At 35.1% G+C, this 60,948-nt stretch overlaps 2 protein-coding genes across 5 annotated transcripts in view; one reads left to right on the forward strand and one right to left on the reverse strand.

The window, feature by feature from the left end:
* LOC121370488 (protein AMN1 homolog) overlaps window positions 1–19,664 on the reverse strand; it is a 21,473-nt gene extending 1,809 nt beyond the window's left edge. The window contains exons 1-7 of one of the 2 annotated variants that reach the window (XM_041495750.1): window positions 19,615–19,649; window positions 13,940–14,007; window positions 12,424–12,562; window positions 9,472–9,616; window positions 6,476–6,693; window positions 6,059–6,115; window positions 1,932–2,043 (exon numbers count right to left, since the gene is read on the reverse strand). In XM_041495750.1, coding sequence (XP_041351684.1) covers window positions 1,932–2,043; window positions 6,059–6,115; window positions 6,476–6,693; window positions 9,472–9,616; window positions 12,424–12,531 — 640 coding nt within the window. In that variant the 5' untranslated portion in view covers window positions 12,532–12,562; window positions 13,940–14,007; window positions 19,615–19,649. Of the gene's footprint in view, window positions 1–1,931; window positions 2,044–6,058; window positions 6,116–6,475; window positions 6,694–9,471; window positions 9,617–12,423; window positions 12,563–13,939; window positions 14,008–19,614 lie in introns of both variants that reach the window. The other variant, XM_041495749.1, reaches the window with a different exon arrangement.
* A 5,811-nt stretch (window positions 19,665–25,475) lies between these two features.
* LOC121370489 (ADP-ribosylation factor GTPase-activating protein 2-like) lies at window positions 25,476–60,503 on the forward strand. 3 transcript variants are annotated; one of them, XM_041495752.1, is made up of 14 exons: window positions 25,476–25,582; window positions 29,536–29,727; window positions 30,840–30,971; window positions 33,870–34,038; window positions 34,559–34,686; window positions 35,039–35,184; window positions 36,144–36,272; window positions 38,027–38,194; window positions 40,325–40,501; window positions 41,337–41,369; window positions 50,036–50,150; window positions 50,464–50,670; window positions 53,426–53,453; window positions 58,066–60,503. In XM_041495752.1, exons 1-13 carry the CDS (start codon window positions 25,511–25,513, stop codon window positions 53,435–53,437), a joined length of 1,680 nt encoding a protein of 559 aa, XP_041351686.1. In that variant the 5' UTR covers window positions 25,476–25,510; the 3' UTR covers window positions 53,438–53,453; window positions 58,066–60,503. The 3 variants fall into 3 exon arrangements, with proteins under 3 accessions (XP_041351686.1, XP_041351685.1, XP_041351687.1); XM_041495751.1 differs by lacking the exon at window positions 53,426–53,453; XM_041495753.1 differs by lacking the exons at window positions 41,337–41,369; window positions 53,426–53,453.
* The last annotated feature ends 445 nt before the right edge of the window (window positions 60,504–60,948 follow it).

Raw genomic sequence — 60,948 nt, forward strand, 5'->3', positions numbered from 1 at the left:
ACATATTACTGACCCTCCTTGTTTCAAGTACCCTTGTGCTTGAAATATGTATGGGGTACCTGTAGAAAAAAGTACTCAAATATTGAGTGGAACTAGGTTAGTGATAAACACTACCCATTATCTCTGAAATGAGCAGCTTGACCCTGAATATTTTCTGATTCACATTAAGGGTGAGTAGTGGTAGTATTTATATCTGTGGTGTTTATATCGATTGTTATTACCCTCCTGGTGAAGATATAGTGGTGTCGTACAAATTTCGTACGCACCACCAGGTGCGTATTACAAACTGTATTTTGATTCGTGAACAGGGAACAGAGTCAATTTCGATTGGTTGGACAGCGACCTTATTAGCATAACGGGACTATTTTTTGCATTCATAATTAATGTCAAGCTAGGTCAATAACATCCCACAACTTTTACTACTAATGTCATTCACCGATTCAGCAATGTCATTCATTAAAAGTTGATGTAAACTGGACAGCGCAATAAATGAAACATATCCAACGTTAATTTTTTTTATATGATATATTTGACAAAAGGTACTTTTTTATTTTTTAAAACTTAAACTTAGTATTTTTTGTAGAATTATGAAAAATTAAAATATACCGACCTGTAAACAGCGTTGTTTGCTTGTTGTAGAAATTTAACAGGGGTCAAGGTAGACCAGTTTTTATTTTAATGTGGCGAAGCATTGTAATATAGCTAATTTTGAATTTGAATGACGTCAGAATTCAAATGACGTCACTTTCTACCTCCTTACAATAACCATAAATTGGGTACATGACGTTTCCGTTTTAAGAATGCTGGAAAAAATCCAATGCAAAATTCCTATTTATTTTTAAAAAAAATTTGAACATTACTGAAGCACCTGAATGTGTCTGAAGAAAATTCTGTGATTAAAAAATTGTACATTTGACGAAATATGGACTTCAAGTGAAATTACGGTAAGATATGCTATATTTATTGTGTACAAAGCCACAACAAGGGCGCGAAAAGTGACTGTCGTCGACCTTAAAGTTATAACTTTAGTTTTCCCGTGAACTCAGATGCTTTTGCAAGCTACACGTTTTTAACTGCAAAAACACTTGTTATTCTCTTATTGGTTGGATTTTTGGTCAACAAATTGTTATTGTCAGTTGTGATTTGTGAATTCATCATTATTAGCATAACCAGTGATGTAACGGGAACATTTGTTTCTTGGGGGCGTTTTGTTAAAATATGGAATTATACATTAGTTTTACCCATTTTTCACCCAATATGAAAATAAACATATATTTATGCATGTACCTTACAGCTTTCTTTAAATTAAAAAAAGAAACCCGATGGAAATTTATGGGGAAGTACGTCTACACCACTCCCCTGAAAACGTCATTGAGAAGTAGCGGAAGTACAACAAACTATTTCTCAGTGCGGCAGTACGTAGTCGTGCACCGGCTAGTTATGCAAATCAACATCTGGTCTTGAAATGCAAAATTGATTGATTGATTGATTTTTTTATAATTTGCGTGATTTAAAGGAGGGTAATAAATAAAATACCACACTCGTTTTCGCTAAATATAATTTTTACGAAACTCGTGAACTTCCCAAACATATCTGACCTCACTTTCGTTCGGTCAGATACGTTTGGGAAGTTCACTCGTTTCGTAAAAATGATATCTAGCGAAAACTCGTATAGTATTCTATATATACACTGCGGATAGGTTTAGCTACATGTTACTATTGTCGTCTATGGGATTTGATTTGGTGGTATACACCCTATAAGCACCATCCAATATGATGCAGATGTAAGAGGCTTTTTTTATATATCTAAATAAAAACAACTACTCCTCCAGTCAGCTATGTACTAAAAACACATTCTAAAAACACAAAGATAATCCAATTTGTTAATATAAAATGGAAATCAAAAGATTAGAGCAAATGTTTAGAAGTACCTGTCATCAAAGGGCATCCATGAAATATGAGAATAGAAATGCCAGGGCAGAACTGAACAATTGCTTCCACAGATTCGTCAGTCAAGTTTTCACAGTTGTTCATGTGCACTTCCTGAAATGAATGAATATTTCTTACATACCAGTGGTAATGAACACAGTGTGAGCTTTTCATATCACACCATGCAGTGTTTCTGCCAGAAGGAAATTTGTGGTATGGCGCTATGGAATTGAATGCAACCACAGTCAACAGGGGGTGGGGGGGGGGGGGGGGGGGGGGGGGGGGCTCCCCCAGAAAACAAATGGGTTAAGTTTAGGGTTTGGGTTAAGACAATAATACAGTAATGATAAAGAGTCATTAATTTTGTCAAAAGGTTAACTTTAAAAAAAAAACATTGCAAATAAAACTGGGTATGGCACCATACCCATTTCACCCTCTGGCAGAAACCCTGCCATGATATCCCACTTGTGAAAGGTTAAGTTAAAGACCTAGACACCAAAACCACACCATCCAATGTAATTAACACTAGTTACTAAAAGTAAATGAATGAATGAATGAATGAATGAATGAATGAATAAATGAATGAATGTTTAACAACACCCCAGCACAAAAAATACATTGGCTATTGGGTGTCAAACTATGGTAAAGGCAAAACTTAGTGATGGTCAACATCAATATAAAAATTCAACAGTTAAATAAAAACAGTGTAAAGAAATGTGTAAAAAAATACAAATTTCACAGATGGATAAAATTAAAATTTAGAATAAAAGTCTGTATCACGTAGAAACTGTAATATAAGTTCTGGATGGAATCGAAAGGATTCCATCACATTTCTTTGACCAAATATATCTCTTTGACTTTCTTTCAGATACATGTACTTACACTCCACCAAAATGTGGCATACCATCAGAGTACACTGACAGTGCACACACTGAGGTGGAGGATCTTTCTTCAAGATAAATGAATGGGTCAAGTGAGTATGGCCGATGCGAGCACGTTACTAAAATTGATTGCTCTCTGATGCATAACTTAACTGTACAGGTCCAATGGCGCATTAATAGGTGTTAGAAGGATATTTGTAAGGAATACAATACTAAACTCATGTCCATTAGGCATCATTTACTTTCCAACTCATGGTTTAAAAATATATCTAACTCACCTTCACTCATTAAGGGGCGTTCTCATTATGCGATTAGTGAATTTAGTTGCATCGACTTGTCACACTGTGAGAACACCTAAATCAGAACAACTTTAGTCTTATACGACATGTCGTGTCGGAATCGTACTGATTAGAACATGTCCTATTTCTCACAACAAATCATAAGCTCTCAGCCAATCAAATCAGATTAAAGTTCAACCATTCAGTTTTGTCACCTCGCAGTTTTTTGTTGGTTTATAAAATGTCAAATGTCAAAATTTATAAAACCTATTATTGTACAGATGTGATCAATAATTATTTTGTTCCATACTATCATCAGTAAATTTTCTAGATTCATATTTTTTTTATTTCAGTGGAAATTTGTATGCACAAAATGTTTTAACTGACAAGCTTTGTTTGATGTCATTGAATCTTATGGCTAACGTCTTACCATATACACAATTCGAGTCGCTACGACAAATCGCATGTGACTAGTCGGTGCGACAAATCGCATAATGAGAACACCACTTTGGTATATAATGGTATGTAGTATCATATTTATAGGGGCGGGACGTAGCCCAGTGGTAAAGCATTCGCTTGATGCACGGTCGGTCCAGGATCGATCCCTGTCAGTGGACCCATTGGGCTATTTCTCGTTCCAGCCAGGGCTCCACAACTGGTGTAACAAAGGCCATAGTATGTACTATCCTGTCTGTGGGATGGTGTATATGAAAGATCCCTTGCTGCTAATCGAAAAGAGTAGCCCATGAAGTGGCGACAGCGGGTTTCCTCTCTCAATATATGTGTGGTCCTTAACCATATGTCTGACACCATATAACTGTAAATAAAATGTGTTGAGTGCATTGTTAAATAAAACATTTCCTTCCTTCATATTTCCAGTGAATCCCCTCTAACCGGACACCCTTGCTATTGATGAAACCTGTGGTGGGTTTCCTCATTAAGACTACATGTCAAAATTACCAAATGGTTGTCATCCAATAGCCGATGATTGAAAACTCAATGTATTCTAGTGTTGTTGTTAAACAAAATACAGTTTTAACTTTTGAAATCAGACCATCGGTGACTTGGAGGTAAATACTGTACATGTAGATCCTGAAACCAACGCGTCCCTAAATTAATGCGAATGACGGTGGGCAGACTAAAATGCGACATGAAATTAATGCGAGTGGCCTCCCTATGAAATATTACTTGCCTAATAACACGTCTGTGTACTTTTTGGTTAAATCAGAGTTACAGGTGTCTTCAATAAGATCAACTCACGAACATGTGCATGTACACATCAATTAACCTGTTTAGTCCATAGTGTTTTTGGTGAGATCAACTCAAAGCATATTTTTGGTAGCAATGATTTACCTATAACGTGTATAGTTACCTAAATCTGGCTAAACATTAACATATGTGTACCATTTTTTTTACAACTGCATGTATATCTTCCTAAGATATGCCGAAAAAGTTGCAGCACACTTGAACAGTCAAAACAGTCCCAATTTACACTACAAGAATACAGTCTTATCTGCAAAGCAAACGTGTTGACTGATAAAACCGTTCAACTTCTCCTTTATTCTTCTTGTTTCTCTGTTCTAATCTATATAAAAATATTTATATTTTGACAGGTTAAATATACAATAGTTTTACATTTTTCAACACTAAATGCACATCTTGTACTTTCTAAAATGTCCATGTTGACCAGCTAATATTTCAATTGTATAATGTAGGGAAAGGTCTTTATATTTGACCAATCCCATCTGTTAATATAAACAGAAATAAATATTGTTTAAACCAACAGTCAAAACAAAGAAATTGTTGACCTCAGGATTAGCGTGCTAAAACCCATTTACGTGTGATGAATCGTGTCAGTTTTTTGCTGGACTATTAGACAATTAGTCTGTCTTGCCTACGATGAATTGTGCTCCAGTTATTTTACAAATGTATTATAATTTCAATCTGTGTTTGTTTTAATAGCATGTGACACATAGCTTGCTGGACTATTGCTGGACAAAACAGAGAAATAAATGAGTCATATTAGGTCTATTAATGCAAATAACACGAACTCGCATTTTTCGCATTAATATTATGATCGCATTAATTTCAGGATCCACAGTATATGACATTGTATATTTTATATGTACTCAACATTTTGTTGTTTTGTGTATTTGCTGCTTGAATTTGTCTTGGCTTTTAAATCAAGGGAGACAACTAATATTTTGTAATGTGGAAATAAATGAAGGAGGGCACTTTTTGTGGGAAATATACAGAACTAAGAGAGTAAATAAGACATTTGTTTTATTCAACAACATCTTTAGAGCATATTAATTAATCATTGGAGTGACAGGGCTAGCTAGTTTGTTCGCCAAATTAAAATAAAATTTGCCAATTGTTCTTAAAGGGACATTCCTGAGTTTGCTGCAGTTTTTAAGATGTTATCAACTAATAAAATAGTTCTACGATTAAACTTACATATTAAATATATTTTCTTGTTTAGAATAACAGTGTCTGTATATTCAACGTGTTTCTGATCATTCTAATATTTGTACTAGGTTAAAAAAAAAAAAAAATTCTCCTAAAATATGTTTTTTCGTACATACAAAATTATTTGAGGTCAAAATCCAATTTCAACTACTTACAAATATTAAGACGACCAGAAAGACGTTGAATGTACAGACACTGTTATTCTAAACAAGAAAATATATTTAATATATAAGTTTAATCGTAGAAATATTTTATTAGTCGGAAACATCTTACAATGCAACAAACTCAGGAATGTCCCTTTAAAATTTGCAACTGGCGAATTTGGCAAGTGCCAGAGCTAGCCTTGGAGTGGCTACAGGATGTGCAAAATTCTATAATTCCGACAGTCTTCAGACAAAACCCTTCCTACAGACAAGACAGCACATACCAAAGCCTGAAATACAAGTTGTAGGGTGCTGGTTGGGATGGGAAGAAGTGAGAGACATATATACCAGTATATACCTTTAGGCTTTTGGAGCAAACTCCATTTGCAAGACTGAAGACCCCGTTGTCTGATACCTGAAAAGAGAATAAAAGTATATATTACAGGTAGCACTAAACCAAACAACACCTCATAATGGAAGTCTTTCACCTCTAAGGTACATGATCATGCTTGCATGCCCCAGCTAGCACACTTTAATTTCATATCAGAAGTGGGAGTTTTATTGCCCACCTAAAATAAGGTAACAGTGCAACTTCTGCTGGTTGTTTGAATAGAACTTAGAAGCTGGTTTAACCTCAATTTACCCAATGTTTGATACATCCTTGAGTTATTATTATTGTTAGTTTAAGTTAGGATCATTTACAGTTATGCATTTTCAAAAACAAAATTTCTTCATAGCATTGAACCAAAAGTTGTAGCAGATATTTAAAACTCACAGATGCTCTTGAAAAGTTGACAGAGCTGAGTTTCTTTGAATATTTGCCGAGAGATTCCAATGAGCAGTCTGTAATTCTTGAGCATCCGCCGATATTGAGCTCACTCAGCAGGGGGCAGTTTTCCGACAAGCTGATGATGGCTTCGTCGGTGATGTTGGTACACCGGCGCAAGAAGACAACCTGGAGCAGTTGACATGACCGAGAGAGGCAGCTGATTCCTGTAACATAGCAAAATAATCTCTATTTTTTTTACATGACTGAGAGAGCCAGGTTATTCCTGTAACACATAGAAAAGCAATCTCTATTTTATTACATGACTGAGAGAGCCAGGTTATTCCTGAAACACATAGAAAAGTAATCTCTATTTTTCACATGACTTTAAGAGAGGCAGCTGATTCCTGTAACACATAGAAAAGTAATCTAATTTTTTTTACATGACTAAGAGAGGCAGGTTATTCCTGTAACACAAAGAAAAGTAATATCTATTTATTGCTTGAAACAATCATCCCCGCTTTTTGTTTCCCTGCCACCACTTTTATATTTGCATATCACACCAGAACATGTGTAAAAGACACTGTTGGTGTCTCCCTCAATTAAAATCATGGTTATACCAATGAATCAGGTAGAATGTAGCTAAGTGTTAAAGCATTCGCCTGAAGTGTCATACCTCACATGACTAATTGCCTTCGATGGACTCAGTCTGGGAGAGCTCATGCCAATCAGTACTCCATGACTTGTACATCAATGGCAGAGTTCGACAAATCCGCTAGCCCGACGCCCGTGGCTAGTGGTTTTTAAGTTCGGGCTAGTGAGAACCGCAAAACCACTAGCCCGCAGGGCTAGTGGTTTCCACCCCCCTCCTTATCGCTCGATGGTGGGTTTTTTGTGGGTTTTTGTTTTTCTCTCGGTTGAAATTTCGTTTAATAAATTTGATTGTGACGTTTGTCATCGAATAATATCAACAACGCAATCAGTATATAATGATAATCCACTTGAACTAGGTCTGCAAACTGCATTAACATGCTATCTCTACATCGCCACAGTTACAGAATGCATTCTTTACTTTTCCCTTTCAAGTTAATGACATGCGTATTTTGATTGGTTGGACACGTCACGTGGTAGTTAATCTCGCACTTAAGAACTTGGAAATCACCAATTGCGACGACAGGTTAATCTCAATCAAGTAAACCCCGGTCATGCTTTGAATTTCAGTGTTTGTTTTATTTACCTGTTGTTTTCTAATTTTACACTTCGCTGACATGTGGTTATCGGCAATCAGGAAAACAATTTACTTTAATGGTAACGCACATGCAATGACTCTGCTTGACCTATTTGTGTATCGGTCTGGATAATGCGTCACAGCTGCCGATACAAGATGATACCTTTTTTGTTCATCAATTAACAACGGATTAGATGTCGCCGTTATATTCGGTCTGACACGGGATAATGCCCTGTATTTGAGCAATTGGCATCACCGTTCCTGGCGACATAAATAGTAGGGTCCTAAATGTATAACCCACTACCGAATACACTGAACCATCTATTACCGTGTGTCACACTGTCGTACCCTCATTTAAATCTAATTATTTGATAGTTTGCTCAATTATTTTTACCCTGGGGGAGGGCAAACGCGAAAAACGCGAATGACGATGGATCACACTTGACAAAAAAACAAACGTACAACACGACAAAAAAAATGAAAGTTACAACATGATTTAAGTGTTTGTTTTATTTTACTGTTATACTCGTAAATGTGTAATGTTACAAAAAATTGTATAAAAATCCAGTTATAATTGATCAGGAATTTGGGCTAGTGCTTTATCTTGGTGGGCTAGTGGTTTTCACAAACCCACTAGCCCTGTGGCTAGTGACTTTTCAAAATATTTGTCATACTCTGCAATGGCTGTGGTATGTACTGTCATGCATACATGTATGGGAAAGTGCAAAGAAGAGATCCCTTGTTGGTTTTTTGGTAAGTTCAACTTTGTTTTGTGAAACGACACCACCGGCTATTGGATGTCAAACACTTGGTAATTTTGACATCCAATCTTAGAGAGGAAACCTGTTATATTTTTCCATTAGCAGCCAGGGATCTTTTACATGCATCATCCCACAGACAGGATAGCACATACCACGGCCTTTGATATACCAGTCGTGGTACACTGGCTGGAACAAGTGTTTCAATAAGAGTAGACGCTACATGTATAAGCCTATATACAATAGCAGTGGATTTTCTCTCTCAGTCATATGTTGAAATAAACTGTTATGGAAAGTACAGACCATGTAAATTAAATGATACCTATATACCAGTCATTGGGTCATTGGTTGAAATGAGTACTAATTGACTCCACCAAGGAAACTTTAACTTGTGACCCACAGCACTGCAGTCGAGCATTCTACTACTATTAGAGGTACATCATACACCAAGATACATGGACCATTATTTACGGAGATCAAATTAAAGAAGATAAACTACTACTTTTGTGTGTGTGTGTGTGCATGTGTGTGCATGTGTTTGTGCTTGTGTTTGCATCTACATGTGCATGCTTAGATGCACATGTATATACATGCAAATGCGCACATCTGCGGACAGTGCATGCTAATATGTCTGTATATAGAGAATAACTAGTTAATGACGTAGGATATTGGATTTAGCCTGTGTCAGTAAGAATGGGAAATGCCACGAGTTACCGAATGTAATTTTTCATTCAGCCTGAACAAGATAAAGTTGATGTGCTACATCATTAACTAGTTATTATCCTGCAGACCATAAAAATTAAGTGGAAAAGCTATTATTTGTGTAAATTCAGCTACATTGTATGATGACCTAGAGGTCAAATGAGCGATTTTGTAATGTAGCTATGCATGTGACGTCACATGTGTGACGTCAAGTTATATCCTGCTACTATACGTATATGACTTTGCTTTATCCGTCATTGTAATCTGTCAATAGAAACGGTGGTTGCAGGATAAAATATATTACTTGTTTGCATTACCTGCACTAGATACGGACGTTCGTGGTACTTTTTCCGCATTTAGATCAATCTTTTCAAGCCTCTTGCACCTTGTCAGTTTGAACAAGCCTTGATCAGACACATCAGACTGGCTCAAGTCAATTTTACGCAACTGGTCATAAGCAAACTAAAAAATAATTTTAGAAATCATAAAAGACGTCATCATATGCAGTAACATGATCATAATAATAATTGTAATCACGTCAGGCCTAAATAAAATATAGGTTTCAGGTTTTATTTTCTTATTTTTTTTAAATCGGATCAATCAGAGAAACCGTAATTGGCTGAGGTATTCCAAATCTATATTGCTGATTGCAAAAAATCAGGTATGATGATATAAAAAATATATATAATAATAATTTCAGGGTCGCTACATAAAGTTAGGGTAGGTCGGGAAACGGGAAACACACATATATTTATTTTTAGGTCTAATAAATAAAATAAATTATGGTAATAAAGAATGTTCAAGGAAAACCTATTAAATGTTATAATTTTCCAAAATATATAAATTTAAAATATGAAGTATCTCCGGCCATTTCAGGTTTCTTTTTTGGACTCGAGGAAAAGGTTTTAAAAAAACGCAAAAACAGAATTATTTTATTTCAAGTACATGTACATGTAGTACAAATAAGAATTTTAAAACGTTTAACATAATTTATATTGTTATATTTGCATCTGACAAATAGTAGCCAAACTAATGTAAAATACTCTGATGAATAGTAAAATTTCATTTCAAATAAAATATACAATAAAATTACATCTTAATGTACAAGACAATCATATTCAAATTAACACCTTTAACAATTACTCTCGGTTCACTTTCAGCCATCTTCATAAATCAAGGCTAATATTCGTTCCTCGTATTCAGCCTTGATACATGTAGTCAAGATTACTGGTATCCACTACTAGTGCCCTCTATTGGAAGAAAATTTGTAACACCGATTAGGTCCCTTACACGATGACATCGCTGACCAATCACAGCATCGGTAACATGTGACAATCTTGAAAGCAATATCAAAAATTAACCACCGAAACCATTTTTTTTAACATATCGTGACAAACACAACACGTTTCCATGGACGCTGACGTTGCCATCTTTGTTTACAATAACAAGGGAATCTACAAGGAGCGTTGCGATTCGTTGCAATCAGTCTCATCGCATCCAATGAAATTTAAGCATTTTGTGGCACGATTTCTTGATGACATGTATCAAGACTGAATACGAGGAACGAATATTAGCCTTGATTTACGAAGATGACTTTCAGCTGGTTAGTAGCAAGATGGAGCAAACACACTAAAAAATATTTAACACAGTTAACAACTTTGTTTAGTTGAATGACACCACTAGAGCACACTGATTTATTAATCATCAGCTATTGGATGCCAGATATAAATTGATAATTCCGATATGCATGTATGTATATACAGTTAGTCAAGATTAGACGCATGACACAACATTTTTCCATTAGCAGCAATGGATCTTTCATAGCTAATTTTCCAGACAGGACAGTATATACCACAGATTTTTATATACCAGTTATGGATCATTGGTTGAGATGAAACACAGAGACAAAAATACTTTTTGGTTAGGACATCACAAGCATGTAGACTGGCCTCGGTAGCATCGTGGTTAAGCCATCGGTCTACAGGCTGGTAGTTACTGGGTTCGGATCCCAGTCGAGGCATGGGATTTTTAATCCAGATACAGACTCCAAACCCTGAGTGAGTACTCCGCAAGGCTCAATGGGTAGGTGTAAACCACTTGCACCGACCAGTGATCCATAACTGGTTCAACAAAGTCCATGGTTTGTACTATCCTGCCTGTGGGAAGCGCAAATAAAAGATCCCTTGCTGCTAATCAGAAAGAGTAGCCCATGTAGTGGTGACAGCGGGTTTCCTCTCAAAATCTGTGTGGTCCTTAACCATATGTCTGACGCCATATAACCATAAATAAAATGTGTTGAGTGCGTCGTTAAATAAAACTTTTCTTTAATTCACAAGCACGTAGATGAAGATAATGAGATGAGTGATGAAGCTGCAGTATTTCGCTTCTAATATGGTTCGACTATACAGGACCATGCTGCTCCACACTTAATGTCCATTGAACCACCTGGATATCACCTGAGCCTAGTGAACATAGAACCTGCAGTGTTTGTCAGTAATCTACCCCATGTGGGAACATACACTCTGGAGAGAGACACCCATAATCACACCTGTGAAGTGGATTTGGTCTCCAGGGTCAGGATTTACATGTACATGTAGCTCAGTCGGTTGCGTGCTCGCCTGAGATGCTTGTATTGCAGGATCGAACCACCTTGGTGGATTCATTCAACTGATTTTTTCTCGTTCAAACCAGTGCACCAAAGTGTGGTATGTGTTTTCCTGTCTGTGGGAAAGTGCATATAAAAGATCCCTTGCTGCTAATGGAAAAATGTAGGTTTTCTCTGATGACTACGTGTCTGAATTACCAAATCGTTGACATCCAATAGCCAATGATTAATTAATCAATGTGATCTAGTGGTGTCGTTAAACAAAATAAATTTTTAACTTTGAGCTCTCCAGGGGCAGTCAGTCCAAGATCAATACCTTGAGCTATTTCTAGTTTCAGCCAGTATATCAAGACTGATATATCAAAGGCTGTGGTATGTGCCATCCTGTCTGTGGGATGGTGCATATAAAAGATCATTTGCTTCTAATGTAGCGGCTTTCCTCTCTAAAACCATACATGTGTATGTCAAAATTACCAAATGTTTGACATCCAATAGCCAATGATTAATAAATCAACGTGCCCTGGTGGTGGTGGTGTTAAACAAAATAGCGGTATAAACTCTCTCTGGGTTGGAGTCAGCACTGGAATGAGAGACATTCCTCATTTATAAGGAAACCTTTAGGTATGGTCCTATTTTGTTTTAATATGAACTATTTATAATTCACCTTTCCAACGTTTTCATTATTAAGCAAGCCTCGTTTGCTCAACAGGTAAAGCATCTGACTCTTGATGTTCGGTGTTATAGACTCTAACACTGTATCATCATCGTACATTGCTATGTTTTGAACACTCGTTTTCAGTGACCTGAAATATATACACGTATATGTATACAAGTTTCATTACATTCACTGCATTTAAACACAGACCATAGGATTTAAAATTACATGACCTGATGGGAATTTTTTTTTCGGTTCCATGCCTTGTGATCAGGCATGGGAACCCATCGGAAACTGTTTTAAAAAAAATGATATACCCAGTACGTATTATTTTTGTTGACTACTTGTACTCAATATAATAATCATGGGAAACAAAATTTGGGTTCTGTGATTTTACAGACTCGCTACCAACATGGTACCAGAAATTATCATTTCTGTGAAAACTGAGGTCCTGATAGCAGTTGTAAAATAACAATCAAAATGCTCTTTTAAATTACTTTGTCAGTTTCTTGGAATACCTTTCTTAAGGAACATTTCACCCTTAAAAAGATGGGTAGTTTTTTTTTTAAAGATTTTTGTAATAATATAACCCCCTTTCAATAATGTTTGGGTTAAATATGTAGGTCCTGACGGGTTTCTTCCTGTAGTGTGTGTATTTGTGATTAACATGTCAAATATTTGTTATCAGTGAACTCGAACATGATCAATGTAAAGGTATTTAATGTCAAACATAGGATTGTTGTTGTATTAGAGTGGGAATCTTGGGGACAATATTTCAAATTCTTAGGTAACCAAAAGTCAGTTCATAAGAGTTTTACTTACTAGGTAGCCAATTGCTCGGTTACGTGAATATAGTCCTTGTAACTGATGAATTAGGCCCACCTAATCATAAAACACTTGTGCTACATTGGTGGTTCAAAAACATAAACTGATTTTCACTTTCATTACTGATATGTGGTACTTTTAATTTTTGAATGTAATTGTTCACCATGTAACAGATTGGCAGTTCTCGTGATTTTAAAGTTGCTTAACCAAAACATGAACAGAACAACGGTTCTCGTGAAATATTGTGCCTTGGAATCTTTGACTACCATTTAATAGGTACAGACTGCGCAGTTTTGATATAGTTTTCTCTGGCCGTAATGAGTGTGTCATAACTGTCCGTATGTACACCTTGCTCTTGTATGGTCAGAGTACTCGGGCTAATATCTGATGTCAGCCCAGGCGCATAAATACACTGACCGAATATCTGTATCATACTGTCATACAATTTCAATCAACATAGGTTTTGATAATTTGTTTATAACTGCATGTATTGCTAGATTATGTGAGATATTACATTACTATCAGCCTGAACAGAAACAATGAAGTGTCTTTTTTCTCACATTAAAAATGCTTCAAGACAAGCTGCCAACTTTATGTTTTAATTATAATCCCATTAAATATTGTGCATGTTATCAGTATTATGCAATATTTTGGTACTAATGAAATGCCTTACATAGAGAATTCCCATTATCAGAAATACCTGCAAAGTTATTGTCTGCTATGCTGACATTAGACCTGTCAAAGATGATATGCCACGTGATCCTATTACTGAATAATAAAAATTATGGACTAGTTGGGTTACCTCTTATGTCATTCACAGCAAAGTTTTTTTCAGTGATGTCTGATGGGGGCCCGTTTACATGTACATTTACATTTAGTACAAATCAAGGTAGTTTGGTGGAGTTTTTGAAGACATAATAATACTTTCTGTACCTCTGTCAGAGTAGTTACGGTGGCAATCCGAATTTTTGTGCAATTGATACGTAGAACAAGAGGATTGGACATTAATCTATGTCAAGAACATAATATAAATGTTTTCAGTTAAAACTGTTTATTGTTCTGAAAATTATTCGATATTTTTCACAAGTTTCAAACATCTTATGATTTTATTTTCAAAAGAAGAATTTGATGTAAATAAATGCATGGAGTGTAGACCCAACAATACCATAACAAGAACAAAAATAGACAGCCAATAACTATTGATTATAGTATTGAAATATAAGTTTGTCAAAATGTAACATGGGCGAACCAGTTTAAGTGAGCACAAGCATTCGGTTCTAAAGCATATCAATATTTATACCAGACAGTTGTTATTCAAATAGCTACCTTTTTTATTAGTATTTCTATGCTTCAAATGAGCACTAAACTGGCTTCTATGTAGCACAGATCACTTCACATGCGTCAAAAAATATAGCATGCATCAGCAGTACATATTGTTAACTACGTAATCTGTTTTGGTGAGTGAAACGTTTAATGGTATAGCTTACAGCAAAAACTTTCCAACACAAAACTTTTCAGTGTTTTATCAAAACATGTATGTTAATTGTTCAACCAAACATGTATTTATAATACTTTATAAAGAATATTGTGTTATATGTTGAGTTTTAATAAATATATAAACAGATATCCAGAAAGATATTGATGTTAAAACATATAAGGACCATATACTTTTGGCAAGTATCTATAAAGATACTTTTGCCAGCAGACGCAGTGACAATCATGTGACTTCAATAACTCGATAGCAATACTGTTGCGAACAGACAAAAATATGTTTTTAAATTAAATTTTCTTTCAAATTAGTCTTTGAAAATCAAAGAAAAAAGGTATTAAGAAATGTGCTATGTTTATGAGTGGGTTACGTTTAGTTCACCAAGGCAAACATCTACGGTCCATTTTTTAACATTTTGACATTTATGTTTACAAGTTTAATAGCTAAAACAAACGTGCATTTTCCACCCAGATTTCAGGCAGAATCGATACAACCATGGTGATGATGATGATAACTAGTTTAACGTGCCCATATACCACTAGGGTTTCGAACACGCCCATCCCGAGTCCAACCTCCGATAAGATCGGTGGCCTGACTTGGGATGGAGGGGGGGGGGGGGGGGGGGGGTGGTAGAAAGTGGGCAGAATTTTGAAAATAGCAATTAGTAAAGAAGTTAATAGATAAAAAAATAAAAAGGTTACAAGCCAAAAATAAAAAAGAATTGACTGCTCGGTCGAATATTTATATAATTTGGAGCATTTTAGAAGGACAGTCCAAAATTAAATAAGAGAAAGAAGAGAGGATCGGACTATTTAATAATATTTAAAAAAAAAAGAAGTAATTTCGACATAAAATTTTGAACGCAGATCTAAAAGTTTAAAGTCCGATCGATATGTCCACGCGAGTGGCCTCGTTAAGGCCGTTTGGGTGCACAGCATCTACGGGGAGGTGATGTTGTTCCTCTCCTGAGGCACCAGTCTCCTGTAGCTGTGGGTGCTAAGGCAGTGGACCATCTGTGGGTACTGGGCGCCGGTGACGATCTTCATGATTCTGTGGATGGTGTTGTTATCCATGTCATGGCTGAGGAATCCCTGTCGGTAAAGATCATCCCGGCGCGACATCACTACTATAGCTTCTACTCCCCGTAGTTTGACCGTGTGGATGGCGACCTGGTGGCCATCGGGAAACGTCTTGAAGTTTTCTTTGTAGACCCCGCCTGGCAGTCTGTCGGGGTCCGTGACGTCTCCCACCAAGTACTTAGAGTACTGGCCTTTGATTTTCCACGCTGCCACTCTCCAGTCACCCGAAGAGGAAGTAGAAGGCTGCGTCATGGCTGGTTGGTCCTCCTCCGGGGGGGGGGGGGGGGTCACGGCCTTCCTCTTGACAGCCCCAACATCCAGAGTCGCCGTCGCGGAGTCCCCCGTGGGTGGGGGTCTCGACGCAGACGAACGACGAGCGGGAACAGGTGACGCTGGTCGCGGTGCACTGGTTGGCTGCTCCACTTCCCGCATCTGAACAGTTGGTCCGGCTGGTTGGCGAGTCGCCTCCCGTCGATCCGTCCAGTTTGGTCGTGGTGGGGGCGGCGACGCAGACGGGACCGCCACTGGCGGTTGAGCCGCCAGCTTTGTCCCCGCCTGAGCCGCCCCTGGCGCACGTTTCCTCTTCCTAGTTCCCTTCCTCTTGGCTGTAGCCGCATCGCCATACACCAAGGTCACGGTTGCCCGTGACCCGGTGTTCGCGACGCGGTACTCCAACAGCGATCCATAACTAGCGATCAGTCCCCCCATGTGGGGTGGGGGGGGGGGTAAGTTGAGAGCGCATGAAACCACGTCTAACTTCATCGCTGGCCAAACTGAGTTTGAGGTGCTACAACCATGGAATTAATTATTACGTGGCGAAATATGAGATGTACCAATAAATATAAACACTTACTGTATAAAGAAAACTTCCTGAGTTACGTTTTACGCATAAATAGACAGTTTGTCCAAATAGTAATCCTGCATTAATCCAATTTTCAGTTACGAACAAAATCTTGAATATTCCCGCCAGCCATTATAAGCACATTAAAAATGTGATTGAAAACTGTTGGCAGAATAGGATTATTTTTACAATTATTCATCTCAGGTTCACGAGTGTCTTCCACAATATACGATATTTAATGGAATATCACATTTAATAACAATAATAATAATATAAAATAAATAATAGTAAATAAACTAATTAATTAATATTTTTTAAAAATCAATTAATAATTAATAAATTAATAATATTAATAATAAAAACTAATAATATCATAAAATTAATTAATACTTAACTGATAAATAATAAATAATAACAGTAATTATAATAAATAAATAACAATAAATAAATTATTGATTTAATAATAATAATAATTAATTAATTAAATTATTAACTAAATAAAAACGTGCTTTTTTCATTTATAAATGTTTCCTTTACACACACACACACACACACACACACACACACTCACTCCTTTTCCCAGAACTTGCTATAAAAGATTAATAGAAATATTATGAAAGATTAATGAAACTATTATAATCAAAGATTTTTTAGGTTGGGGGTTGTGCAGGTTAATTAAAAAATATTTATAATAAAAAAAAACTTAAAACTGAATAAAAACCTTAAATAAGTTCTAATAACCAGTAATTATAACAAAAAAATTTAAACAAAAAAGAGCAAAAATTAATAATAAATAAATAAAGAAAGAAAACCCTTAAAATAACTAATGACCTGCAATAGTAATTAAACAAAGATTTTTTTTAAGAAAAAAAAAAAGAAGAGAAAAACCTTTGAAACACATGTAACCAATGGCCTGTAATAATAATATTAAGAAAAATTCTAAAGGAAATAATAAGTTTTAAAAAAGGAAATAAATGAAAGCCTTAAAATAAGTAATGACCTGTACTGACAATATATATATTTTTTAATAATAATAAAAAAGAATAATACCTCCCCTCCCCCCCACAAAAAAAAATTAAAACAAATTAATGGCATAAATATTAATAATGCATATAATGCAACCCACACAAAGCACATATATAGAAACAAAAATAACAAAATGAATAATCAGTTCCATTCAGTTCCGAAATATTTCTTTTTATTGGCTGTACGTAAAATGTTTGATACAAATAATTGTTGTTCCGCCATATTTTCATTCCGCATTTTCGAAGTGCCAGGATAAAAATAACTTTTAAATGTGAAAATGTGTCATCTTCAAACATCTAATCCTGGAAAGGTTACCAAAAGTATTGTAATTAATATTTTAGTCTAAAATTTATTAAAATATGTTGTTGTATTTATGTTGAGGCTCTTAAATAAAGCACATTCCGAATTATCCTGAGGGTATACATGTTTCGTGTGAATTACGAATGCCTTAAAACATGTTTTATTTTATAAAATAAATAATTTGTAATGTAAAACTGAAGACTGATTTAGGTGGGGGTTTTTATAAATAAATAAATAATTTTTAATGTAAAATTGAAGACTGATAACCCATCCCGTACGTATTGGTATGGTTCGCTGTACTGCGGCCACTAAAATAGATGCGCCCTATATTTTTAGAATTTGTATGCTCCCAAATAACGTTATAAAAGGCGAAGTGTGATTGGTCAATATTTAAATTATTATTTACAGATGAAATGTTACCTGGACATTGGAGACTACGCAGTGTTGTTAGCAATCTGATTAAAATTAGTTCTACTGGTCTGAATAAGACATTCGTAATTCACATGAAACATATCGTATACCCTCAGGATAATTCGGAATGTTTTCAAAATATTTTCAAATCACGGGCATGATTCTGCAAGTAAGGTTTTGATTGGTGGACATGATCTCCAACTGACTGCTGTTAGATCCACATGTAATAGTGGAGCTAATTTTAATTATTGTCCAAACCAAATTGTTAACAACTACAAAAAATTACTCTCCTACCTTTAATTGCCGTTAGATTTCCTCCAAAGTTTGTCCAGACACAAATCTTGAAAAAACCATTACAATGACACAGATTCCACATACCAGATGATAACCATGTCACCTATATCGACTTCGCTGAGAGCGCATAGGGAAAAAAGCATGTAATTTTGTATCAGCTGCCATTTTGACTTTTTATGGAATATTCTTCAAAAGGGTGAAAGGATAGGACTTAATCTAACAACGTCATAACATGTTATGATATAAAAGCAAACTTGATGACGTCATATTATTATTTTTTATTATTATTATTATTATTTTAATGATACCACTAGAGATCGATTTCACATTTTGTCACATACTTTGGAGGCTTTCACCCCTCTTGAAGAGTATTCCATAAACAAGCAACATGGCAGACGGCAGAAAACTGCATGTATTTTTCCCTATGCAATCTCAGCAAAGACAATATCGGCGACATCGTTGCAGTCTCGTGTGTTGAATCTGTATATTTGTAGTGGGATTTTTGCGATTTGTGTCTGGACAAACTTTGGAGGAAATCTAACGGCAATTAAAGGTAGGAGAGTAATTTGTTGTAGTTGTTAACAATTTGGTTCGGACAATAGATTGGACTTAGCGTTTTGGGGTTGGTTTTTTTAGAAAAACATGACGTTCATGGGAGATTATCACTGGGTTTTTTTATAATAAACTAATGTGCCTTGAGATAGGTAAAGTATTATTCAATGTATTGTATTTACGAAGTATTGTTTTTATTATATTTTAATTTTTGGCGTAACGTATCGAAAACACATAACACCAGGATATAAACTGATACTAAAGACAATTATAACGTTAACATTCGAAGATTCATGACAAATCATCAATTACTTCAAATATATTAAATAGTTATCAAAAATATAATTTGGGTAGTGTACATTTTTGTGATAAATGTAACGTACAAATTAAATAAACTAGCAACTTCGTAAGGTTCCCGTTCTGCCGACATGTTGTTTACAATGGATACTTCCTCATTACGGAAGCTTCTTCTGTGTACGAACATATCGGCTGATTTCACGAATCAAACCTCGAAAATACAATATTCGCGAAATAGTCAAATTTCTGCACGCACGCCCCCTTTATTTTTGAGGACTCTTTCTTTCTTTTCTTTTTTTTTCTCCTTCTTATTATTATTAAAAATTTGTTTAGATGATTGTATTATAAACTTTAAAAATTATGACATTCAAGTTACAGATAAAGTATACTCCTTTCTCACGATATCGCGGGTTCCACGGTATCGCGATATTTTTATTTTTCGTATTTTAGCACGCGCAAATCCGTCCGATAGAAAATGTAATTATATAAACACGTTGACAGGTGGTACTCTGTTATCTCTGTGAAGAAATTTAAAATAATTTAAAATTGTTTTAAAAATTATAAATGTTTTACTGATTCCTCACAGAATTACTAATAGTGTGATTTTTCTGACACCCGTATGGTTACAAAAATCCCCAGTACCTGCAGTGTAAATTTAAAACGTTATTGTTTGTGATACAAGACTATTGTCTGGTCGTTGACAATCAAATTGAGGCTACGTATCGTGGCGTGTTTACCATTTTGAGAATGCAACCGAAGTAGAAATATATCGGGAAATTTAAGGGTCCAAAATATATTTTTAAAAACCTGAAAATGTCCTTACACTTTATCTCGACAATCAGAATATGCGAGAGCCTGTTGTACTTTTGTAACATTGGCAGAATGTAACTTAGGCTATTGTCTTAAGTGGACACATCTCAGCCCCGATATTTTGATCATCATCATCATACGTTCGAGTGATAAGGCACATACGAGTTTTTAAATGCACTCTCTGTTTTACACAGGAATAAACTGGTTTTCTTAGGGAAACTGTAGACATGTAGCTGAATTGAACAAACGAAAGGTTTCAACTAGTGCTGCAACGATAAACCGGTGTACCGGTATACCGCGATAATTGATCAGCTCGATACGAACCGCGGTACAGTTTTGCGTATCGCGATTTTTATACGCTATTTTTTTTCCTTATCTTATTTGTCTTGAAATAGGCAAACAAACAAACAAACAAAAGACACATCATTTTATTAATTGGTGATGACAGGAAATGTAACAATCACGTCAAGGGTAGTCGGCTTACTTGTTGGCATACGAAGTGATAGGTCGGTTATACTTGGTTCTAACTTCTAAACAAAACGTGTTAAAAGTCCAATGAAAATAACCAGTTAACGATAATTACAAATAAATGTTTTGTTACTTACACATTATCATTCATTGTTCATTTACGTTGGAATACGACTACGGCTATCATCTTCAAAGAAATAAACCAACAAATGAAAATCACACTTCGCTGTTTTTCACTGAACTCGGAATACTTCGGTCGATCGTTCAAAATACCTCGGCTCTGTTTCGGTCGATCTGCTGAAACATTGCGACTCAATACGTAAATTTCCGTGTCAAGCGAGCAGCAACGGAAAAGTCCGATAGTAAGGATTTCCGAATGTGACAATTTATAAATAGTTTGACACCGTCACACCAGTGTTCTAGTAGACTAGTATTGTGTTAAAAAATAAAAATATGACCTAAAACATTTAGCCTGACAACTGAAACTAATAAAGATCATTAAAACGTTATGCCTTCTGTTTTCATTAAAAAAAAAAAAAACCCCATAAATATTAAATTTAAATAATATCAACTGTATTGCAATACATATTGCAATACAGTTTGTTATATCGCAATATATCGCAATACGGTTTTGACCGTATCGTTGCACCCCTAGTTTCAACCGAATTTTAGGATCTTTTTTGGTGTTCAGAATTTTGTCTCTTCAATTTTACTGTAAATTTGTGAATAAAACCCCCATATTTAACCATTTATGTGAATTGTATACCATGTTTTCGAGTTGCCGCGATATCATGAGAAGCACGTCGAAAAACTGCAACGGTAGGGCACACTTCCGCCAGTAATATTTATTTACAAACAGGATTTATATGCAAATATATGACGTGTAGAACATGGAAATATGAGGTAAAATTCAACAAAAGTATATTTACCTTGATGTATGTAGGTATATTATTTTATTTCTGCACTATCATTAAGTACCGCGATACCGTGAATGAAATAATCAAACGATGGCGATGATGATGATGATGATAACTAGTTTAACGTGCCCATATACCACTAGGGTTTCGAACACGCCCATCCCGAGTCCGACCTCCGATAAGATCGGTGGCCCGACTCGGGATGGGGGGGGGGGGGGGGGGGGGGTTGAAAATGGGCAGAATTTTGAAAATAGCAATTAGTAAAAACGTTAATAGAATAAATAAAAAAAGAAAAAGGTTACAAGCCAAAAATAAAAAAGAATTGACTGCTCGGCCGAATATTTATATAATTTGGAGCATTTTAGAAGGACAGTCCAAAATTAAATAAGAGAAAGAAGAGAGGATCGGACTATTTAATAATATTACAAAAAAGAAGTAATTTCGACATAAAATTTTGAACGCAGATCTAAACGTTTAAAGTCCGATCGATATGTCCACGCGAGTGGCCTCGTTAAGGCCGTTTGGGTGCACAGCTTAAAGGGACGAGATGGGTTGCATCCCGTCAAGAAAACCCCTAGATTGACAGTCGATAGACGTTGAAGGTGTAGTGCTGTGCTGAAATACAGATCTTGAGAAGCCGGATCCGTCTGAACGAGTAGAGTATCAGACTAGGGTATAGTCCAGTCGTCATGGGTTGGTATAGTGGTGCGGACGGGCCCGACTCCGGAGGATACGAGATGGTATCATTATAAAGCAATGTAAAGTCTAGAAAAGAGTAGTAGGGGCCGACCCCGCTTCCTATTTCTTCTTAGAGTGGGGCGGTCAATCTTCCAGAGCTGGTAGGACAGGCTCGGACATGTAGAGACTAAACGCAAACAATCGTGGCGTTCTGCAGAATGGTCGTCATACGAGTCACGAAAAAACAAGTCAACATAGTCAGACGGAGAAATGACGTGGAGGCGAGGAATCTCGCTGAAAAAGAATCCAACCTGGTGGTGCAGACTGTCGAAACGAGAAGCGTTCCAGCGTACAATCAGTTCCAATGGCCGCATACATCCCAGTAGAAAACTTCATTTCGCTGACAAAAACAACGAAATGAAGGACCCCCAAGTCGAGCACACGAAAGCACGTGCAGTGTGCACAAGCGAAACAAACACGTCTTACTGCGTGGAGCTCCAGACTGGGAATGAACGATGGCGAGTAACATTTACTGGAAAAAAAGCGAAAGTACTTCTTTTTTTAAAATGTATATACTTATAGGCTACATTCAGTATTTTAATAATATATTATTACGTCAAGATTATACTGTTTATCCCCAGGTTTTCCCAACCAGTGCTCCACGGCTGGTATATCAATGGGCAGTAGAGCGCTCGACTGAGGTACTTGCGTCGTAGGATCAAACCAAATAATATTTTCTTATTCCAACCAGTGCCCCACGACTGGTATATCAAAAAACGTGGGGAAAGTGCTGTTATTGGGGAAAATGTAGCGGGTTTCCTCTGAAGACTATGTGTCACAATTGCTGTATGTTTGACATCTAATAGCCGATGACTAATTAATTTATTAATTAGTGGTATTGTTATTTTAAACAAATTAACATTCGGCATGATTGCCGGACAGTTCCGAGTATAGTCTCGATCATAGCTAGACTCCTGTCTTGAAACCAGTCTGAACTGACCGAAACTATGCTAAACCCGGTGTAATTGAAATTTTCATATCTATTAAATGTTATGTTTGAAACTAAAAGCAAAGCAGTGTTAAATTTTGCTAATAATTTGTTTGCGAAAAATCTTCTTTTTTTTTGAATTGGGATGAAAAGGTGGGAGTGGGTCGGGGAAGAACAAATATAAATATGTATTAACTGCTTTTTAAAAAATAGAACAGAATTTTTGTAATAACTTCAATGAATTCTCTTAAACAAATATATTGCTTGAGTTAGGGAAAGGAAACTTGATATATAATTTTCTAAAGGTTGTTATATATGGAAATGTGCACCTTGGTACTAAACAAAAATAATCTTAAAACAAATCCGCTACATTATTTCATTATTAGCAGCAAGGGATCTTTTTACTACTAAATGAAATTGTTTGGTTTCTATAACCCATTTAGGCCTAACAGGCACGGTGGAAACAAGTAGAGATTGGGGGTGGGGGCTGACTGAGATCGAGGTCATAAAGCAATATTTCTATGGGGTTCGGGTGTATGCTCTCCTGCCTTAAAGGGACATTCCTAAGTTTGCTGCAATTTTTAAGATGTTATCCACTAACAGAGACTTTTTGACGACTTTAATTACAAATCAAATATATTTTTCTGCATAAAATATTAGTGGCTGTATATTAAATGTGTTTCTGATCCTTCTAATATTTGTACTAGGTTAATTTTCATTTTATTTCCTTAAAAAAGAGGGTTTTTTTTTTTTCGTACGTACGAAATTATTTGAAGACAAAATCCAGTTTGGGCTTCTTACAAACATTAAGACGCCAGAAACACATTGAATATACAGACACTGATATTCTAAACAAGAAACTATATTTAATATGTAAGTTTAATCGTAGAAATATTTTATTAGGCGGAAACATCTTACAATGCAGCAAACTCGGGAATGTCCCTTTAAGATTTACTACTACTAATATTTTTGCCTCTTTAATGCAGTAAATACCATACAGATTATAAATGTTGTATTAATTGCGTAAGTATATACGACATCATATTCAATAATAATTAAGTGACCCTTCCAGTTTGCCCGCGACCCATTCCCCAAGTCCATTTAGCGGCATCTTCCGACGCCTGTGTAGGCTATTAAAGGGTGGGCATGTGCTGTCAAGTCTATGGGAAAGTCCCTTGCTGCTAATGGAAATATGTAGCTGGTTTCCTCGTCATAATAATCCACGGGCGTAGGAAGGTGTCATATATACAAATCGCTGCTAAAAAGTTGGGGTCACATGCCCCCTGGCTGCGCTCCGCTTCCTACGCCAGTGATCATTGTGTTGACCGCGCACGTCCCCCCCCCCTCCCCCCCCCCGCGCGCGCGCGCACATACACACACACACACACATATTAGCTTATTAATTATGATGTTATTGTCACACATATTTTCCCTATTTCTATGTGGCGATCATTTTACCAACCACTGTTTAATATTTAGCATCTGATACAGAATAGCTGTGAACTGACAGTGGCTTTTAATCAGCGTTTTACCGACATGTTTAATCATAATTATTATTATTATTATTATTATTATTATTATTATTATTATTATTATTATTATTTTCCATTGGGCCTAGCCTATATACCAATATGGTTATAAATATTAAGAAATTTTAATACAATAAGCAATTTTTATTGTTTGGTTTTTTTTTTTTTAAAACCGCATGTTAAATAAAGTAGTTGGTGAGCTTTTTTTTTTTCTTAGTATTGTTATTTTATTATGGATTTTGAAGATATATTTTTAATTTAAAAATGCTAATTTCAGCATTTTTTCTCAATGGTCTTAGTTCTTGAAGAGTGACATTGATAATAGCAGTGGGTCATAACTTCAAAACATATGGTATGATTAAAAAAATTGTGTGTGGCCTTTACGAGTGGGTGTGGACGCTCACCATTTTTATTACTATTATTATTATTATTTTATGTGGCCTAATATATTATACATACTAGTTAGAAATTTTATTTTTTACAAAATTGACGTAGATTTAAAAACTTTTTATTTAATTTCCGGTAACATCTAATAATGGGTATAATCTACATTAACACCGGTCACATGACAAGTTAGAGAAACGTCATCAAAATGGCTGAACAACCAAGTAAAGCAGACATTACTACAATTTTTAAACGTTTACGATCTATTCCCGCAAACAAAGTAAGTGTTGCCTATAACACCAGGCATAGACTATGTCGTTGTTATATATTATTCGATTAAATAGTTTGTAACTGAACAAGATAATTTATAGAATTGGTTTGTAAAAACGCATATGCTACAAGTTCTTGAGTTAAGAGGTGTCATAATTCATATCAAACGTGTATTTAATTTATTCATTCATTTTATATGTTGTAGGATTTTAACCTTACCTTACTGTTAAGACAGAATTTTCCTGACAGTTTCAGTGAAACCTAATTCAAAAACATATATTTAAAAAACTTGTTTATTAATAATGGTTAAATCTGTTTTTTTAGACCTTGTGGTTTAATGGATTATCATTATGCCTTTATCACAATAAATTACTCTCCTACCTTTAATTTATAATTACCATCACATTTGCCCAAAATTTTGTCCAGACACAAATCGTGAATGTAGTGACACACATTCCACGTACATGACTGTAACGATGTCATCAACTTCACTGAGATCACATAATATGGCATAATACATGCATTTTTCTACCATTTGCCATTTTACTTTTTTGTGGAAAACTCTTCATGAGACTGATGAGTGGTGGAAGCCTTCGTAGTACATGACATAATTAATATCACGTTCGCGTTTATATCATGACGCGCTATGACGTTAGATTATCCTGACTTATCCGTACCCAGGAGAAACGGAGAAGTTTGATAAAAGTAGGCAAAGTGAACATTTATTGGTACATTTCGTAGTGTTTTGCTACATTCAGCATTCATCCGGAAAGTCTCCGAATTAAAGACTGTTCAAATTACCAAATGCTGAGAATTACTTCCGGTTATAAAATTTAAGTAAAACTAGTAAATATGTTCATTTAAACATGATAATATTAAATAAGTGACAATTAATATGTCATTGTAACATTAAAATAAAATTAATAAGTATTTTTTGCCTGGCTGGTCACTGCAAATAATGCGTCATGTTGATGTACAGTCTGGAGCCAAAGAAAAACTACAAGGTGGTATGTTGTAGCACTACACAAGTCGGTGTAGTCGGTGCAAATTGTTTTCTGAAATCGAATTAGCCCAAAATATTACTTTGATTTCTCACAACAGCTAATAACTTGGCAACGTGAGCCAAATTTAGGTGGGGAAAAAACCCCTCCATTTTGCTGTCTAAAATATGGCCTGGCTATTGGATGAAACCAAGCCTGGATATAACTGGTTGGTCACAGACGGGGTCCAGCACAAATTTGTCATTTGTCAAGCTTTGGCAGTCACAAACTTAACATTAGTGGTGAGGCAAAATGAAGTATTTCTCTGTTTAATTAGTCCAAAACGTACGTAGAAAGATATTCACTTAATGTGGGCCTTGCACTAGTGTTGACGCAGTTTGATGCAGTACGTTATGAAAATGCTATTCCCATGTCTATTAATAGACCTGAGCAAGCCCGATGATTCGATGTGGACAACGTATCTTTTGACATAAACATTTTACCCGTCTAAACTGAATAGTGGACGAATAATCAAGTGCCATTGTGTTTATTTAATGTAAGTTATTCCTCTGAAACCGCACAGTCATGTGGGTAGCAGTCATTATTTACCTTGGCCGAATAAACAGGTAGTGTGTTATATACATTCTCCGGGTTAGCTGTCAGTCTATATTTATCAACAGTACCTTAGCTTGTGTTGCGATTCTTACAAATGTCAGTTAACCTTTAGACTACCAGATTAATTTTTGATAAAAAACACTTTCAGTGGGTACAAGTTTATAATTTTTACTCACATAAATTCACTTCAATGTTTTATAAATACATTTATAATAAAGTTCATATTTGAATCAATAAGTGTTATTTTCATGGATTTTTCTCAATTATATAATATTTTAGATCAGTTAATGTTGATTAAAATTAGGCAAAAACAATTGAAAAAGTTGCGTTTACTTACAGGCATTTGTGGCCAGCTGTCCAGTATTTATGTCCGTTATTCCCAATAATAGCGACATCATTGTTGTCAAGTGAAAATACTTGCCGAAAACAAAAGTGCCGTCGGTGATGCTATCTACCTATGGCAATTTATATCTCAACAATGTCAATTGCCGTTGGTGCCTTCGTTAAATTCGAGCCCTGGGGACTCATTCTGCTTAGTTCATTTGTCTGACACTATACATACATACACACATGTACATTTAGAACTAACTTGCTATTAACTAATAAAAACTAAAAAGCCGGTGCACTTTTCATGAAAATTGTTCTAGGTTTCAGAATTAATTAAAATAATATTCTACCAGTTTGGACTATACTCAACCATGTCATAAGTTAGAATGATGCATAAATCTATCCATATTTACAAAGTGTTAATTTTGTGAACAAGTATAGCAAGGTATAATACAGTGTTAGAAATAAGCACTTTCAGACAAGCAAAATGTGCCTTGGTGGTTGTCCAATGGACAAGTAGAAATTTTTAGTGCAGTTTTATTTTGAGCAATCAAAAACATCCTGGTACTTGAATAAAACATTTATTTGGACAAGTGAAAACTTTGGCGGACAAGTACATTTCTAAATGTATTTGTCCGGTGGACCGGCGTCGTGGTTAGGCCATCGGTCTACAGGTTGGTAGGTACTGGGTTCAGATCCCAGTTGAGGCATCCATAACTGGTTCAACAAAGGCCATGGTTTGTGCTATCCTGCCTGTGGGAAGCAGACCTGTCAACCCTCCCGGATTCCGCGGGAGACTCCCGGTATTTCATCAAGTCTCCCGCGGGAAAAACGTTTCTCCCGGGAAATCGTTATTTTCTAAGCATAAAAAAAAATTCAAGCTACCGTGACTGTGTATTGACATTCAGTGTTGCCATATATAAAACTATCCAATTTAGTCCTAATAACACCTAATGTGATCTAGGCTTTAGCATGCATGGTTTACCACATTTAATCAACTGATGGTTCATGTAAATTTAAAGTTGCATGACAGACAGCTGCTTGTGTGACATATTGCAGTGATAGAAATAAGCAGAATTTTTCACTAGTCCACCGGACAAAGAAAGAAAGAAAGAAATGTTTTCTATAACGACGCACTCAACACATTTTATTTACGGTTATATGGCGTCAGACATATGGTTACGGACCACACAACTGGACCGTCGTAAAAGTTGTGACAGCAGAAAGTTGGCCAACATTCTGTTGGCAGTTGGTAGTCTGAGCCTTGCATTAAGAACGTCGGCTTTGCACATCAGTATCCCATTTCTTAACAAATTGCCAAGCATATATATCAACAGAAAGAAAGAAATGTTTTATTTAACGACGCACTCAACACATTTTATTTACGGTTATATGGCGTCAGACATATGGTTACGGACCACACAGATTTTGAGAGGAAACCCGCTGTCGCCACTACATGGGCTACTCTTCCGATTGGCAGCAAGGGATCTTTTATTTGCGCTTCCCATAGGCAGGATAGCACAAACCATGGCCTTTGTTGCACCAGTTATGGATCACTGGTCGGTGCAAGTGGTTTACACCTACCCATTGAGCCTTGCGGAGCACTCACTCAGGGTTTGGAGTCGGTATTTGGATTAAAAATCCCATGCCTCGAGTGGGATCCAAACCCAGCACCTACCAGCCTGTAGACCGATGGCCTGCCTCGATGATGCCACCGAGGCCGGTCCGTGGTAAATGACGTCGGGACCACCTGTAAATCAGTCGCAAACGACTGTTTTTTAAATGAATACAACAGTTCAGTTGAGTCATATAATGTGATCTAGAGTCATATAATGTGATCTAGGCTTTAGGATCATAAGAACATTAATCATATATTCCACTTGTACAGAGTCAACTTTGTTTTCTCAGTTGATAGTTGCATGCACAGAAAAATAATTGTGGTCAATTCTTATTTAAATATATATGCATGTATGTATAAACAGCTGTTTAGGAAACTACATGTGACTGCATATACGGAATAAATACTGTGTTTTCTTTTCAGCAATGTTTTGACTGTAATCACAGTAACCCAACATGGGCCAGTGTGACATACGGTGTCTTTCTGTGTATCGACTGCTCAGCTGTCCACCGGTCACTCGGTGTCCACATCACGTTCATCAGATCAACACAGCTGGACACGAACTGGACATGGCTTCAACTACGGGCGATGCAGGTTGGCGGCAATGCCAATGCTGTGAGTATATATGAGTTCATTTACAATAACAAACATCTGCTGTGTGTATTGACGAAATGCAAAATAAAATGCAACTAATACCAAAAAATCATAATTGATTTTAACTGTAATTAAACTATACAAATGTTGACGACATTGACTTCGTGAATCCATGGTTTTGCCTTTGTATGGTATGCAATAAGTATCCACAATTTGGCTTTGATATTATAGTCACCATCATTTGGGGTATATGTTTTTACGATTACATTTGTTTTAAACACAAGCTGATGCTTCGTCCAACAAAAAATGTCCAACACCAATTTCTTATTGCAACTTTTCAGTAATAAGGAAGCATTGTGGCTAAAGTTATTACAATTGTAGGGCTGTACAAAATGACATTTGAGTGGACCTGGTGATGCTGTTCATATTAAAAACAGTTGTGTGAGCTATGTGGTGTAGCTTTGTCATTTTTATTTCTGTAAAAGGTAGAGGAAATATTAAGTAAAAGTTTAAAGAGATTAAAGTTAAAAATTGTGCTATCCATCAAATTATATAACATATTTTTAATAATACAGCTACAGTCTGTCCCATCCTTTTACAAAAGTGTATTTTGTTAATAATTTCAGTTTAGTATGACGTAAGAAGTAAAAGTGTATTTTGTTAATAATTTCAGTTTAGTATGACGTAAGAAGTAAAAGTGTATTTTGTTAATAATTTCAGTTTAGTATGACGTAAGAAGTAAAAGTGTATTTTGTTAATAATTTCAGTTTAGTATGACGTAAGAAGTAAAAGTGTATTTTGTTAATAATTTCAGTTTAGTATGACGTAAGAAGTAAAAGTGTATTTTGTTAATAATTTCAGTTTAGTATGACGTAAGAAGACAAGTAAAAGTGTTTTGGAAATAAGAAGAAGAAAAAAAATGTGTATGCAAGTTGCAAAACAATCAACTCAGAAATAAATACTTTGTAGTAAATTCCATAGAATGAAAAAAAAGGTGATTATAGATGTATATTACATTATTAGGAAAATGAGATTCTGAAAATAAACAGCCATAGTCAAATCTTGTAAATTGTACTTGATATTGCTTGCATACATGTATGTATTCGTATTTAAAGAAGATAATGTGATTTCAGTATGCGTTTTTCCATCAACATGGATGCGACTCGACTGACGCCCAGAAGAAATACCATAGTCGGGCGGCTCATCTGTACCGAGAGAAGCTTCTCACTCGCACACAGAATGCCCTTAGATTACATGGGACAAAGGTATTCATTTACAGCCCAGCACTCACACACAGAATGTCCTTAGATTACATGGGACAAAGGTATTCATTTACAGCCCAGCACTCACACACAGAATGCTTTTAAATTACATGGGACAAAGGTATTCACTTAGAGCCCAGCACTCAAACACAGAATGCTCTTAGATTACATGGGACAAAGGTATTCATTTACAGCCCAGCACTCACACACAGGATGCCCTTAGATTACATGGGACAAAGGTATTCACTTAGAGCCCAGCACTCACACACAGAATGTCCTTAGATTACATGGGACAAAGGTATTCATTTACAGCCCAGCACTCACACACAGAATGCTTTTAAATTACATGGGACAAAGGTATTCACTTAGAGCCCAGCACTCAAACACAGAATGCTCTTAGATTACATGGGACAAAGGTATTCATTTACAGCCCAGCACTCGTACACAGAATGCCCTTATATTACATGGGACAAAGGTATTCACTTAGAGCCCAGCACTCGCACACAGAATGCCCTTAGATTACATGGGACAAAGGTATTCACTTAGAGCCCAGCACTCACACACAGAATGTCCTTAGATTACATGGGACAAAGGTATTCATTTACAGCCCAGCACTCACACACAGGATGCCCTTAGATTACATGGGACAAAGGTATTCATTTACAGCCCAGCACTCACACACAGAATGCTTTTAAATTACATGGGACAAAGGTATTCACTTAGAGCCCAGCACTCAAACACAGAATGCTCTTAGATTACATGGGACAAAGGTATTCATTTACAGCCCAGCACTCACACACATAATGCTTTTAAATTACATGGGACAAAGGTATTCACTTAGAGTCCAGCACTCACACACAGAATGCTCTTAGATTACGAGTTACATGGGTGAAACATTTGGTAATTTTTATATAGGCTTAGAGAGGAAACCTGTTAAAATTGTCCATTAGTAACAATGGATCTTTTATATGAATTAATGTTAGACCTAAAATAATTGGATTTTAAAAAAGTGTCTGCGGTCAGTCTAGGATCGATTCCCGTCATGTCCATTAGACTATTTCTCAGTCTAGCCAGTGCACCACGACTGGTATATCAAAGGCTATGGTATGTGTTGTCCTGTCTGGGATTATGCATATACAACATACCTTGCTACTAATGAAAAAATGTAGCGGGTTTCCTCTCTTAGAATATATGTCAAAATTACCTAATGACATTCAATAGCCGATGATTAATAAATCAGTGTGTTCTAGTGGTGTCATTAAACAAAACAAACTTTAACATTATTTGGAAGTATTTCAGCAGGGATTCTAGAATTTTTATAAAATCCACTAGCCATGGGATCAGTAATTAATTTTTTTTTTTTTACTAACCATGATTAAAAATCCACTATCCCCATTTTACTTTAAAGTAAACATAATCTTACTAATAGTTATAATCAGATATATCCCCAAAGAGGGAGATAGAGTTTAAAAACACTAAGATTGGGAAGGTATTAGTGGGGCCAGGATATTGATCAGAGTTCCTGCCAGAGGGTAAAACGGGTAAGGTGCCATATTCAAATGTTTTTTCAGAATATATTTTTTTAAGTTGACGTTTTGACAAAAAAAAGTTCCAGATGAAACACTGTTCATATTTACAAAATAAGAATTAAATGCAGCAATTGACAACTTTTTTTTAACTAGCCGTCAGGGATGGTAATAATAGTTATTTACTAGCCCAACATTGAATATCACTAGCCACAGGAGTGGAACTACCATAATCTAGAACCCTATATTTCACTATAAAATAATTTTCCTGCATGTTTCGAACATTCTATCAACCATACGGGGGAGAAGTATTAACAATATCATTTTATAGTAATTTTTTGTCTTTTCTGGCACATGCTTCAACTTTTGCTTTTACCTCCAACATTATGGTTTCGCATTTAACTCCATTTCTCACAAACGATTTAAGTCCTAGACAAATGAATATTGGTTGTTTATACAGGGAACACTTTGTTTTTAAAATTTTTGATTAGCAACATTTCTAATCAAGTTAAAATTGACTAGCAGCTACTGTTTAATGTTTTAAAATTGAGTAGTGATCTCTGAAACTTGAATAGCGAATCGTGACGCGATACTGAACAAAATCATCCCTATTTATAGATGCACTTGTGTCTGTTTATCACTATGCTTGTTGATATCTTGTTCACTTCAATTAAAATTGTTTAATGTTTAGCTCATTGTCAAGTTTTTTCCTTTATGGTCTTTCTTACAAACTGTAAATCTTAGAACAATAAAACTTGGTTTATACTTACATCTGTAAATGTTTGTCTGAATGCATGTTACAAAATAAACAAAAATTAATGTGGCAGGGCTAGCTCTGAGTGAGCAAAATGTTTCGCCAAATATCTATTAAACTTCAAAGATTGTAGAATTTTCCAGTTACTTTCTAAAAAATGTCAATGTTTACATGAAATTATTTCGCCAAATTCAAATAAAATTTGCCAACAACTTTCAAAATTCGCAATTGGTAAATTTGGTGAGTGCCAGAGCTAGCCCTGTGTGTTTTTTTTTGTAATTTAATTTTTTTAAAGTATTTAATATTTAATTCATATTTCTTTTTAACAATGACACACATTAACATGCACATCTATGGATGTAACTGAGTTATACTGAATACATCTATGGTAGGCGAGACACTTATTTTAGCTTAATTTTTGTAATAATTAAATGTTAAAACATTTTACTCACTTCTCTCTTTGAGTAACAAATGGTACTGAGGTTATATAACATTATGTTTATCCGTCCTGTCTGTACATTTATGTGACAGCTCAAAGACATTTCTGCTTTATACTCTGTTTTATATCCGTTTCATGGTTTTACCAGACTAAATGCTTTAAGATGTTCATGTACATTTCAGCTTCATATAGATTCAGTGAAAGAGCCTACATCACCGAGAGAGAAAGAAGAGGATTTCTTTAATGCACACACCAAGATAGAAGAGCCAGTTCCCGCTTCAATTGCTGACGGCGAAAAGCTTTTCTCCACTCCAAAACCTGTTAGCAACGGAAATGCTAGAAGTACAAAAGGTGACATCAAAATTGTGTTGTCAAAATGAAATGTAATTTTTATATATTTTTAAAAATTATTATTCTGTGACCTGACCTCTCGACCTATTTGCAATTTATATATATTTTTAAAAATTATTATTCTGTGACCTGACCTCAACCTATTTGCATTTCCTCCTCTAACAGTGGACTGGTCCGAATATAGCTACAATCTTCTCTTGCATCATGGGTTAATGTTTCTTTCAGTTTGATACATTTGTAGTACAGATGAAATATGGAATTACAAAAACTGCTTGGGTATTGGTAAACATTCGTTCATTGTATTACATAAAAAGAATGTATACATTTCAGAATTATATAATAATGCTGTCCTGTCTACGGGAAGTTCATATAAAAACATCACTTCCTGCTATTCAGTACGAGTAACCTATGTGGCAACAAATAGCCAAATGTAAAAATAACCATTATATGACGTTAGGCACCAAATATGCTTGTAATGTGCTCAGCTGTTGTTAAAGCAACATTCTTTTCTTTCCTATAGACATAGACCCAAATGAAGGACCAAAAGTGGACCACGTTTTGAGTATGTCCCCAACTGAGGCTATTGCAGTTGCCGAGCCGAGGAAGACAATTATTGGAGCTAAGAAAACTGCAGCAGCAAGGAAAGGAGTGAGTGTTCATCCAGATATTGTAAATGTGAAAATGTTACTATTTTAGAGGATCTAGCGAGGCCACACAAGACCCTAATATTTCATAATGCTGTGTTTGACTTTTATGGCGATTTACCCATTTTTGACAGTTATAGCCCTTGAACTTAGGAGATAAGAAAAAAAAAATTCCGGATGTTTTTTTTTCGCAATGCATTGAGATGTTGAGCTGAAATTTGGTATATAGTTTGACTTTCATGACGATTTATCTATTTTTGTCAGTTATGACATCAAATAGTCAATGATTAATAAATGAAGCTGCTCTAGTGGTGTGATTAAACAAAACAAACTTTAACTTTACTCATTATTTGCAGAAGAGTGGGTTTGGAGCTCAGAGAGTGAAGACCAACTTCAATGAGATTGAGAACCGAGCCCAGCAGCTGGACAAGGAGCGCGAAGACTTGGTCAAGATGAACGAAGTTAAAAATGTCAAAACAAAAGAAGAACAGGAGACACAAATGTAACTTGCTTAATTTTTCTCTCTTGATATTAATATTGGGCATCACATTTTTTCTGTAATTGTTAGAACAGGATGTAGCTCAGTGGTCAGGGTTTCTGTCAGAGGGTATTATGGATATGGTGCCATACCCAGATTTTTTTGGCAGATTAAAAAAACCAAAACCTTATTGACAAAATTAATTACTCTTGTCATTAATGTATAATTTTCTTAACCCTAAACATAACCCATTTTCTTTCTGGGTAAGGCCTCTCATACCCCTTGTTGACTGGTTGCATTTAATTCCATAGTACCACACCCAAAAATTTCTTTCTGACAGAAACACTGGTGGTAAAGTGCTTGCCTGAGGTCACAGGATTAAAACATCCAGACCAACATATAATCCTAATCTTATACACACTCTCTCTCTCTCTCTCTCTCTCTCTCTCTCTCTCTCTCTCTCTCTCTCTCTCTCTCTCTCTCTCTCTCTCTGTTTTATTAATCCCACATTAGGGGATCACTTTACAAACATCTTTATTGTTTTAAATCTTTATTAAAATAATATTAAAACTTTGATCGGTACAGCAAAACCGGAATTGCCCGCGAATGCATGTCAGACTGACAACATGAGTTGGCTTGTATTTTGAATAAACTTTTTTGTAACCAAATAATGAGAGGCAAAATAAGGAGTATGTTTTTCCACAAAGTCGACCAACCAACACACAACGATATATGGTAACCAAGCTTTCCTTTTTTCTTTCTTTTTCTTTTCTTTTTTTTGAAGGGTGTAGTGCCGCGTGGCCGCCCTCCTTTAATTTTCACCCAGCGAGAAAACTGAATTTGTAAAGATAAGAATCTGGAATATAAGGTTATTTTCTCCAAAGTGTGTATAGTGTTTTGTGGTATCAACTTAGTAGAAAATTAAAATCACTTGTGACTAGAATATTGGGTTTAGATTTTTTTTCCTTTTTTTTTTCTTATAGGGCCTCCATGAGACTAGCCTACAAAGATATGAGTTTGGAACGCAAAAAACAGGAAGACAAGTTAAAGGCGGCTGATCCACAGAAAGCAGTACAGTTTGAAAGACTGGGCATGGGGTTTGCTGGCAATAAGTAAGAATGGTGGATGAATTCTTTATTAGTCCCCTACCAGTCCAACCAGAGTGAACTATAGGTTTCGTGTCTGTCCGTCTGTCCATCTGTCCCTGAAATTTTGTGTATAGATTTATTTTGTACATTCACAGATCAAGTTTGACTTTCATGGGGATTTACCCATTTTTAACATCTACTTACAGCCAGATCATTTCATTTTCATCTCAGTTTTCATGCTTATATCCAATTAAGGTTCAAGCATGCTGTCCTGGGCACACACCTCAGCTATCTGGGCTGTCTGTCCAGGACAGTGGGTTAGTTGGTTAGTGAGAGAGAAGATGGTGTAATGGTCTTACACCTACCCATTGAGCCCTAAAGAATTTGCTTTTGGTTGGAGCCGGTACCGGGCTGCGAACCCTATACCTACCAACCTGTAGTCTGATAGCTTAACCACTGCACCACCGAGGCCGGTACAGCCAGATCACGTTTGACATTCAAAGGGGATTTATTCAAGGGCCATAACTCTGTCAAAGATGGAATTTATTTATGTTTCAGTTGTGACCATTGAATTTAGAGCCCAGAAGGAAGCCGAAATTAGGTTATTTCTTGGCCTGTAATATGGTTTCCCATTCATATCATGTGATCATAGGAAAGTTTTAGCAGTCATTCGTTCATGGTATTATTTCCAAAGGGAATATCCTGTGGTTTTAGGCTTATTCAACACCTGTTCCTGTCCTTGTTCTTTGGTGACAAGATTGCAGTAACTCCAGGGCTTCTAGAATTTTTATAAAATCCACTAGCCATAGGATCAATCATGTTAAAAATTTACTAGCCGCGATTAAAAAAATCACTAGCCCTACTTTACATTAAGTTAATACATCTTAACAAAATAATAATACAAATCAGATAGAAGGAGATAGAGCTTAAAAACACTAACATTGGGGGGTTGGGGCAGGATATTCATATATTAAACAAAATAGAATTTAACTAACATTTGACCTCCTTTTTCTCTCTAGCCATAGGGCAAGGCAATAGTACTTATTTACTAGCCGAACATTGAATATCACTAGCCATGGGAGTGGGGCTACGATAATCTAGAAGCTCTGAACTCCCTACTTTTTGTCAAAGTATTCCAGAGTTTTTAATGGATGAAAATTCATACAGTGAACAGGTCAGGGAAATACTAACTAGTAAAGTCATTGCATATGGTATAGAGCATATTAAAAGTGCTTTAAACGGTTACTTATTTAACTACGAATAATTTTAATTTAAAGGGACACTCTTGAGTATGCTGCGTTATAAGATGTTTCTAACTAATAAAATATTTCTACGATTAAACTTAATATTAAATATATTTTCTTGTTTAGAATATTAGTGTCTGTATATTCAATGCGTTTTTGGTCGTCTTAATATTTGTAAGAAGCTCGAACTGGATTTTGTTTTCAAATAATTTTGTACATACGATTTTTTTTTTTTTTTTTTAGGAAATAAAATGAAATTTAACCTAGTATAAATATTAGAACCATCAGTACATGTTTAATATACAGCCACTAAAATTTTATGCAGAAAAATGTATTTGATATGTAATTACAATTATTAAAAAGTCTCTGTTAGTCGATAACATCTTAAAAATTGCAGCAAACTCAGGAATGTCCCTTTAAGTGTTGTGCACTGTAGTTTTTAAGGGTGTATTGGTCATTCTGGTCTTCCGGAAGTACTATGATGGTAAATTATTAATACACTTAATTGAAATATTGTTCACTGGTGTTTTTCAGAGGTATTAGCCATTCTGCAGTGTTTGACATGCAGACGATAGAACAGGAGTCGCCACATGACAACGACAGAGGTGGCGGGCGCTATGGGCGCAAAGCCAACAAGTGGGGTCGAGATAAAGATTTCTTTGAGGACGAAATTGAGATGTTTGGAGGTGGCTTTTCTAAAGGGTTAGCTTTTTTTAAATTATACAGCATTTTTATTATGCAACATTTTCATTATAAAGCATTTCCACAAAAGATTTTTGTTGTACAATACTTTTTTTATAGGCCCATAGCTATTTTATCTTATATTAACCCTTTCCGACTATAGCACGGGAAATCCCGTTTTAAAAAAAAAAAATCACCATTCAGACAACAGAACGGGAAATCCTGTTGTGTGTTTTCAGTTTGTATTTACCACCAAATTTGTCACAGGTTGACATGCGCAATAGAGGCAGTGCTAACAACAACATCCTGTAGAAGTGTTACATGGTTTGCCATGAGAATGTGCTCATTTGTTCGGAACTTTTCAGCCTATTTGGTATAGCTGTTCTGTTAACTACAATGGCGACATCCATTTTCTATAAGACCGGCCTCGGTGGCGTCGTGGCAGGCCATCGGTCTACAGGCTGGTAGGTACTGGGTTCGGATCCCAGTCGAGGCATGGGATTTTTAATCCAGATACTGACTCCAAACCCTGAGTGAGCGCTCCGCAAGGCTCAGTGGGTAGGTGTAAACCACTTGCACCGACCAGTGATCCATAACTGGTTCAACAAAGGCCATGGTTTGTGCTATCTTGCCTGTGGGAAGCGCAAATAAAAGATCCCTTGCTGTCTGTCGTAAAAGAGTAGCCTATGTGGCGACAGCGGGTTTCCTCTAAAAAAAAATCTGTGTGGTCCTTAACCATATGTCTGACGCCATATAACCGTAAATAAAATGTGTTGAGTGTGTCGTTAAATAAAACACTTCTTTCTTTCTTTCCATTTTCTATAATACAACCTTCACAGAAAATTACTGTGATAGTGATGTTTTATCGTAATGTAACAGTGATAATTCCGTTGGAATTCCACTAGCTGAAATACTATCACGAATTCAAGATGACATACTACTTTAGAGATTTGCACGTGGTCAGAAAGATTTTCTAAATGGGTTTATTCATTTACACATTTTCGTAGAAATTTGGTATGTTTTTATAATCAGTGATTTTGTTTAATATACCTCTATATATGTATAATAATGAGCTTCTTCTCATAGAAAATTGATTTACGTTTACAAATATGCTTGAACCAGTTTTCTACTATGAATAATAAATAAGTTATCATCAAAAAACCATCTGTAAATTTATTCTTTGTTTAACCAGAGCTCGAACTTAAGAATGTGTCTCCCACGGCAATTTTTGAAATAATTGCCATTGCTGAAACGACCACCCGACGGCAATTTTGAGCCTGCCTTTGGCAATATATTTTTTAAAGTGACATTTGCAGCAAATAAACATGATTGAAAGGTTATTTTGTTGTATATAAACATTCAGACAAGTAAGTGTTGAATATTGGCAATTAATGTACACCAGGTGTATACATTTTGCCATTTTTGGGGAGTTTTACTGACGGCACAAAAGTGCCGTCGATGATGCTCTCTACCTACGGCAATGTATATCTCAATGACGGCAGTTGCCGTTGGTACCGCCGTTAAGTTCAAGCCCTGTTTAACTGTCAAATATATCAATTCCTGGGGCACTTTGAAGACAATGGGTTAACAAGTCTGAAAGGGTTAATACAACCTGCTTAATATTTAAGTTGGGTTCGATATGTAAAAGTGTTTTTTAAACACACTTTTACGAATTTTGAACATAATTTTCTTGGAACATGTTTTGTCCGGTTGCTTGTAGTAATGCATAGCTAAGACTGGAATAGCCATGTCATGCTATGACGTCACTTCCCAAAATTACATTATTGGTTGGTCATATGAGTACACAAAATATTTTCTCATTCCAGACATCATTCTGTCCAAATATTAACTAACTGATATGTTATTTTTTTTACTTTGACTTCTCACTTAACACATACACAAATAGGGAAATATCAGGAATGTAATTTTTTAGCTTTCTAATTGACTTTTGCTTTTCTTTCTTTTTTTATCAAATAATTTTCACAAATTATAATCTGGTCTAACATAGAAAAATTATTTTTTATTTTATTTTTTATTTAATAGGTGTCAAATCACTGCAGTTAAAATAAAGTAGGTTACTCATTACAATGTATCTTCTAAAAAGGATTAGAGAATGCTAATTGTTGACAGTGTGTAATTTTCTTGTTCCAGTTTTGGTGATGGTTCCTATGGTTCTAAGAAAGACTCCTATGGTGACAGTTCATATGGTTCGAAAAACGATGACTTTGGAACCTGGGGCAACCCAAATAAGGGAGGCTCGTGGGACATAGACAGATTTGAAAGTAAACAGAGCAAGTCTGAAACAATGGCGTCTAAGCAAGACGATAGGTATGGTAGCAATTGGTGACTGGTCTTCCTTGCATGTCACGTAACATATAGTTGAGCACACACTGTTTTAAATCTCTGCAAGCTGCTACATGCCAATTTAACTTAGTTATGAACGTATTTTTTATACCTTAAGTGTAAAATAAAGATCCGTGTGTAACACTCCTTGTCTTGTGTCAGTTTGTTGTGTCTTTTCATGTTTATGTATTTTCAAATGTCGATTTTTTTTTAATGTTGTCAGTCCATTGTTTATGTCAAAGCTGCTGCTCAAGTTTTGACGTACATTTTTAAAATTTTGAATTACAACAAACATCAGGATTGCCAGAAAACTGTTGAATATTCCAAAATATTTCATTTAAGCAAAGAGTTTTAGCTATGTGTTATTTAATAGTGTAATAGGTGAAAATAACTTGCCAGGGCAAGCTCTGGGTGAGCAGAACATTTGCCAAATCATCAATTTGAACTTTGATAGATGCTGGGGTCTCCTATAATTCTCTCAACCACGTATTGAAATAACAACCAGGATAGTATACCAAATAGCTGAAGTTTAACATGTGCTGAGGTGTCATTAAACAAACACCTCTTTCCTTTCATTTATTAACAAACATACAGAGATACAAAAATAAAATAAAATCCATGTATGATTCAAATGTAAAAAATTAGAGGATGAAAATGGAAAATTTAGAATTAATGATTTTATTTTTTTATTTTTTTGTTTTATTTATTAAATTTGTTTTACTCTAAAATACATCTTAATTTTTATACTTAGTATACTACTGATATTATATTAGATAACTGTTTAGGTTAGTGTTGTTAACTTGGCTTTTTTTGTTCCAAGCAATCCTGAACCAATGGAAACTGATGATGATTGGTAACTATCTTCTGCTTATTGATGCAAAAAAAAAAGTGCACCAAATTTCCTATAGCGTATAGAACTTTTATCACTGTTATCACTTACCTGTTAAATTTGTAGGAAAATAATGTTGTTTGTATTGAAACCATATATTTATCATGCTACCCAATCTTTTTGTGTTTATAGAAACATTAGTTTTTTATTTTCTCAATCCTTTGGTGTTTATTAAAAAATGTTTTGTTTGTCCATTTGTGTTCATAGAAAATTGTTTTTTCATCCCTTGGTGTTTATAGAAAGTTTTTGTTTACCCACATCACCCATCTTATGTTGAAGCTTAACATTACAGTGATGTCACAGGGTAGGATAATGAACACAGGAAATGGTTTTTTCCAACTTGTAATTTTAAACAAATGGTAAACTAGACATTTTTGCAATTAATAAAAAGGTTTACCAGCACTAGACATTGTATCATGATTATAATTTTAATTTTAGTTGACATTTTGAGGTTTTTGGGGTGTGGTTTTTGTTTTTTTTGTTTTTTATTATTTGGCATGATACTTCATGTAATAAAAAGCATGATTAATAATAATAATAATAATAATAATAATAATAGCTTAAATGATGTTATAAAGCTACATGTAGTTTTGTTTGGTCACAGTATATATACACGTAAATGATTTTGGATGTACCCTGTGACATACCTGTATTTAATTGATGTGGTGCAGTAATCCTTATTGTAATGCACGTACATTTTATATCTGCTGGTTTAGTGAGACTGATGGCAAGATACGTAAATATGAAATAGCTTATTTACTGTTACAAGGATAGGATTCTTGTTTTGAAATTAATGTGTAGGTGATGTGGGCCCCGTTCCATTTTTCGATCGTGCTAAGATCACCTTAAGTGCGTTATGTACTAAATGTGATCTTAGTGCTAAGATCGCTTCATGGAACGGGTCCTTGGAGGTATGACAAGTGAAATGTCTGATAGAATGCAGAAAATGGGCAACAAACCACAAAAAGTGTTTAATATTTTTCAGGACAAATTTATATCATTTAACAAAGAAAGACGTAAATCTAGTGTGTCATCACATTTTCTTATTTTCACATCAAAGAATTGGGTAAATGGTGGAGGGCATTTGTGTTGATCCTGTTTGCAATAAAAGGGGAATTCTGCTTGCAAGCTCTGGAGAGTTTCATATCCTACATTTGTTTGGTGTTTTTAAAATTTATTTATAACGTTTTTGATGTAAACGTCGATTTGTTTCTAAAGTTGAATCTACACACAAAACACTTTATATAGTGACCACCTGTTGATAAAAGGTAATTAGGTGTATATAAAATGATTCCATACATACACCAAAATGTAAAATGTACATGTTCAAATGTATTCTTGATGCTTGTTGGTGAAAAGGAGTTTACTGTTTTTAAAAGTAGATTTCTGTTTGGCAACCTTTGCTAGTGAGTTTAGTGTAGGCAATAGTTTCAGATATCTGTGGTTGCATTTGTAGGGGCAGTGGAGAACTGTGTCCATTTACTTTTAAGTGACTGATCAGGATACGAAATGATAGCAGATGTAATATCCTATTTAATACCTATTATTTATTTATTATACTTGATTTTAATTTAGTCTCTGAACCCATTTGACTGACATTCTGGTAAGTTTGTAGTGTATGACATCATATGGGTAATATAATATAGGGTCTGTTTCTGTCTGTTTGTCTGTCCCATGTATGATTTTCTGGACTCTTTTCGCTTAAAAATATTGAGCTGAAATTTTGTGTATTGCTTCAGCATGTAGAGTTACAAGTAATTTCATTTCAACTTATTTCCGTGCTTATATCCAATCAAGGTTCAAGCATGCTGTTCTGGGCACACACTTCAGCTATCTGGGCTGTCTGTCCAGGACAGTGGTTAGTGAGAGAGAAGAGGGTGTAGTGGTCTTACACCTACGCACGGAGTCATTAAATCTTGCTCTGTGTGGGATCTGGTACCAGGCTGCAAACCTTGTACCTACCAGCCTTATGTCTGATGGCTTAACCACGACACCACCGAGGTCGATGTTAAGATGGGGATATGCCCATTTTTGACGAGTTATGGCCCTTGAACTGAGGAGATAAGAAAATTTGTTGGGTATGCATGGTAGGCAACATGTTCATGTATTGCTTTAGCAGTACTCTCGGAATGCTTGTTTAAAAGTGCACTTTTAACATTTATTACTGGGATCAGTCTACAGTATTCTATAAATATAACATCTGCCATTGGTTACTTTTTGGGAGGAGGGGTGTCTGAAGTATAAAGGTTTAAACAAAATAAATAATACAAGTGAGTATAATTTATCTCTTCTTTTCTTTCCTGTTTTTTTTTTTCCTTCTTTTTTTTTTCTTCTTTTTTTTTGGCAGAGGTGGGGGTTATTTACACATTTACTAAATGTGGAACAAACAAAAGAAAGTTTACATGTGAAGGCACATTTTTACAACAAGGTCAGTAAATGTATATATATTTTTTTAACTGAACATGTTAAATGAGCTGCTGTGAAAATACAAATGGGAATAAAGGACATACTTTGCTTATTTGTACAGCATTCGATAAATTACTCCTTTTTTTTTCTTTTCTTTTTTTTCTACATAGAGGTTGTTACCAGAGTGTTTTTCGGTATCGTCAATATCATATATTAGGAATAAAAATTGTATTATGCGAGCCTCTGGCGAGCATAATACATTATTTTTATTCCTAATATATGATATTGACAATACCGAAATACACGAGGGTAATAATCTCTTTATCATATAAGCTCAAGCTTAATACAACATGTTTTTGTAAACTGTACATGCAACTTTAATTCCAGTCCGCCATTACTAGATATTCAAATGACGTAAGAATATGTAGTGCGGTGTATTTTTGAATGGAAATGACGTCAAACTTGAATGACGTCATTTTGGATGTCCTTACATCAAAATAAAGTTATGCCTAAAGTTATTTGTTTTCTAAACGCTGGACAGCTTTCAGTGTCAAATTACCATTGAAATGTTTTTATTTGATGACTACGAATGCATACATCAATCACGGAGTGTCACCCAAGTACGTTTGCTTAAATGTCAATAAACCTAGTGCCGAGACCTTGACTAATTTACATCTAATTTGCAAAGTTATCAAATTCTTAAAGTATGTGATCTGAAGAATATCACATACTTTGATTGCACTGAAAATGTAAGATATATGATAAATATTTGTATTAACAAGTACATTGATCAAACGTAGAGATACCCAGCTACTTTGCTGGTGCAGTAGAAACTGTATAGTCCCAACCTCAACTTTGATCTCTAGAAACAAACAAAAACAGATTCTGATCATTATGTTGCCAGATATTATTGTGAGATACCTGTATCCATTGACTGCCATGTCCATATTTATCCAAACCATAATCCCCTAAGCAAGAATACCAATCTGACCCTTGTTGATGATAATATTAGCTGACATCTTGATTAGATGTAGCACACTGACAAGAAAAGTGGTGAGGTCAGAATGTCATAAAAAGGTAAATACACATGTACATGTATACATGAAGACACACACAGTGCTTTGAATTCAACAGACTGTAACTAATCTTTTTCATAAGGGCAGTCCCAGAGGCAGAGGCATTTTTTGTATAGTGAAACCTGTCTGTACTGGACTTTTAAAGAAACTGCAATTCTGTTAAAACTGGCCAAGTTTCATGGTCTAAATCTTCTAAATTCTAAAACACGACCCTCTAAACTCCAGATCCTGACTAAAGTGGATAAATATCAGGTCCTCGGTGTGATCCGGGTTCGACATGTGTTACTGTATATTGTATACCGACCACCTAGAAAACAACATTTTATTTAAACAAAGTATGGTTGGGGAAAATATGCTGAAACAGCCAGGCCTAAAATAATTGTGTAGTTCTTGCTTACCCTCCCCTCTACCCCCATCAGATACTTCTGGAATGACCCCTAATATCCCCTGACTGACTGGTTTAACAAAGATCACATTGCATAAAATAGGTTTTAGATTTAAAAAGAAGACCAAACCTGTTGTTATGAAGTAAAGAATTTGTATGGTGAACCATGAAGGGAAACGCCGACCCCCCCCCCCCACACACACACACACACACTCAGATGACCAGGGCAGGGCTTGAAATAGGAAGTAAAATATGCCCTGCTGTTAATTGTTTTTAATTAGCAGGCTGAAAGAAATATGCTATGCCAAGAAAAAAATATGGCCTACTGGATAAAAAAGATAGCACAGGGTGAAGTGAGGGTTTGGTATAGTGTGTGAAAAATTATGACCTCTGAGATGTACTTTAGGCATTATGGAATTAAAATATAACAGAATTAACAGTTAAATAGCAGATGAGGTAATCGTACGAACATCTCTCTATGGAAAAAAATTACCTGCGATATTTTGGTGGTTTTCTGTTTCACTTGCAAGGTCTAAAAAATGGACTGCGGCCTGCTGTTTCAAGCCCTGGACCCAGTTGTTCATAGTATTTTCCCTACAAACAGTTGCTATTGTTTCATTAATTACCCAATAGACCTCTTTCACATTCCCATTGCGCATGTGTGCGAAGAGTACCGTCCCTTGCCGAATTGGACGGTATCGAGGCTATATACAAATTGGGGGGCATGATCGACAGTTGTCATGAGCGTCGTGAGTAGCTTCGTAGGAGCTGTGAATCTCTAGCGACTAACGTACATATTTCTTATAAGATGGTAAAATGGCTGCGAAAAATGATCTACTTAAGTTTACATCGGAATGGCTTAAGACCAAAAGTAGTGAAACATTAACTTAGATGAAGTCTCTGGAGCTGCCTGTCATGGGTATTTTAACAATGCAAAATTAAAAGATTCATACAATAAAATTAACTTTAGTGGAATGTGTTTGCTACTTTTAATAAATTAGAATTATAGTTAAATATTCACGCGGATTTCCAGTGATGTTTAATTCTCCACATGTATCAATATTTAAAATTTAATAAACTATGCCTCCCCTTCCCCCTAAAAACCCCAACAAAACCCCTAACTAACATAGACGTTTATCACAGCTCTTTTCCCCCTTATCATTTCATTAAAAAAAAGACAGTCGTACAACTACTAATCAATGTTACATGTCTGTCTAAATTATTTATTTATGTATTTATTTATTTACTTACTTATTTTTTTATTTTATTTTATTTAATTTTCACTATCATTTATATCAGATACATACAACTTCACTTGAAATAATATCTGATATTTACGAAGTTTTAAAACATATATGAGCCGTCACACACGAAAACCTACAATTTAGCATGATGCTAGAAACCAAGTAAACGCGGCTCAAAGTTTGTCGTCACGTGTAAACGCGGGAGTAAAAGTTGACATGCTGTTTGCGTTGTTTGTTTTGAAGAATTTAGAAGATGACATCTTTACATGAAGATCAGTTTGAAGTAAACATATATCTGTATGTACAATAGTGTTTGGTTACTATTTTGTATCATGTACCTGAGAACTTTGGTCGAGATCGTTAGCGATACCATCAGTACTTTGATACACATTTACAAGCATATATATATATAACCCCTTGCCAAACAATGATATGACGCCGGTTACACTTGAGAATAATACACAAACTTTGGTGCGAAATATACGTTAACAAGTTGCATTAAGTTGTGGTATGCATGTAAAATAGCCTGGTCACAGAGCCACGACAAGAAACCGTTTGTTTTTAGTCGTACCAATGTATTTATAATAAATGATATATGGCAGACTTCTCATACAAACAGGATAGCATACACGACGTCCTTTGATGGGTCATTGGTTGGGACAGAAAATAATCAAACTGGCCCACTGAGGAGGATCGAACCTTCAGCAAATGGAACCTCAGACAGACGTTCTTGCTATGTTATCCTGGTCATTTGGGGACAAGGACTTCTAGATGTAAAATCCTTTTTTTTCATTTCAGCGGAACCCTCAATCCTGCGTGGGGGGCTCGTCCGATCCCTCTTTCTCTCCTCTCTCCCCCCCCCGGCTACGGGCCCTAACGTGGTACTTAATATGTTTGCTTCAAACATTCAAATGAAGTACCTTATGACTGCGCATAATAAACCCTCATGAGTTTATAATAAAGAGACCATCCTGAGTTTGTAGCTATATTATCAAGCTGTCGGCTAGTCTAATTTGTTATAAATAAAACTTACATCTTTCTTAGGTTAAATAATCTTGCTTCGAATTTAAATAGCTGTTTATGCAATACAGTTACATTTCTGACCATTCTAAGGTCGGTAGCAACCGAGACGTTGGAGGGGGGACTATAGCCCACTTTTATAAACCCGGTTTAAAATATGGCTTTTGCCCCCCACCTCTACAGATTGTGCCCTCTGCCCTCTTCCAACTCCAGATATCGTTCCTACGGGCTCGATTGTAATGTTTTATATACCATAGCTCAAATATTATATGTATCATTTAATTTTATTCCAAATACCGAATTATTTTTTAAATAACTTGCTGAAAAGAAATCCCAACAAGAATCCTGAATGTATTTATCTGTATAACGCATCATGTTAAATACAATAAATATCTGCATATATACACGCGCGCGCACATTAATATTATTTCAGCCCATATCCGATATTTATTGCGTACGAATCCGAACCGATGGTTTGTCGGGCGTTAACAACCAAATATTTTTTTTTTCGTGATAAGCAATAATTCACAAATGTCTCCCAATAAGTCTTGTTGGATGTCGACAGAATTTTCGGGTTCCCTACTGATAGAATAATTAATCATGGAGATATTCACATTCTTATTGTGTGGCCTCCCATTGTCTATGCCCCCCAACTTGTCCACAGTCTATTTTTGTGAGATCTCGCGTGAGTTTGCGATTTGCATCCTCGAGTTACCCCGCCACAGGCACCTGCGCAGTGGAATGTGAAAGAGGTCTATTGCATTTCCACAAATTTTGTTTAGTAAAATAAAATGGCATTCTCTTTTTTTCTCTCTCTCTCTTTTTTGTTTTCCTTTTCTGGGTTTTTTTTTTTGTTTGTTTTCTTTTTGGTTTTGGGGGGGGGGGGGAGGTGTGCACATTCAATGAAGGAAGTGTACAATATATTTGTATACATTGTTTAGAAAACCTGCTGAAGTTAACTTCATATTGTCATACGTGAATGAATAGGTTATTGGCTGTTCTGATCAAGTACATTAGGCCAAAAAAAAAAATATGTGTGTTTCAGGTTTCATATCTGGAAAAAATAGGGTAGGTGGGTAGGAACTTTTTTTTTTAAACTGTGTTCTTGACATACTGCATATAACCTGTCTGCAAAAATTGCGGTAGATGTTGGTGGGTTTTTTTGGGGGGGGGGTTTTGGTAGTCAAATTTGTTTAGGGTCGCAGCGTAAAAAATTAGGGTCGGTCGGGAAACCGGAAACACACAATTTTTTTTTTTTACACCTTGTACATTTGTTTGTACTCAAGTGGTCAAATACTAAACACTTTTTTAAAAATCTGTTAGCAGCTGGATGAATCCAACAGTTCTGTATTTATTAAAAACTACAAATCTGTTGAGCGTGCAGGTACTGTACGTGTGTGTGTAGTTAACAGATGAAGCCATCTTTATACCATGTTTTGTTTGTTTTTCGCGGTCGCTCTAAGACCGATCCCCGTTGTTGGACCCATTGGGCTAATTTTTGTTCCAGCCAATGCTCCATATCTGGTGTAACAATGGCCATGGTATGTACTATCCTGTTGGATGGTGCATATAAAAGATCCCTTGCAGCTAATCGAAAAGAGTAGCCCACAACAGTGGGTTTCCTCTCTCGGTATCTTGTGGTCTTTAACCATATGTCTGACACCATATAACCATAAATAAAATGTGTTGAATGTGTTGTTAAATGAAACATTTCCTTCTTCTTTACGCCATATAACCATAAATAAAATGTGTGAGTGTGTTGTTAAATAAAAAAAATAAAAAAGAAGAGTTCTTCTTTTGTTTGTTTATATACTGTCAGTGTTTCTGCCAGAAAGAAATTTTTGGTATGGCGCTATGGAATTGAATGCCTCCCCCAGAACAAAAATGGGTTAAGTTTAGGGTTACGGTTAAGAAAATCCTACAGTAAAGATAAGAGTAATTAATTTTGTCAAAAAGTTAACTTTAAAAAAACTAAACAAAAAATCTGCAAAAATATTTGGATATGGTGCCATACCCATTTTACCCTTTGGCAGTAACCCTGACTGTAGCATGGTTACACACTGACCTGTATAAAATTACACCAGCACATTGTTGAAAGTATCATGAAAGTAACAACATGCATGCTAAAATAAAATGATCGTCTTTTTTTTTTTTTTTTTAATTTAAGTGTTCTTGTAAACATGCCTTTTATGAGAGTATATGTCACATAAATAATATTGTAATGGAATCGGAAAAAATTATAAGTAACTATACATTTAAGTTTGGAGGTATAACTCATAATTACACTACAATAATAGGTACAATGGTCAACCTGTGGTAACGGCTTGATTTAGAATATGCATGAGATATTGGTCCAAGTTTGCATTTTTATTTTTAGGATAATAAATTCATAGACTCCTAAGTGTGCATGGTTTTTATGTTGCTACATGTATGTTGAAAAAATGGTGGTGGTTTGGCCACATTAGTTTTCTTGGCATTAACAAGTTATCTCCCTTGCAGGCCAAGCCGGAACCGGAAGACGTACGAACCCGCTACCTCGACAGAAGCACAGCAACGTTTTGGCAGTGCGAAGGCCATTTCTTCAGACACATACTTCGGAAACAAAGACCCTGATGTAAGTTTTATCCGACTATTTTTAATCATGTCTTAGTGTCTGTTAAATTTATCAATGTCTTAGTGTTTGTGTCCATTAAATTTATCAATGTCTTAGTTTTTGTGTCCATTAAATTTATCAATGTCTTAGTGTTTGAGTCCATTAAATTTATCAATGTCTTAGTGTTTGTTTCCATTAAATTTATCAATGTCATGCCTATTTTGATAGTGTTTACTGAATTAATTGTATCATGTAAAAACATAATTGTATATTAAAACATTTTCATTTCTTTTGTTGTTCCGTATATATTTATTTTTATGCTCTCTGCTTTCAGTTTGAGTCTCGACAGGCATTATCCAGACTAGAAGGAAAATCTGGCATTTCCAGCGATGACGTGTTCGGTACGAATAAACCATCCAAACCAGACTACTACTCAAACACCCCCGATCTGCAGGACATTAAAGATGGAGTGAGGGAAGGTGTCACTAAAGTTGCAGGAAAACTTTCCAGTCTAGCCAATGGTGTGATGAATAGTTTACAGGTAAAGTGATGAGTTCATTTTCACAGTTTAAAATAATGTTTTGTCCTTCTGCCACCAGATGGTGTATCAGTAGGTATATATGATATATATATATTATAATTATATAAGACTGCATCTGGTGTATTCGGTAGTTTGATTTGCACCTGCAATGGCTGGGTTTTTGTTTTTTTTCTGTGAAATCTGAAGGTGAGATGAGGGGTTAAATATTTTTGTTTAAATAGTGTCTATTGTTGCAAGTATATGTAGTTATTGTCCCGCCTTTACAAATTTGCCTTTAGCTCCTTTTCTGACAAATAAAGCGGGTGGTATACTGTATATACCATTCGGTAGTTGGTATCATGTACCGTACTGAGCAAATTTCAAAATACCGAAATTTCGGTATTGAAAAAAATGTTTCCCCGCCATTTAGTAAAGCACTAACAATAGATCTGATGAATGCAAAATGGGTTGGATGTAAATCAGATGAGAGCCTTGTGTATGGAATTTAATTTTATTTAGATGAAATTAGCGGGTGGAATGCATTTGAAGCTGTATACTGAAAATACCGCTCGATATAGGTTTTGGTATTGTGTGAATACCGAATACCATACTGATACCGAGATAAATCACACACAAAACTACCGAACCTCAAATTTCAATACCGCCCAGCTCTACCCACAAATTATAAGTCTTACATTGATGAAACTTGGTTTATAGTTGCACATATAGATATATTCACTACAAAGCATTTGAAAAAAAAAAAATTCAAATCTTAATGTAATTTGTTTTATTGAACTTTTAAAAAGTTTATTATTCTTTTTTCTACAGTGAATTTTATCTTCTTTTTTTTAAAAATATTTTCTTAATATTAAATTCAGTTAAAATGCATTTCACTGTGTGTGCATGCATTAATACCATTATATATGATCACTATTATCTTTTGTTGTCCATGTTATATCATTTTGGCTCATAAATCTAATTGGAATGTGTGGAAATCCATGCATATATACTCCATGAAATTAATTAAGGGCCAATAAACTTTTAGGTAAATCTTTAGTATGTTTTGATTAAACATGACTTCTAAGCATTTCTCAAGTACAATTTGACCTGTGAAATATGCAAAAATCTTGCATGTGGTGTTTTTTTCCTGGGCATTTATGCAAATTACCTAAATGCACATTCAACTAGGGTTCATTACACATTAGTTAATAATTATATTTGTTATTTGAGGGGCGGGATATAGCTCAGGGGGAAAGCACCTGCTTGATGTGCAGTTGGTCTGGGATCGATCCCCGTCATCGGCCCATTGGGTTATTTCTCATTCCAGCCAGTGCACCACGGCTGGTATATCAAAGGCTGTGGTATGTGCTACCCTGTCTGTGGGATGGTGCATATAAAAGATCCCTTGCTACTAATGAAAAAATGTTGCAGGTTTCATCTCTTAACACTACCTGTCAAAATTACCAAATGTTTGACTTGACATCCAGTAACTCAAGTGGTATCATTAAACAAAACAAAACTTTAATTTTTAGCCTTACAATGGAAGAAGCTGTACTTTGTTTTACTGTACTTAAATTAAAATGCCAAAAGTATCTGTTGGCCCATAATTTTGTTGAGTATACATTACTGGGTGGCATTTTAAATACTTATTATAATTATAATACTGATGGTCATGCTGAAATAGATGAAACTCCAAACCATGTATGAAAGGATCCATGTTATTAATTAGTTGTGGATATGATTAAAGGGTAGTGGTACCGAAGATGACAACTGTCAGCCAAACGTTTTTAACTTAATGTAAAAAAATTATAATTTGAAATGTTTTCAAGAAGTAGAATTCTGATGTTTTTTGTTGATAGTATGGTATAAATATATATGCATTAGTTACCATACCCTGGACTATGTTGGTGATGGGGAAGTGAGCCACTATATTAGTCGTTAGTATTATATTGCCATTAGTATATTATAGTGTGATGTAGATGATGCTGTATACATACTCTTTTCCCCGTTACTAGATGTCAATTGTCAGCTAATGATATTTTCCATTGGTTCAAAGTGTTGGTTCCTTGAAATTGAAATCTGACAGAACAACATTAATGAGAAGTAATGTTTATTATCTGCTGTGCAGATATTAGCCTAAGTTGCAAACTTTGAGATTGCACTTGATATGCATACCATTGTGAGATTTATCTATGTTCCATAGAGAGACACTTGGTTTTTCCCACTTTGTCAATTGTAACCAGTTATCCATGTCTAGTACCACATTGTAGTATTGACCATCACCATCAGGCTGTTTCTTGTTCCAGCCAGTGCACCATGACCGGTATATCAAAGGCCGTGGTATGTGCTATCCTGTCTATGGGATGGTGCATATAAAAAATCCCTTGCTACAAATGGAAAAATGCAGCGTGTTTTCTGTCTGAGAGACTATATGTGAAAATTACCAAATGTTTGACATCCAATAGCCAGTGATTAATAAATCAATGTGCTCTACTGGTGTTGTTAAATATAAAAAACTTTTTTTCATTTTTCACCAAGTACAATACAAGTATGTATTCAAGGGTTTTTATAAGAACCCAAACATTTTGCCCTCCATTCCTGTACTCTGTGAATTTAAATGCATGATCCCCATTACTGGGTTCTAGTATTGCTAAAACACTTTCCAATGACTTTAGTGTCATTAGTTTGAGTTACATGGAAAATAACACTTCAAATGATATATAGATATATATAGGTTTGAGGTTTTTATTTGGAATTTGAATTTAATTTTTTGCAGCGTAAAAAATAGCACCAAAATGGTGAAGGTAATTATTCTAAACACATGTATGGTGGATGGTGAATTGGTGCTTTGGTTACCAAGGGTGTGGAAACAGTAAACTGATGTAACATGTGATTCTTGTCTCTTAGACATTTAGTATTAAACATTTCACAATTAGAATCGTAACAAAAATTTAGCATCATCTGTATTTTAGCAGCATTTGTATATTTACCAGAAAGTGTTTTAACTTACAGCTTTGTGTAAAACTTCCTGTTTATCTGACTGTCTGACCTTTATTATAAATTGTGATTGCTAATTTGTCCATTATAGTGGACACTTTGCGAGCTGAGTCACAAAAATGGACTGATTTGCTAAATACATCCTAACAAATTTGAAAGTTATATCAAGAGTATTTAAATGCTTGCCTCGGGCTTTTTTGTGAAATTCATCCATAATAGATTTCACAGGAATCAAATTTTTTAAATTTATTTATTTATTTATTTTTTGTATTTGCTAATAAGTGATTATACTTTAGGACTTGACACTGATAGATAATATAATTATTACCTGAACATAGGATGCCAGAGTAGATTCTTGGATAGGAGTCTGTTGGTAATAGATATCCATTTTTTTTACTTATGATAATATGACAGTCAGATTCCCAGATTCCAGTTTGAAAATGAGCCCTGACTTGCACATTAACGTATAAAATTTTGGTGTAATTCAGAAATATTTACATACACCACAGAGATGTAGCTTTTGTCTACCGACAAATAATCCAACTATGGACTCATATATTTTCATGGGGGGAGGGGGGGGGAGGGGAGAGAAGAAATTTCTGTTTCCACATTCTTGGTTATGCATGATTGAGGGATATTTCACACAGCTTGTTTATTTTTCAGCATTGTGGAAATACTGTGGCATTGTTCATCTCTCTCTTGGTCAAATGTACGAGATTTAGACTTTTCCAAGCATAATAAAAATGTATATGCAGTATAATGTTCATTGCAGTTTAGAAAGTGTCTGCAGTTGGCTTGTAATTAATTGTTAATTATAAAAAAAATTAAATCATGTGTTCAAAATAGAAGACCAAAACAATAATGGCAACAGTAACTGCAATTACTGTATGTGGACTTGTGTATGTTCACTGCCATGGCATCGTATCAAAATTATGTCATTGATTGGTTACACGGTTAAACAATTAAAAGTTTGATTTGTGGTGATAAAACATAGGACATTGTTTCAAAATCTCTGGCAACTTGAAGTCAGGTCCCTTGATTTTTACATACTAGATATCTGATTAAATTAATGACATTATATCCAGCCAAGTTTAAGCAAAATAATTTGTTTTTAAAAATGAACTGTTTCTTAGATGCTCGATAAAGTGATCTTCAGAATACACAATGGTTCACCATTTAACCTGTTGGCAGTTCATGTCGTTTTAAAGTTGTGTAACCATCACACAAACAGAATGACACTTCATAAAATATTGTGCCTTAATGAAAAATACACATCTACTGTGAAATCGTTTTTGTTTGTGGTGGTCTTATTTTCATATAATTCATGAACAAATTTAAATAACACAACAAAAAATATATTACCTGCATACAATATTATACATATAATACAAATATGTGATCCTGCCTTTCGATTCACACATTTTAGATGCTAACAAAATGCTGTTTTCTTTTTGGGTTTTTTTACCAAGTCTGCAACAATTTATGCCCGAGAAAATAAAAGATTTCACAGTATAAAAATTAGGAAATGTCATGCTGTTTTGGGGTATTTTTGTTGTTTTGTTTTGTTATTTGTTTTGGTCAAATATTATGTAGACATATATCTCATCTCCAGAAGTCTGCAATTTCATGTTGCCAATGTACAGTGTGATATGATAACACTAACAAATTTTGATGAGATTTAAATTCTATTTGACAAAAACATATATCTGAAGATGATTATTGAAACCCTAAAGGTAGAGTAAACTCAAACAAGAGATTTATGTGTTGGAAAGATGCATACCCGGACCACCAACACAAACTGACACTTTAACAAATGAAAAACGCGTAGAGTTAATAAAAAAACATGATTATTCCTGCTAACTGGGGGCAGCCATTTTGTTTCGTTTTTGTGACGTCTGGTGGTATAGCTTGGGGCGAAGTGACGTCAGCTCCGTCCACCTGCTCTGTGCACAGTGTAAACAAACCTTCTAATTTACGACAAGGCGCTTCGCTTTCATCAACCTGACTTGTAAATCAACATAAATGACTTGATAGTATAATAAACTATTTAACTAAATATATTTAAATTTGCAACAATAGAACAAAATGGAGTTATAGTATTTCTCTTTTTTTTTTAAATCCAAAGAAAAAAATTCATATTATTAGGCCTGTTGGTATGCTACGTTCGAGCAAAAACGACCACTCACGATACCCACGTGATAATTTTCTTTTCTTTGGGACTACGTAATTGGTCAGTTTTGTGATTTTAGATCGGAAAGTCTACTTAATCAAGGGTTTTACAGAATTACTTACAGTAATATAGCAGGACGGCTGATCGATTATGATTAGAGGGGTGTACGGTTAACACACAATACCCTGTGATTTAAAAAAAAAGAGGCACGTCTTTTTAGTGTGTCTAGACACAGTGTCTGGGGACCGTCTAACTATACACCTGCCAATCAGGAACCACAGGTACAGGCCACGGAAAGAAAAGGCCAATTAACTAAGAAAACACTCCAATTATTATTTCAGTACGTGGGTTAATTTATGTACAAACCATAATACAGTTATTTCAACACTTTGACAATGGTGGTTTATTTTGTATTAAACATAAATATATAATTGTTGCTGGCTTACTGGGATGACTGTTATTACAGAATATTGCGATGCATCCGCAAAAATCAGGTATGTTTTGTTTCTTCAGTTCGAAGACTAATTCCTGACGTGACACGTTAGGTATTACGTAACCACCAGCTCACCAGAGGGCATATTCACTGGGATGATACAAAATGGCTGCACCCATTATATATAATAGCCGTCACATTTAAGCATTTTATTAATTAACTATACGATTATACTTGTTGATATTAAGCAATAATGTGCATTATGTATCGTTGAATATGCATACCAGGTCAAATGCCTTGATTGTCCCATCCTCTAAGTCTTTGAACCTGAGGAATAACAGGAGGGTCGTAGCTGAGTGGTACAGCACTCGTGTTATGCACGATCGATCTAGGATTGATCCCTGTCGATGGGCCCATTGGGCTATTTTTCGTTCCAGCCAGTGCATCACAACTGGTGTAACAAAGGCTGTGGTATGTACTATCCTTTCTGTGGGATGGTGCATATAAAAGATTCCATGCTGCTAATCGAAAAGAGTAGCCCATGAAGTGGCGACAGCAGATTTCCTCTCAATATCTGTGTGGTCCTTAACCATATGTCTGACCACATATAACCGTAAATAAAATGTGTTGAGTGTGTCGTTAAATAAAACATTTCCTTCCTGAGGAATAAATGTTAAATCTCAAGAACAGATTTCATCTTTAGATTCTCATTCCTAATGTTACTTTTAGCGTCAAATTCTGTTGACAAAAGACTACTAAGTAACAGAATAGATAATTTGTGCTATAAATTAATGAGATTAATGTTTTCTTAATTCACTGTCATCTCTGTGTAAAAATACTATATTCTAACAGGGTTTTATCAACTGTTTCTTTACTCCATTCCCCACCATTCCCCAAAGGCTATGTTGGTTTTTGCATTCCCAATTTTGGAGTAAAACAAATCCCAATCTGAATGTAAATAATTCCCATTTTTTATTATTATATAAAGATATATTTTAAAAACGATACGTAACACTTGACAAACACCTCTTCCCTATAACGTTTCATAATGCAAAATAGATATATTAATTTGAATAAATACAAGAATATGACTATAGAATTACTTTTTTAAAATTTTAACTTACATTAATGAGATGTTTTTGAAATGAAAGTGAAAATTCCCAACTTTTGGTAAAATAACACCAAAATTCCCAGTCAAAGCCATAGGTGTCAATTCATATTTGAGAAATGAAATCCTGTCTAAATTCAAATGTCTCGCATACAAATGTTACATAATACATACTTTCTATCAAAATTGTTCTGTAGCAAATATTAATTGTGGGACAATGTAAATAATTTGTGTATGCACCATGTTATGTGGTCAGATCCACATTTATGCACATTATTAACATTTGTGTTGTATCACTACTTGTGCTGTTGTTGTCAAAAAAAGGGGGGAATGAAGGAGGGATTTGTTAATTTTATATTACTCTCCCAAACCACCACCACCCCCCCCCCCCCCCAAAAAAAAACAAAAAACTAAAAAACCCATGTTCTATATGTACACATAGATGTCCATTCTTATATTTAATTGTCCACCCTCCAATGCAAACAATCCTAGAACTTGTATATAAAAATCTGTTGACTTAAAACAAATAATTACACGATACTATTATTCTTGTGCGAAACATTTTGAAATACCAATATGTGTTGGGACAGCTATTTTAAAAGATAATTTACTTTCTGTTGGTGTTTTACAATGTAGTTATTGATCTTTGATCTATTGTCAGTTTGATGTAATACAATAAAACAAAATGTTTTTTCTTTTCTTTTTTAGGATCGCTATGGAAGTTAACACTGCAAACACACTGTGACGACGACGCTTCAACCTGTGGCTGGAGTTGGTATCCGAGAGAGTACACACAAACGTTTCTATAGAAACATGCACAGAAATAGGACTGTTTGCTGTCACAGAAGTGGGGCCTGTTGAACATTCAGCAATTGGAAACAATTCACCCATTCAGAAGATTTTATCTAAATTTGTCCATTTGAGTTTGGTTTATTACTGATTTTGTCACACTCCCAATCTATGTTCTGTGGAATTCTGTCTCAGATGCAGTAGTTGTAATTTGCATTCTAACAATAATTTAAACAGTTACCTATCTGCACATGACATGTAGCACAGATTTAGCTGAAAATTAATGTATTGGGATTAGAATGTCAATTGCTCTTGTAATGCTTGACGATTCATCCGTGATGCTTCTGTAATGGTAACCAGATGTTACGGATGTGAACTATGTACTCTGATATTGCAGCCTGTTCATCTAAAGCAGTATTTCTCAATCTGTTCTCTTCTTTTTGTTGGGGTTTTTCTGAGTGATTCAGTAATTAAAATAAGTCGAGAACGGTCATGCAGGTTATCGGAAGGTAATCACATGTCAAGAATAGTTCTTCGTCCCCCCAAAAATCTTATTAATATAAGTGCCACATAATGTTCATCAGTTGTGTGCTATTAAAAGATCAGATACAAATGTATTTTGGTTTCAATACAGTAAGAACAATGATTTGAATGAATAACAAAGTTTTAGTGCTTTATGACGAGATTATTATTATAGACTGTTATGATAATGGGAACTGTAAACCTGATAAATGTGTCGTAACCAGGCCCATAATCTGTGCACAAACCGTGCTTATTTTGAAGCCTGCTGTTCACTACAATTCAGCTTAAAGGTAAAAGATCTTCTGAAAACTATATACTGTATTGGTTCAAACTAAGTTTAGAAAGAAATTACACAGTGCAGTAATAAGGTGACCATATACCTGTAAAATATTGCTCACACTAAAATATAAAATAATACAAGTATAAGTAAAAATATATTTACTAAAAATCTAAATATGTGTTTTAGAACTTCATTAAAACACACCTGCTACAGAACACTGATTCAGAAACATTTTGTTTCCAGTCAGCTTATCTGGATTGTTTCCAGTCTGCTTGTCTGGGTTGCTTCCAGTCAGCCTCTCTGAATTGCTTCCAGTCGGCTTCTCTGGATTGCTTCCAGTCGGATTGCTTCCAGTCGGCTTCTCTGGATTGCTTCCAGTCAGCTTCTCTGGGTTGCTTCCAGTCGGCTTCTCTGGGTTGCTTCCAGTCGGCTTCTCTGGATTGCTTCCAGTCAGCTTCTCTGGATTGCTTCCAGTCAGCTTCTCTGGATTGCTTCCAGTCAGCTTCTCTGGATTGCTTCCAGTCAGCTTCTCTGGATTGCTTGTATTGATTGTTAAAAGGTTCCACATGACATCTCGAGTTCATTTTTCATAAATGATGTTCTGTTCATGTCTTCAGTGTCTTATCTCCCTGCTCTACATGTACATGACATTGTATAAATGTGTTTTGGGTCACGTAAAGCCTACAAGATTTAATCCACATCTCGTCTGTGTTTAGGCTATTGATTGGTCTGTAACCCGTGTCCCGTTTCAACCAAGATAAAAAGTGAACATTAGAAAGAGAATTAGTAAAAAATTAGAATCCATGGTTACTGGTTCAAGTTCCATTGTGTATAATAAGCTGATTTCATTTCACTGCTGTGTTGCCATGAACTCTCTTCAGAAACCTTTTTCCTTTAGCCTGAAGATAAATTTTTAAATATTGAAATATTGAGCAGTCAGTCCTTTAATATGCAATATCATATTAGCCAAAGAAATGTTTTTTTTATTTTATTTAAAAAAAAGAAGAGAATTTGGCTAATTTCACTGCTGATGGGATAAACTCCAACATCCTTTGTTTTATTAATATTAAGTTCTTAAAATTAATTACCAGTTAATATCTTACCATTACAAAAGTAATAATAACACTGTTTACGTTAAATGCACTTTTCAGTTAATCTTTCTACATTCTAGGGATGCTGATGGATATGGATATAAACTTATGTACACGGATTTCAATTCATATTTCTGTATCCAGAAAAAGTTAAACCTTCCAGTAGCTAACAGACCATTTATGTGTACATTTAAATTAATGTGATTGTCACTTAATCTTTCCTTGCAATGAACAAAAAACCAATCTTAACATTTGTTATTTGTTTTTGCACTGAATCTTTTTGCAGCCTAGAATAATGCTAAAAAAAAAACCAACACCTTAAGCACAAACTAGTTGATATTATTTTTTCTGTTTTTATTTTAAAAGCAATATTTTCTTTCATCAATGTTAGATAAACTTTTGATGTAGAAATGCAAGCTATTAAATATCACAATTCTTATCAAATGTTTTCATATCTTAGATAATTTATAAACCTAGTTTCACAATTAAGCTACTCTCACTTGTTACCTCTATGTACTAAAAAAAACTTTATCAGCTGGATTGTCCAGAATATATATTTAATGTTATACTCTTGTGGTGTATACTGTATATGGTGAATGTTTTTATTCTTCTGCATGTATATATATATATATATATATATATATATATATATATATATATATATATATATATATATGTGCAGGTGGATATATATATATATGCAGGTGTAAATATACTGTAAATATTTCTCATTTATTTGTTAACTTAGCAATGCTATATTGTCAGAATGACAGTGAATGGATGATAGTTGGAGATGAGGTCTGCTTTTCCATAGTAATCGCTTTCTAGTTATTTTCTGTTTTACTGTATAATGGTGAGATATTGTCTTTTTAATCCTGCATTTGCTCTATACATTGGCAAGATTTGATG

Source organism: Gigantopelta aegis, chromosome 4, assembly GCF_016097555.1.
Source record: "Gigantopelta aegis isolate Gae_Host chromosome 4, Gae_host_genome, whole genome shotgun sequence".
NCBI lineage: Eukaryota > Metazoa > Mollusca > Gastropoda > Neomphalida > Peltospiridae > Gigantopelta > Gigantopelta aegis.

Coding starts and splice junctions, on each gene's coding strand:
- LOC121370489 (XM_041495751.1), top strand. CDS start 25,511: ATGGCTGAACAACCAAGTAAAGCAGACATTACTACAATTTTTAAACGT. Junction 34,687..35,038: donor CTGCAGCAGCAAGGAAAGGA/GTGAGTGTTCAT, acceptor CATTATTTGCAG/AAGAGTGGGTTTGGAGCTCA. Junction 38,195..40,324: donor GGAGGTGGCTTTTCTAAAGG/GTTAGCTTTTTT, acceptor TTCTTGTTCCAG/TTTTGGTGATGGTTCCTATG.